Consider the following 72,089-nt stretch of genomic DNA (forward strand, 5'->3'; position numbering starts at 1 on the left):
TTGGTCAAACAAAAAAACTAATCAATTTTAAAAGAAAATAAAGAAAGATAACCTTTTGAAGAAGACAAAAAAAGAGATGATGCATCACTGACGTTGAATATCATAGCAAAAAAAAATATATGTTGATTTTTTTAAAATTATTTTGTTGTATGACTTAATTTTAAGCTTATGCACAAATAGAGATGAAGAAATAAAAGGTCAAATCAACACTAAAAACACAAATAAAAAAAAAAAAAAAGAGAAGAGAAAAGAGCACACCTAAAAGAAAAAGGAAAAAATGTGCAAGAAAAGAAATTGAGAATGAAAAGAAACAAAAATGAGGAAAGTAGCTTTGAGCAAAAAACAATCTCATCTTTGAATAATTTTTTTTTCAATTCACTCTTTAAATATTTTTTGAACATTGATGATCTATCCATGTAATATTGTGTGGGGATAGCTTTCATTGATAGTTAGGTTTCAAGCCTGCACTTTGCATCAAGAGTAAAATAAAATTGTGTATTAGTCTAACTATTGAAATCACCTATTAGTTTAAATAAAGTTGTGTATTAGTCTACATCATTCTATTGGCCATTTTCAACTTTTAACATAGATATTGAATAAACAATAAACAAGTAGATCCATTTTGTATTATTTTTGTAATTCTCAAATTTCACATTAAACCTTATACCAAAAAAATTCACTTTAAACCAATCCAAGCAGATATTTGTTGCAAACCTTTTTTTATACCACTTAAGAAGCAATTTCTCTTTGCAACTTTCAACACAGACTGGAAACCAAAAAGTCTTGCGACTATTGCAAATAACAAATCACAAATTGATCTAGAGAACAAATCAACCAAATGGCCAATAGAATGATGTCACAACTAAAAGCATAATTATAATTACATTTATGGGTTTTTAGAATTTATTTTAATTTTGCAAATAGGTAACATTATAACTTTGAGAATGTGACTATAAGTGCAACGAAATGAAATTCTAGCTGTGATAAATAAAAGTAATATGAATATTTTCTACATTTTTTTTTACTTTACCTAAATTTTTAATTGTACATATCACATTTAAAGGTGGTCAGCTCAACATAACCTATTAAACTTATTAATTTCAATGCTTTAATGACATTTTGAAAGTAATATTGAAACATATTAGTAAAAAAAGATATATGTGTTGGATTTTTTGTATCAACTTAGGTGAGACACAATTATGTTCATGTATGCAATTGAAGATGAATACTAATGCAATTATATTCATGTGCATAATTGAAGATAAATAAAAACATAATTATATTCATGAAATGCAACATTATGTAATGAAAAAATAATTGAATGGTTCATTATGCAACTAAAAAATCTATCTTAAGTTAAAAGTAATATAATGATTAGTTAATAAGGAATAAGGGGAGGATGGAAAAACATGATGTTTAAATGACAAAAAAATTATCTACATAAACTAAAAGAAAACTTAACTTAAGTAGAAAAAGTGTACTTTGTATTAAATAAGTCATGTAAAATAACCTAATAGCATTCTGAACTTGACACTTTTAATTATTTCACATACTTGTTCTTTTTGGATTACAGTAGAAAGTTGTATAGCTGATAATACAGTTTATTTAGAGCCAAATCTAAGTTGTAAAAAATAAAAAGCCTGTTAATATGTATAATAATCACAAAACAATTTATTAGTGTTTGAAAGATAACTTTTAATTGTAGGATATAAATATGACAATTTAAAGTCATCTTGCAAAAACAACAATTAGCCCTACTACCTTAAGTGCAGCAAAAATGTTTTAAAACAACTTTTTAAAAATAAAATATAGGAATAGTTTACATTCCTTTGTCACAAAAGATAACTAAGTGTATTTCTTTTTATTTTAGTTACCAAATAAAATAGTGAGGCTTAACTAACAATACCAATAAGGTTCTATAATGCCATAGTCAAATTTAGCTTAGAATAATTATAAGATCCACATCATAAACACCTAAAAAACTTAAACCGTCATAAATATAAATGTAACAAAACTATACGTGGCCACCACAAAAGTCAATATTTTCCTAGTTATTTGCATTCCTTTAAAGACGCTTATGGTTATTTGAAAATTTCAATAATGAAGTCTATAAATTCTTAGGGATATTGAAGTTGATCCATTATTACGCCAGGTGAAGACGTGAGATTTTTTGTTTTAGATTATCAATACCTAAATATGCATGTAAATTTCAAGAAAATAATAAATATACATATGCATGAATTGAAACCTTTTAGAGAAAAATAGATTATCGAATTGGGCTAGATAAATCTAACAATATTATAAATTTATCAAAAATAGAGTTAATTCAATCGAAAGTTAAAACTTCCACAGTGATAGTGAAAAATCATATCATTACATTTTGGGTGAAACTTCATATGTGGAGATATATTATAGACACGTTCTTTCAAAATAGTCTACATAGAATTTTTTGTTTGATTTGCTTAACTTCACTTATTGAAATAAGCCTTTTATTTGACTATTCATTCAATCCTAAAACATATAATTTATGGTGAAACATAGAAGAAAGAATAAGTTGGCATCACAATTTCAAAAGATTGTGTACGATAAATGCAAAAAAGTCTTAGAAAAGAATTGTTTCCCAACATACCTACAAGGTCAAGATGCATTTATGAAAGCTTAAGCTAGTCCATTTGACTATATCCCTTCTCAAAAGGAACCTCGATCCAAGGGGTAAGTTTTTAGTAAAATTTTTTTGTTTTTCAGCATTTTTGGCTATAGCACTCATTTTTACCAATGCTAATAGTTTTGATGATTCATTAGATGGTTTCAAACATAATGCATCAATAACATTAAAATTCAAAAAACCAACAGTTGCCTAATTTCCCAATGTGGCATTATTTGGCTATTTAGCTTTTTAAGAAATATTACTATTTTTATTACTATCACTACTATTTGAGAATTCATCTTTAAAGGTAATATCACAAATATTAACTACAAGATTTTTTGCCTGCACACCATTTTGATCAATAGGTAAGCCAACTTAAATAAAAAAAACATAATTTTGAGTTAATTATTCTAACAAAAAATAAAAAGTATCCAGCATTCAAGCTTATTTCAATAGTACAAAAGAATAACATAGCTCATTCTTAAATTATTAAGTCAAAACATCCAATTAGAAACCCAAAATGCACGAACCTAAGCCTTATAAGCAAAGTATTTTATCCTTATCAACTTAACCATACTCGTTGGGAAATATAAGGTTTCTAAATGTGTTTTTCTTTATCCCATGCTTTTTTTATTGCACATTAGAGTATAAATGAACCAAACCTTAATTATTTACACACTAAGAAGCCTTAAAGAAAGCAAATGTAAAATTTGTACTAGCCACCAAATTGAAATTATGTCAATGAAAGCAATCACTTCTAATGCAAACGTGTTAAGCATTGCCTAAATTATAGTGAGACAAACATATATGTATAAGAAAAGCCATTTTAGAGCAAAATATCCTCTACCTTTATTAGTTCCTATGCATAATAAAATGATGCTATGCAGTATTTAGAATCTTGCATATGCCTTAATTCCATACCAGACATAAATATATAATTAAATTTCATGTCCTTTAAATTTAAACAAATAATATTGTACTAATTGAATTGATTACAGCAACGAGTATACTTAGGTATTTAATGCCAACAATAAGCCTTATGGTTTTAAGCCAAGCTTAGCACCATGATGAAAAACACCCATTTGAGACCAACTAAATGGGCAACCCAAAAGCAAAAAGAACCTGTTGTCTATCAAATTATTGTATTTGCATATTTATCCATAAAAAAGAAAATGGTAAAGCCAGTTAACATCTCCAAAATCTTTAAAGCACATAAAACCATGTATGAAAGGTGCACTACCCTTAATTAAGCGTCTATGGGTGAAATCAACTTATCAGTTTCTTGCATTTTTTTTATAAAAGAGATTATAATTAGGAATATAAAAAAAATTACACGAGTTAAAATTAAAATTTATTTAATGTCAAAATTGACTACATAAATCAATTGGTTTGATATTAATAATATCAACTATATCACTATATATATATATATATTCAATTTGACTAATTAATAACTGTACTTATTTAGAAGATAAAAAACCAAACCATTTCAGGCAAGTCAAAATTGAACCTTTCATTTACGTAGGGATGTTTCTATAAAATCATTTACAAGTAAGTCAATGCCCATGTTATAGGAACTACGTAAATATGATAATAAATTTAAAAATCAAATATGTAACATACATTTGATTTGCTTACTTTATCCATATGGTGACCATTGTCCACATTTTACAAATTTGCAAAGTAAAAGGATAATAGAAAATATCAACATAATGAAAAATGAGGTAGGAAGATTAAAAATATATATGCTATATATCTTACTAAAATGATTAAATTAGTGAATATTGTGAAATCTTCTAAACAAATGAAGTTATCAAGGTTTGTGACCTTATAACTTGGTTTTTAGATTCCATGTTCGAAATTTTTTCTTTAAGCCTGTTAACAAAAAAAACAATGATGGCCAGGAGAAAGATAAAAAAATTAAAAAAAATGTGAAACCACAACTTCATCAATATGCAAGAAATTCATGTGTGAAAACATATGCAACTTACACACAAATTCAATACTAAAAAAATATCTCTATTTACATCAAACAAAAAGATAAAAAACAATCAGACAAACAAATCAAATACATTCAAACCCAAAACTTGTTTTCATACATATTTTTTTTGCATGTCTAAAATCAAATTTGACAAATGAAACAAAATTGTAAAAAACAAACTAAATCAAATATCTGATGTCTTAATTAGATTAAAAAAAAAACAAATACTTACCTCAGAAAGACATCAAAATATATAAAAAATTGAGAAAAAAAAATCTAAAAAAACTTAAAAGAGAAAGAATCGAGAAATCAAATCTTTGGCTCTTCAATTAGAAGATAAAAAATTAAATAACACATGAGACAAAGAGTCCATACCATATATAAAAAAAAATGAAAAAAAAGACTACTCACTATTGCCATTAGAATTGAAATTATCATACTTACCTGCCATATCCAATACTTATCATAAGGCTCACAACTAAAAAATACATGAAAAAGTAAAAATACATTCTTCATAAAATTGTGAAAAATCTAGCAAAAAATAGAGTAAAAAGAAAGGCGATTTCTACTGAACAATGAAAGAAATGAAAGACTTAGACTGTTTGAAGAAAGATTTGGTTGGCAAAAAAAAGATAGAATAGGAGAAAAAAAAGAAGAAAGAGGAAGAGAAGAGGGGTGGTGACTAACGACTGGGCAAAGCCTAAATTTGGTTGAGAGAGAAAAAAAAGAAAAACAAAAAGATAAAAGGAAAAAGAAAGGAGGAGAAAAAAATGAGAAGAAAGGATAGGAAAAAGAAAAGACAAAAGAAGCTTCTAGAGATTTTTTTTCCAAATTCACCCCTTTAATTTTTTTATTGACATTAAAGATTGGTTCTAGCATTTGCAGTTACAAAACTGCTTTAATATATGTTATAGATAATGCAATCAAGTGAAAAATAATAGAGAAACCTAAATTTAGGTTGGGTTAAAAATAATTGCTAGGTCAATGACTTAATTATAGATTAAATATTTAACAACTTAATGTTAATGAAAATTGATTAAATGATGTCATTGAATTTTTAAAAAAATTCCAGACAATTGATTTGGAGACTCACTAGGTATGCTTCAATTGTCACCAAATTATATAAAGTCTACAACTCCACTTTACATCTTTTTCGCACTATTAATGTAAGACTTCAAAAAACATTTAAATTTGTTTAAAGATTAAGATTGTTGATGCAAATGATCAAAGATTGTCTATGCAAGGATTTTTGCACTATGTTGTTATAAAGTATTATTCGTTTTGAGATTTAGAAGTTTGGCCTAACGGTTTTTTTTTTTAAATAAGTCTCCATAAAAAAAAAACTATTTTCTTATAAAGTCATAATTCAATCTATGACTATTAAAGATGACATTGTTTCTTTTATGAGGGAAAAAAATCACACTTGAAGCCTATGGGAGCATATTAATATATAGATGTTCAACACCACTTGAGCCCAAAAGCTTAAACTATTAGGTTTTTGGGTTTTTCATGTATGTGTCACCTTTTCATCCCATTTCTTAGTGATATGAGATTTTTTCTTGCATGTAAATCATATCAACAATCTCTCTCGTTCACTTGCGAATTTTAATTAGCTCCATGTGCAAATAAATCTTATCAATGTACCACCTTTAGACTAGACAACTTCGGATTTCTTATGCATTCGAATTGTCTCAATGTACCTTTAGCCCCAACACTCAACTTTGCATCTCTATAGGTCTATATTGTCTTAATGCCCTTCAGATCCAACACTTAATCTTTCTTTTCCATGGGTCTAAATTGTCGCATTACCTTTTAAACTTGCATTCAATCACAAATTGTATTAGTACATTGCGGATTAGGGTTATTTGAAAATACATATCATTATGCTCGTCATGTCCAAACCGAACCTTGACCCTAATAGCAGTTGATGGAAGAGAAAAGCCACAGTTGGAGTCCATAAGAGGCATATCAAAAGGTGCCTATATATATATATATATATATATATATATATATATATTAGACACCACTTAAACAAAAAAAATTTAAACTAATGTATTCTTAGATTCTCTTTATATTTATATCACATTTTATCTCATTTCTTAATAACATGAGATCCTTTCTCACACATGAATCACTTTAACATTTTTTTCAACACTAATTTGTGCATAATTTATATATATATATATATATTTCGTTCGCACTATTTATAAAGCAAATAAAATTTAAATTCATCTTTCTGAACATAAGAATTTGAATAACGTCAATTCAAAAACCACGAAATCATTTATATATTCATTATCATCGTCATTTTTGACATTACATATATTTCTATAATTGTAAGCAAGGCGTACAAATAGTCCAAAAATTTCAAGACATTTGAAAATGTGTAGACAAATGAGAATGAGATAGAAAGATATCATTGCATCGTCACTTATTGAGTTCTTTCTATTAAATTTTGTGTAGCAAAGCTGTCTGTATAAGAGTATTGAAAAGACTCCTTTCCCCTTGTTTTAAGGCCACTTGTTTCTGGAAAAGGACCGCACCTGGTTTCTTTTGAACATCAATTCCATTTCATGTCCGCTTTTTCTCAATTTGTTGCTCAGCTATTGTGTCCCTACACGTCCCCTTTGGATAAATATGATTGAAATTTTAAACATGTTCATAAATTGTTGTTCGTTCTTAGCCGCCAAGGAGATTCTACATTTAAAAAAAAAAATTATTTTATTACTATGTCTTGGATCAGACTGAATCTTCCTTGAAAGGCCCATCTCATGAGTCATGAAGATGTGGATGTCTATTTATCAACAGATAAACAAGCATATAAGATAAAAAGGTGATACAAAATTTTGGGTTGTTATGCTTATTTTTTAATAAGATCAAAAGAATTTTCAGATTTTACCTAGATTTATTCTCTTTTCAAGATAATGTTACATTCTTTTATATTGATTAGATGTATTCAAAATTTTATTTTAAAATGCTCCAACAATAATCAAAATCCCTTATTGATGTAAAAAAAAAAAATCATCTCTTTATGGACTAAATTAATTTTAGTATTGTCAATTATTCCTTAAATTAGTTGATATATCATTAAAATTGGTACTTAAAAATTTCAGATTTGAGAGAAGTTATGTGTGTAATATTCTATTCAACTAGATAAATAGTAGAGTAAAAGGAGTTTAAGGGTAAATTAAGAATTTAAAAAAAAAAAAACTAACTCTAAATTTTATGAGATTTTTTTTTCATTTAAAATTACTTTTATCGTTTACATACTATACCTGAATATTTAATTCAATATTAAATTTTTTTAATTAAATAAAAAACCTCATATACTACTCTTTTTCCCTCAGCATTTTCTTTTGAAAGACTGTTTTTATATACTTGTTCTTTCATTTTTTTTTAATTATTATTATTATTATTATTATATAGAAAACAATATTTGCCATCAAATATTAATGAGCATTCTCGTCGTTTCTTCTTATAATTTAAAAAGTGTAAGAGGTTACCAATGAAATTTTAATTTAGTGGCAATAAGGAGGTTTTAAAAACTTTAGGTTTTAAGTTCAAGTCCTATTATGTATGAGTTTAATTGCTTAGTTATCATATAGTTTCTTAGTTAATTATTCAGTAATCATAATTTGATTATAACGTAAAACTAATTATGAATATAACTTAAAAAAAAAAAAGTTTTCAATAAAAATGGAAATAAGAAATGGTTTTGGGATCAACTAATCAATTTCAGATCTAATATAGAAAGTCAGCGCTGGATATTTTGAGGGGATTTCAGACCCATTTCATGATGCAATGTTATATATAAATGTGTTATAAAGATCGTTACAACCAGGCATAAAAAAACCTTCCTTCCCTCATTAGTATAAACCAAAGTGCTTTTGTTGAATGAGGGAAAATAGTGGACAATATCCTTCTTGCTCAGGATCTAGTGAGGAATTGCCATAAAAGGGGACTCCCTCCCAGGCTACGAAAAAAGAAAAAAAGGAAATAGTGCAAGAAGAGTAACCACTTATAGTGATAAAATGCAACATTTCTTTGGTTGTGATTGCTTGGCAAATATTTACGCAACTAAGCCCGAATTCACCATCGCTGAACGTGACTTCGCCACTTCAACCCATATCTTGTAGTGCAAACAAATGTCTCCGAGCTATGATTTTTTTTTTTTTTTTTTTTTTTTTTTTTGCATTTGCTCATCTATGAAATTGTTTGTAAAAAGTATCAAAAAGAAAAAAAAAATCTTATTAAAGCTAATTTTACCATTAGGAAATCTTTAGTAAGTTCCACTCAGATACGAAATACATATACACTTGGCCTCTTGTCTTGTTTATTAACTTAAACATCACATATATATATATATATATATATGTTAGTAATTAATAACTATTCTTTTGACTTATTAATCAAGTTTTTTTATATATAATTAACTAATTAATTAACTATTACATCATAATTAAATTATAATCATTGAATAATCAACTAACAAATTATAATATAATTAGACAATTAAATACGCACACATTGAAACTTGAAGACTTATTAATAAAGTTAAATAGATCAATTACATATTACTAATTTAGAATATTATACTCTAAGGATGTGTATGATGCATAAGATTATAATAGGATAGGATAGGATAAGATAATATTATGATTAGTATTAGATTAAATAATGTCATACTATATTGTATTTGATATATTTAAGAATTAAAATAAAATAATTTATTTATTGTTCAAAATTATTTTTTCTCAGAATTTATATAATTTAAATTATTGATATAATTTTTAAGGATATTATAAGATAAGTAAGTTCAATTACATTTATTAAAAATAATCATCTCTATTTTAAGAGGATTAAATCATCCAATGCCAAGACGATAATTAATTCTCCTTATAATTATATTCTTTTCTTTAAATACAAATCAAATATAATATAAGATAATTATTATCCTATCATATCCATCAAATATGACCTAAAGATGTGTTTGGTATACATTATTATGATAGAATATAATAAAATGATATTATAAATAAGATTATATTAAATAATATCATATTATCTTATGTTTGATGTGTATAAGGATTATGATAGAATAATTTATTTATTGGTCAAAAATATCATTTATCAAAGTTTAAACAATTTAAATTACTGATAAATTTTTTAAGGATATAATAGGATATGTAAGTTCAATCTCGTAGAATTAAAAATAATTCTCTCCATTTTGGGATAATTGAATTATCTTATATTAAAATGTCATATTTGATGTATAGGGTGATAGATAAAATATGATGATAATCATCTTATATTTTGTTTAAATTGTAAAAAAGATAGGAATACAAAGAGATTAATCATCATCTTGGTATAGAATAATTCAATCTTTTCAAAGTAAAATGATTATTTTTAATCTATGAGGTTGAACTTACATATTTTATTATACTCTTAAAAATTACATTAATAATTTAAATTATATAAACTGTGAAAAAAGATAATTTTAACCAATAAATAAATTATCCTATTTTAATCCTTACACACATCAAACAGAGGATAGAATAACATTATATAATCTAATTTGATTTATAATATCATCTTATTCTATCCTATTATTATAATCTTATATATCAAACATATCCAAAGAATGATTAATTCTTTTTGTAGTCTTATCTTTTTTTTAGATATAAATCAAATATGATATAACATGATTATTATTTTATACACCAAATATGATTTAAAAGTTTATACTAAATATATTAATCGGTAATTTATTTTTTTTTTACAAAAAAGGCAGTAGTTTGAAAATAGAAAAAATGATAATATATGTTGGGATTTTAACTCAAAATATGTTGTATACGATCTTTTATTAGTTAAAAATAATTATATAAATTAATTAAATTAAAATTTGAATTAGATAATTAATTATTTACTTTGTTAAAATGAGAAAAGAAAAGCACTAGATGACAATGAAAAGAGTTGGTGATGTCAACCTCATTGCTGATCTTTAGTAGTACAAAAAAAAAAAAAAAGATCCAATTCTTACATAAAATAAGAGTACACTCGGGAATTAGATAACCAAAATTATTGGAGAATCTCTCTGCTAACAATTAGAAACCTGAAGCAATCTGCAATATATATCTCTTAGCAACAATTTATGCCCATGTCAGAAAACTGACTAGACAGGGCAGACCCACCCCCACCCAAATCCCTTCTCTTAGGCTTTACCATTGGAGGTACCCATTTGCTAAAACTATGTGCTCCACCTTTTGGTTTTACTTCACTATTTTCTCCGCCAAAACCAGCAATATTCATTGCAGCAACTTTACGACATGCAGAGAGCCATTTGGACTGCATGTAGGTGGTGGTCCTCCATGGTGGTACATGGAGTCCTGCCTCTCTAATGGATTGTTTGGCTGCTGAGCAAAGCACTGAGATAATCTTTTTGAGCTTTTCCTCGGTTCCTACAAAGATGGATGGGAGAGCATCTGTCAACTGTTTGTAGGTTGGTGTAGGTCTTGCAAGTTCAAATTGCGACTTGAAGTCTATGTCTACTAGGAGCCTCATTGTATCACCATTCTCATTCCCCATTACAACGTCAACATATTCATAATCACCTGTTCATGTAATTAATCCATAGACAGAAAAATCTAATTAAATAAATTCAATCTTGGAAAGTAGAAAAATTCTAAAGCATTATTCCTAGCAAGAAATGGGGGAATTTTACAGTTAGGATCAATTTTGTCTGAAGGGTAAGAGAGATAGGGAGAGAAAGACCCACCAGCAGGACAGCCTGAGGAAGTAACCCAAGAAGTTTGACATAAAGAAGCATCAAAGCCATTCATTTTGAGCATCATGGCAACCCACTTCTTCAAACCAATAGTTTTATGGACATCCCATTTGCTTCTAATATGCTTCAACACAATCTCAAGAACCTCCCTCTCAGCTTCCGTTCCAGTACACCTAAGAATCTCCTACAAAGATACAATAATAATCCAAAAAATACATCAGGAAGACACTTACAAACACAGTGACCGAAACACAAATTCAGCAAAACATTCCATGTTATATATTTATTTGTCAAGCAGGCTACATACACAATGATAATACCTGTAAAGCAGAAAGTTCAGTTAGATGGTTAAAAGAAGGACGCTGGCGGTTTGAGAGAGAAGGAAACATGGGTGAAGATGATTCTGATTCTATGAAGTCCTGAACCATTTGTACGAGCTCTTCCTCTTCCAAGCTACCCATCTCAGCCTCTGTATTTCTGTGTTGTTGATGCCTTTGATGGGGTTTTACAATGAAAATATGGTATATATTTTCAGTTTCAGACAGTGTTATAGCGGTGGAGATTACAACCTTATGTGGATAGATGAAGTTATTATAACTTGTTGCTATATATAAGAACTTAGCAGCTTAGTACAAAGATCTTGAAATCAAGTGTAAAATGAATGGGGTAAAAACCAATCGGGTTTAAAAATTTAAAGAGAGTGGTGGGAATGGGAAATAGGAATATAATAGGAGAATATTCTTATGTTTTGCTTGCTCAAAAAGAATGAGAAATTGAAAATGTTGTCGTTGCTTCCAGAAGTTACTCTAAACGTCTCAATTTTTTTATGAAGTGGAGACGTCTAAGAGCTGGCAAATCTTAGTTGGAGCAAAAACCCTTAAAACCACCTTAAGTGAGGACCTAAAGGCTAAATTGGCCAAAAACAAGAAGTCCTTAAGGCAAAGGCTGTAGCATTTTGAAGACTTTCGAAGGCGTGCCGAGCATTTGTCTTACATGTTTTTATGAAGAGGCTAAGGAGCGTGCCTTCATTTAGTAAAATTCTTTCCAATCTCAAAATTGTTCGATTCATCTAATTTAATTCAATTAATCAATATATTAAATCCAAATATCTGAATTCATAATGTTTTACATTCAAAATATTTGATAAATTAATTCAAAATATATTAATTTTAAAATTTAATAATTTAATAATTTAAATTAAAATAATTTGACACGATTTAAACTTAAATAACTCTAATATCAAAAAATGAAAAGTTATTGATGTCTTTAATTTTTGTGATCTAGTGATTAAGTAAATCTTAAAAAGACACACGATTGAAGTTCGATCCTAACCCTCATCCCCTCTTAATGTAGGACTTTACGACAAACCAAAAAATAAAAAAGTTATTGATAACAACGATGAAGTAATAAAACAGCTGACGCTAAGTATTATAGATTGTTATAGACTTATGGATTTGTTACAGATAGATGTTATTTATAGGTAGGATTTTCATTATGTGGAATTTACACAGAAATGGACGTTACAGATCGAATCATAAGGCCCAATCCAGCTTGGCCCCAAGACTATCAAAACAAAAGAGCCCAGCAATTCATATAGGGAAAAGCAAGGGTTTCATTTCTGCTGATAACGATAAAACATATTTTTTTCCCTGGTGAGCCGAGTGAAAAAGGAAAAGCGAAGAGGAGCAGCAATGGTGAAGTTCCTGAAACCAAACAAGGCTGTCATCATCCTCCAGGGCCGCTACGCTGGTCGCAAGGCGGTGATTGTCAAATCCTTTGACGAAGGAACCCGCGATCGCCCTTACGGCCACTGTTTGGTTGCAGGGATTAAGAAATACCCAAGGAAGGTTATCCGCAAGGACTCTTCCAAGAAGACAGCCAAGAAATCCCGCGTTAAATGCTTCCTCAAGCTCGTGAATTATCAGCACGTGATGCCTACGCGTTACGCTCTGGATGTGGACTTGAAGGATGTGGTAAATGTCGACTCTCTTCAGAGCAAGGACAAGAAAGTCTCTGCTTGTAAGGCTACCAAGGAGAAGCTTGAGGAGAGGTTTAAGACCGGGAAAAACAGGTGGTTTTTCACAAAGTTAAGATTTTGAGATCTGGGTTGTTATTATTTTTGAAGATTTTGAGGTTTATTTAGTGTTTAAAGCTTTGTTTTAGGGTAAAAATTGCATCCGTTTTGTCAATAAGATATTATTGGGTTTTTGTTGTTACCATTCTAGTTTTCTATTATAATTTTGTTTGATTTAATGTCCACTTGGAATTTAGCTCGTCTTTTTTTTTACTGCTATTTGATTGGTTTTTTTTAATGGTTTCTCTTCTGCTATTATTTATGTGCTTTTTTAAAAATGTGGAGCATTATCAAATTTGGTTTTACTTTTAGATATATTATTAGCATTGGTTGTGTTAAGCTAGTTTTAAAAGATGGGACTTCTTTTGACTAGTGTTTCTTGATTCTGTTCTCCCCATTTAGGTTGAAATGAAAGTAACCATTGGTTTCTTGTGCTAGTGGTCCATGATTATGGATGTTTCATGTTCTTCTCTTTCTGATTTCGGACAAACGGTTATCTTGACTGATGTTTATGATTGTAATTATAGGATTTGCCTATTACATCAGCGTCTGTGGTTTGTAACTACAGACCTGAGTTTAGAGAGCAAATGAGTTTCCTAAGGTGTCTGTAAGACCCGAAGGAGCACAGCTACCGTTGCTTGTTTTCCTATTAGTAGGACTGTCATATGGCCCAATTCTTGTTACAACCCGTTTGCTACAATTTTTGGATATTGGTCAAGGCCGCCAATGCACAAACAAAATGATTCTGTATCATTTGCTAGTGAATCTGCATGTTTGAGTGGAAGTCCATGTTGTTTGAACAAGGCTTCTGGTATGGGGTCTAATAAAAATGGAGAAAAGAATAATCATACCCTTGGAACCAGAGTCTAGTTACCTTCTGCTCTTTCTTTGAATAAGCTTAGTAGCTTTCTTTCATTCACTCTTCTATGCACAGTAGCTCTCATGTAAATATTTTCAACCCGTTTTTTTACCTGCCTAGCTTTTAGTCTACACTACTTCTATATAGACAAAATTCATATACCAAAAAAAAAAAACACTAATACCCATTGCTGAGATTTTGAAACAATTATTATAAGGCGAAGTAATTTCCATGTTATTTCTTGATCAAGCAATTAATGGCAAACCTGTTTTTTTTTTCGTATTCTTTTAAACTCACAAATTATGAACTTTATTTATTTTGATCACATTATAGTTAACATATATGAGTGCATAAAGACACCAACAACATGACAGACAAGCCTATTAAGTAATTGGGGTGTTACATCCAACTCTTTCTTCCCTAATGTATACTTGCTAGAAGATGAAGCTGTAGCTTCTATTTCACACTCTTACGTTCCTGCAATACAAAAATTAGAACAACTAAATTATGCACATAAAAGCCAGCCTTTAGCTATATATCATAAATCAGGGTCCGAATACGACTTACATACATGAATACCATACCAAGTAGAATGACAAATTTCTAGACGCCATTTGGAGGCAGATAATACATGCCTCCATGTGTTTCAGATTTCTTTGGTGGTGATGGTGGCAGCGTATTGTGTTGAGGAGCTGAAGGAGGAGGCCGTGTTGCCGGTGTTTCTGGTGTTACATGCCTTGCAGTGATCTCAGGTAGAATTACAAGCGATATGATGACAAGTATAACAACATTAGTTCTTGTAAACAACTTCATGGGAACCAATCTCTTTCCAATTCTGTTTCCCCTTACTAAAATTGGTGAAGAATGCAATGCAATCTCATCAGCTATCAGTTTCCTATTTATAAACTCCTTAACAAAGGTTTCAAGGTCAATCCTTACGTGTGAAATAAGGTATTAACAATCTAGAAACCCACGGTACTTACAGCTGAGCATATAGGGCACTCATTTTCTGCTTTTTTTTTTTTTCTTTTTTGCTTCAAATTTTCTTTGCCGTGGTTGCAGTTTGGTAACACAGCTGAAGTCAATGCAAAATGGTAAGTTTCTCGGTATCATCATTTTGGTGAAGTTTCATCCATTTTGGCTGGGAAATTGGCCGACTTGACTTTGATCATTGCATGAGCTAGCAGATTAATTGGACCAAGTTTTTCTTAATGCTTTATCTGGCTTGACCACTATTCCCCTTAGGAAAAATATGAAATGGGTTTATATAAATATAAATTTTATATATTAAATGAGTATAAAAAAATTTCATCTTTGTAACTTGTAATCATAATATATTGCGGAAATAAGTTATACCAAACTAAAAGCTCCAAGTCAATGCCTCAAATTTCCATAATGCATTTTTTTTATTCACAAGGCTGAAATTGAAATATCAATAGCTAGGTCGCTTTGGTGCTTGACTTTGACTAAAATTTGAAGTTTTATGCCTATCGTGGCGTGTTGATTTTGGATTACTGTGTGTTGCGTTCCAAGGTTTGGACAATTTTGGGGTGGTTAGTGGCTTAGAGCTGCACGCTGCTTTTGGTGGTTGTGTTAGAGCGGCCGCGCTTGGCTGCTTTATTGTGGGAATTCATAGAATGTGGGAAGATTTATCAAGTCCCAACCTATATTTCCTCCTCCTAAATTCCAAATTAGTAGACTAGAATTCATGAATTGACTCAAATTTAAGATCTCTCTGTTCACCATACAATTTCCATACAAAAATTTACTAGAACACAGGACGAAAATGAATAAACTGAAATTCAATTTGGATGAGATTCAGACGTAAATGTTACACAAATCACCCCACACACTGTCTTGATTGCACATCTGAATAAGCACCTTCACATTTGGCCTTTAAAATGGTAGTTCAATTACTGAATACAAGGAAAAAAAAAAAAAAACCTAGTTAACTAAAATCTTTGTCGTCATTTTGATTGGAGAACCTTAATTTGGGCAACAAAACTGGAAGGCTCATCTCCTCCTCATTCCTCGTCCACGGCCAAGGAAACCACCTCCACGCCCTCTGCCAGCCATGGCACCTGCAGCAGAATCTCCCTGTGCACTCTCCGACTGCAACATTAAACACAGGAAAACAGTGAAAGAGTTGTGCAGCAGTGCAAATGTATTGGCACACATGAATGCTGATAAGTAGTTAGATAAAATAGGCATAATGTGGGTCACATTGCAGCATTAATAAAATGAAGCGTTTGTTTTGCCCAAAGAAAGGGGATGAGCGGAAAAGAAGAAAGAAAATAGTTTATTCATGCAGTTTTCTATCCACAATCACAATAATCATTCATTTTCAATTTTAAAAGATCACGAGATGTGAGCCAATGTTATAAGGAATATTACTATTTTAGATTTTATCTTTTGATCTCCACTTAGAAAGAATATAATTTTCATTTTCCACCTTTCCAATGAGCACACCAATTGAAAGAGGGGAAAAAAAAAAAAAAAACATATTTTCCCTCTTTCTACTTTTATCTTCTAAATTTTCATCTTTCCATTTTTCTTTTAAGTGATCACATACAAAGTAAAGCCTAAGTACTCAAATTAAAATGATAAAGTGACATGAAAATGATAATATTTTCTCCCCATCCATGTGTTCATATATTTTTTTTGGTACAGTTGTTTGGCCGTGTTTGGCTGTGGGGAGTGTGGCTATGTGTATGGTAATGTACGTTACATGATGTAGAGAACAAAGGTACAGTTGTTCTTTTGCAAGTACTAGATAAGACATTGACCTTATTTTGATATATTTTGGCTTCAAAAATCTAACCCAAGCAAGTCAATATAACGTGAATAAATTCAAAGAACAATCAAGCAAGCGGACAATAAACACAATAATATGCAAAAATAAAATGCAACAACAAGAAATGGATTTTCGAGGCTCAACATAAAACCCAAATCCACAGGCTATAAGACAAGAAATTTCTACTATAATCAAGAAATGAAGATTGCACCAACTTTTGATCATCAAAACTCACTCAAAACTTGAAAACCACTGCACCCCAAAGCCTGAGAGATTTTCTTTCAATCCCTCAAAACTGAAGATCACAAATGAGATTTCTCTCACAATCTCATTATATCTTTTTTTTTTTTCTCTCCCCAAATTGCCATTAATGAACCTTAGCACATGATAAAGCTAATGTCAGCAAAAGTATCAAATGAGGACAAAAAAGGAAAGACAAGTGAGTGATAAACACCAAGATGAATTTTCAATCATCAACTTCAAAAGATCTCCAACTCTAGTATCAGTGACAGCTATAACAACCCATAATTAGAGTACAATTGGATGCCAAGGTTTGCACCAGCCATATGTTTCACACGTGGTGAATGTCCTAATTCCACATATGGATTATCTTAGTTTGACCAACTTTGACTTGAGTTTAACCGAGGGATATTTTGGTCCAAAACATTAGTTTTGATCAAATCTGAGGGTTTTGCAATTAAGCTCTTTCAAAATCCCATGGTTTGTCTAAGTTTGACCAATTTGACCTGGATTTAACCAAGTTTGACCAAAATCAACCTAGGTTTGACTTTTTTGGCATTAGTTTGACCAAAAAATTGATCAGAAATTTTCTTAGAGCCTTTTCATCTTCATTAATCATCTGTCCTGATTTCAGCAATTTCAAAACTTTTATCTCAGTTTTTTGTCTCAAATGTGTACTCTTAATCAAGTTTTTTATTGTCAAGCCTAAAAATCAACTTATTCAAAAGACTTGGAATACTTGTAAAGCATAAAACTTCTTGGAAAAGAATCAAAATTGATTGGAACATGCTAGAACATAATTAGGTATCTACATGGACAAGAGCAAATGACACCACAAAATAGAAAAAGCATACATATAACTTCTAAGAAAGGGAACAACATGGCATTACCTTGGGATTCTTTACAGTCTCATCCACGCTTAGAATAAGACAAGCGGCCTCAGTTGCAGCATTGATGGCATTAATCTATCAGCACACATTTAAGATACCAGAGGCACAAATTTGTGAAATTAATATTAGCAAAGAACTAAAAGGTACATCATTAGATAAGCAATTGCTAGTTGGAAAGTGGTCAAATCACCTTTACAACTGATGGCTCCCATACAAAGTTTGCAAATGAATCTGCTATTCCACCAGAGTTGATGTCTACTCCGTAAGGCGCACCCTCACCTGTCCAGAACTCAAACTGTTTAAAGAGAATGATTCACTGATATAAATGGGAAGAAAATTATAAAAAATTTAAAAAAAATAATTGGAAAGAATAGCAACCAGATGGAAGCGCATGCTTCTGCCTTAATTTGTTCAGCACATCAGTTGCATCAAATCCAGCATTGTCACACAGCTGTCGAGGGATAACCTGCAGATGAGAAGATACATTGTAAAGTTGTTAAATGGAAAAGTTTCATTTTGATACAGGATTTCAAGGTAAAGTTACATGCCACCTTCCCAAAAATATTGTCCTCATGATCAAAAATTATGTTCATGCATCATAAGGAACTTAGACTATGGCTGCATTATATAGTGAGCTAAAAATGAATACATGCATAAGCAAGGACAATAAATTTTATAAAATACCATGGGTAAAATATAAAATCTACTGACAGATACATCAAATAAATTGTTTCTCTGGTAATTATTCACACAACAGGCTTTCCCCTTGGTATGAAAATGAATTAAAATTTGTGTATCTAAGTTAAAGAAAAATCTACTTTTTATTCGCAAGGTTCAGCAAAATCAAGGAGTGTACTTTAGCATAAAGTTAGTGTTTTAGCATGTCTACATGTGTGTATGCATGTCCTGGTATATACATAGTTTTCTTTTCTCTGGGCAAGTCAATCCTGAACCCTTAGTAAATTACACTAAGACCACATTGATTTCTATATAATATCAAACTAATATCAATTTCCATTTCACCTAAAAAAACTGTGTATTGCTCACTCCCATAGTTTTAACCACTAGAGACATGAGCCAAATTCCTAGGCAGCCAAAAGGAAGAAGAAACTAAGGGCAACAACACCTACCTCAAGAGCTTTTGCATACGAATTAATAAAAAGTTGGGACTTCCCAGCAATTGTGCGTGCATGTTGCCTTAAGTATCGACTTATCTCCATCTGCCACCACAGGCAAGTTTTATACATCAATATAAAAAAATTCCCTTCCAATGTGCTTAAAAGTTTCACTAGTTATTATAAAAACATACATCTATCGCACCACCTCCTGCCACTACTGTAGAGTTCTTCAAAGCTCTTCTGACAATCATAATTGCATCATGTAAGCTCCTCTCAGCTTCTTCAATGAACTGAAAATAATAATACACAATCTCTAGCATCAGCATGAAAAGCAATACACATTAAGAAATATTACTAGTTAAAATATGAATGACCTGATCAGCTCCACCACGAAGAACTATAGTGGCTGTTCGTCCTGATGGGCAACCACTGAATATATTAAACCTCTCATTTCCAACCTGCCTTTCCTCAAAAACCTCACATGTCCCTAGAACCTTCAGATCAAACAAAGAAATATTTTCAATTTAGGAAGTTGAAAAGAAGGGAATTCAATAGTTTTTGACAGTGTAAACTTGAAAATAAAAAAAGAGGGTTGCATTTCCAAATGAATATAATGCGAGTCGCAACCTCATCAATTATGTTGTTGACAGATGTCTGTATGGTTCCACCAGATGCAGCAGCAACCCGCTGAAGATCTTCCTCAGCTACACGACCAGCACAGAAAATATCTCTATCTGCAAAATACTGTCAACAAAAAAACACAACATTCATGCAACAATATTTGAGAGAGAGGAAACAAAAAACTAGTCATAATTACTGACAAGCATCATTCTTCAAAATTCTATGAAAAACTATCAATTGAGATAACATAGGAGCTGGAAAGAAGTAGTTATGTATGATTATAGAGTGTCAAATATCAATATGGACATGACTACATTATCTTTATGACAATGCCCACTGTAAGCACTCATGCAAGCAGGTAACAAAGCAACAAGAGATAAAAACTACGTAGGTCATTCATAGCCAACAGAAAAAAAAAAAAAAAAAAAAACCCTTATTTTTACAACCAACACCATGTATTAAGTTTCATCACAAAATAATCAAAAAAGGAAAATAGATTTATGTGGATTTTGGTAGTTATCAACACTTATAGAGACAGGTACAAAGAAATACAAATGTAGTATCAACAATCAAGGCAAAATCTCACACCTGTGTTGCCAGATCACCAATAGCCAACCGTGAAAGAACAACCTCTGCACCACTCTTCACACATTTATCCAACTTGTCGTAAATGATATTCCATTCTGCATCAACAATTGATTGATATTGTGATGGATCTGAAAGTCTGTAGCAGATAAACAAAAAGTAGAGTCAATAGCCACTTATGAAAAAATAATTTAAATCAAAGACGGCAAGACCTCCTACCTTATCTCAGCATTTTCTTTCTCAGATTTCAGTTCCAATTCAATGTTCAACAAAAGTATCTTGGGATTCACAAACTTCTTTGGCTGCTGTTCAAAACCGGCGTATGAAAATGTCTTTTTAAAGGCAACACCATTAACCAAAAAGGAGTCACGCATATTACCACCAGGAACCTGCGAAAAAAAACCAAAAATATTAATCAATTTTTTATGTGACAACAATATATACTACAAGAAACATGACTGAAAATTTGATGGGAATTTTTTCTTAGCATTCATGAATCAAAGGAATCTTATTTAAAAGGCAATGCCACAATCTGACAATTATAAGTAGTATTACAATATTTCAAGCAAAAAAATAAGGGAACTCCACCACCCCAGCCCTATCCTACACCTTCAGACTCTTGGCTACCACATCAACCCTATGCTACACCTTCAGACTCTTGTCTGCCACATTGGATTCATCATTTTACATTAGTCGTTAGTTAAACATATTCATGATCAGACCATCTACAGTTGCCATCACTTATGAATTGACAACAAATTATATCACCATTGCACACACAAAATTCACTTCAAAAATGAAAAGAAATCAAAAGGGAATCAACTAGCTCAATAACTTTAGATATAATAACAATGGGTGAGATCCTAATTGCAATATAGTGTTTTACAGGCTAGCCTTTTTATCCTTTAATGTGAAAGCTGCCTTTCAGCCTATAGTACCAGAAGTGATTAGAAATTTTAACTTTTTAACTTTAGAAAACCTATATTATGCCAATTGGAGCTTATGTTGTGTTTTCAGAGCTTTCAAAAACTGATTGTATTATGGACCCAAAAAGGACATCTGTAAATTAAACTTTCCTAGATTTTGGACCTTACAAAATTTTCTCCAAAAAATAGAGTCAAACTGATGCCCGCCTCATTTACCATACATACCATTGCAACATTTACACTTACATGATACTGCCAACGGATGAGAGTCTACATATAAAGAATAGCCAAGTGCTACACTCAGCTGGAAAAGATAGTTCAATATAACACACATTGGGTCCAAACTGTATAATTTGCCAGATAACAAGAACTATGGGATCTTTTTTGAAAGATCCAAGTACAAATATCAGAAAAAAGAACAAGGATAGAAAAAAGTTGAAAATAAAGCATGAAAAACAGGAGTCTACCTTCTTAACTCCAATCATATTCAACCTATCATCATTTCCAATTGCAATAACAGCATCCACAACCATTGACGCAAAGAACTCCTTTTCTCCACCAATGAGTTTTGAAGAAAGTGTTGTTGCAGCACATTTAGCTAACAAGCCTTTCTTCTCTTCTAGACTTTTTCCCTCTATACTAACAGCTAGTTCTTTGATCTTCTCAATTGCCTGTCCATTGAGTATAGCATTCCACATAAATAGATGCACAAAGACCAATGCAGCATCTAAACCATGAGAATGGAAAAAAACAAAAAAAAAACAAAACTCACCAAATAGCAAGCAGTTCGATAACTCCTAATGAGATTTTGAGGGTGGACTCCATCCTCAATAAAAGGCTTGGCTTCTTTTAAAAACTCTCCTGTTAGTAGTACAACAGTCGTAGTTCCATCACCAACCTGCAACACACAAAAAAAAAAAAAAAAAAGAAAAAAGCTCTCTAAATAATCTAAATGGCATAAAAAAAAACATCGGATCTTGATAACATTGAGATTCGAGATGCCAAACAGACAAACGAATTCAAAATTCAAATATTAGTTTAGTAATGAAAACCCTTTGTTCATATGTAAACATCAAACTCTGCTTTAACTGAAAACTGAGAAATGATTTGGAATCTACAAAATTAAGTAAAAAAGAAGAATAGGGGAGAGGATGACCTCAGAGTCCTGAGACTTGGCGATATCAACGAGGATCTTGGCGGCAGGGTGAACAATATCGAGAAGCTTCATAATGGTGGCACCGTCGTTGGAAATGGTGACGTTCCCTTTGTCGTCGTGGATGAGCTTGTCCATACCCCTGGGACCCAGGGTTGTTCTAACCACGTCAGCCACGGCGGTGCAAGCGTTTATATTGCTTACTAGCTGCGCTTTCCCCTGGGACGTATCGGTGCCTTCTTTCAAAAGTATAATTTGGGGTTGCTGCAAACAAAAGAAATAGAAGCAGATTTAGCAGCACTTAAAATCAGAGATTCAAGATGTTAAGAAAATGAGCATGAAATGAATGAAAAGGAAGGTGAAGTTACCAGCATGGCTGCCATTGTAGCTAGGGTTTTGCTTGTTTCTTTAGGTGGAAAGAGAGGAAGAAATGTTCTGGTAATTTCTAAGTTATGTGCGGTTTTTTAACTTTTTTTATGGGGGTTTCTTTTCCTTGAGAAGATGGGTTTCATTTTCAAGTTCATAAAGGCGGAATTAGGGTCTCGAAATTGAAATGCAAATTTTTCAGGATTCGATGCTCCCCCTTTGGGTTTGGGCCTTAGACATTGCGGAATATTATGGGCCTTAATTGGGCTCTTTGTTGCATTTGTTTTCTCCTATCATTATGGGCTAAACGATATTAATTTTGGATCGTGCTTTTTAGTCTGTGCAGTTTTTAAAATCCATCTTAATGAATTGAAGTGTAATTTTTTTTAAGTCAAAGGGTTAAAAACTTTTTCGAATAATAATTTAAGTCATAATGTTTTATTGTAATTAATTAAGTTGTCAAAATTTTATTTTTATCAATTGCGTTTTTATTAAATAAAAATTAGTTAATCGGTAACACTCATTTCTATCTAATTGAGGGTTTAATTGAAGTGAATATAAATATTTAACGGTTTAATTCATTCAAAATAAAAAATTTAAGATTTAATTTATTAAAATAAATTTTAGAGGCTTAAATGATTTTTGAATTTTTGTTTAAAGGTTTTTTGAACCTTTTATTTATTTTTTTTAAAGGCACCTTAAATGGATCTGCAACATTTTTTTCTTAATTTCATCAGTCGATCAATAGTATATGAGATTTTTTTTTTAATTATAATTTTATTGATGAAAGTGTTATATAAAGTTTTAAAAAAGGGGGGGGGGGTTTTGATTTGAAATGACTTTTTGTTGTTGAACTGTGAATGCAAAATGATTTCATAAATCTTCTCTTATTTTTGAAATTCTTATAAAATAAGTTAAAAATAAATTGTAGTTTAGATACTTTGATCCCTTAAAAAAATTGATTTTAAATTTGTGAAATAGGTTTAGAATTCAACTCCAATTTTGTTCAACAAGAAGAGTTTTTGTTATTATTATAATCTTTTTCAAGTGAAGTTGCTTATATCTAAGACCGACAAAATGTGGTGTTCTCTTGATTGTTTTTTTTTTTTTCTTGTTGTTGCATTCATCAATTTAATTGATATTCAAAGATAAGATCTTAAAATTTTTAAAGTAGAAAATACTTGATAAATTTAGTAGTAGTTGTTTAAAAAGTTTTTGAGTTTGAATAAAAGTAATATATATATATATATAAAGAAAAAGGCTTTAATTCTCAATATAAGTAGAGTGATTATCATGCGAATTCAAGCAAACAACCACATTAATCTAAATCAAATTATAAAAATGGAGGATTAATACAATTTCAGTGTTACCATTATTGATAGAGTGTGTTGATAATTAATGTGATAATTTCTTTTATTCATAAACTATTTAATTAATTTTGATCTTGTTGAAGATGCTACAACAATATATGTATATATATGAATTTAGTATTTAAGATTTGAAATTATACTCAATGACTTTGAAATTGACAATAAATTGAGGACTTAACACTAGAATCAGTCTTCCAAGCTTCTGTTTACTATAGTATTTCATATGTTAATGAGATTTTGATCTAATTGTAAGAAATAAATCCTTAAATCATGATGTTGTAGGTTCAAATTTCATTATGTATAGATTTGATTGAATTTTATATTGGATTTATTTAGTTATATTATAATTTATTTTTTTATTATTCAATGATTATATATATATATAAATGTAATATTTGATTATGATTATAATTTTTTTATTTATATTAAAAAAAATCAATCATGATCATATAAAATATATTAGTACTCCATATACCATGCATGAATTTTGATGAATGCATTATCAGCAAATCCTAACCCAAAACATATTTATTCTCGACCAAAATATATAAAGCAAAATTTAAAAAATAATTTATGAAGAAAACAGCATATGATAAACCAATGCATCCAAATCCTGTTGCTTAGTAGTATCACTGACGCAGCAGCTCTCAGCTAACGAACGCAACGTGTTGAAGACCTGGTGGAACCTGATCGTCACCAGGGCTTCTTTGGCTTGTCAAAGATTCCAGGTCCATATTTAGAAATGAAAATCTCGACAAGGAGAGGGAATTGCAACAGGGCGAAAAGGGTAACTGGAAGACTAGCAAGCAAAATAATTGGAAAAGAAACCCATGGTATTCGGTCACGCAGATCCAGGAACAAGGCGATTCCGAAGGTTGTCATCATGCTTGCTATGGAGAAGAAAAGCATGGAAAGCCCAACCATCAATTTTGTAGGCACAGTCTGGAGGAAATCTTCTTCCCTGTACCGGGATGTCAGGATTCCTAAGAACATAAGCAATGAAGTTGTGGAAGTAAAAAGTGATAATGCATGGAAGTAAAAAGTGATAATGCATCAGATATTATGAAAATCATGAATGAATTGCTATTCAAGTAGAGTGGAACGCCTGAATTGTCATATCCACCAGGCACTGTAAACAATGCTGAAAACATTATGGTGACGATTAGAGCAGTAACGACTGTGCAAGATTTAGCAGTTTCTTTGGTCCATTTTTCCCCTTGTTCTACTAACTTCTTATGATGATCCGAGAAGAAAGCTCGGGGTGTTTTATAATGGATGTTGATCATCTCCTTGTACTTGGGTTGTACAACACTCTCCACCTCCTACAATAAAAATAAGAAAGAATTCATGTACGAATAATTCTTCTTTCACCTAACTTTTAAACCTATAAAAGAGCTTATATATATGTATTTTTAACCACCTTAAACCATTGAAGCTCCCTTTGCATCTGTAGAACTGCACCCGAAACACGATCAAGCTGAGAGGAAGGAGCTAACAACGCAGCCTGGTGTAACATGTTGTTAAAATCCTTATCCCAATAAGTTGCCAGGGAGTTTTTCTTTGCACCCATTTTATATATAAGGCTGAAAATCTTTTCTTGGCGTTCAGCGGTTGCAACGAAAAATATATTCCGGTCTTTTTCATCCCAGAACCATACTACTTCAGGATAATGTTTCATGATCTCTGTGACAAACTCAACTATCCCTTGCTTAACAGCTTCAAATAGTGCTCTTTTTACCAGAGATTCGAATTTGAACTTATCTTCTAAATTTGATACCTCTGTGCAAATACAAGTTAGAAGTTCTTTGGCTTGAAGGTGTGTCAGTTTTAACTCATATATGCTTGTAAAGCCTGGGACTGATGGCAAGAAAAGCACAGTTAGGCTCAATCAAATACGACCGAAAGTTATTGGTGGAGTTGCTTGTTTCTTACCAGAAAGTTTTAAGACTTTCCAGAATATTTCTGATAGTTGGTGAAGTGCTGCATAAACGAAAATAGATTTTCAAATTTCTGAAGTAAAAATTGGGTGATGCACTATTTAGAATTGTAGTTATTTGTGGTCAAATGCATCTAAAATCAGATATGTCAATTTGTGAATCCCTATCTGTTTATTTCGTGTTTATCACATGAAAAACACAAAAATTATTATCACAATTCATACCAAATATAAAAGACATTTTTTTATTTTTATCAAATTCATATTCGGTTTTTGCTACATGTCATTTTCATGTCTTTTTTCATATAATATCATCATGTTATGTTTAAAATTTTGAAAACTATCTAAAACAATAATGTCAGAACAAATCCAAATAAAAAAAATAAAAAAAAACAAGATTTCTACTAAGAAATCTCAATCTTGTTTTACATATTTACCTCGGTTAGTCAAGCTCCTTTGATGAGTTGTACCTTCATGAGGCCTTTCAATATCTCCAGAAGCATTGAGAAAGGCCTTTTGTGGATGTAATTGAATACCTGATCAGGTCAAGAATGGATAAAGCAGTCTCATATAATTCTGAATTTAATGATATATTATAGCTCAAATTTCCAATTTTGTTTCAGTGACAGAAGTTACCAACATTTATATATCCACCGTTGCCAAAGTGCAAGTTGAGTTCCACTTGGGAATGCAGATGGTCTTTCAGCCAAAATATTGAATGCTGTGTCTTTATCCGTGTCTTCAGCAATTGCCAGTAGCGGGTAGCGTTGGACTATATCCAAAGCAATATCTAAAGAGAGGAACACATAAAGGTCAAACAAAAAGCCAACGATCTGTGTTGATAGAGTGCTGGATTTTTAGTTTCAATAACAGGGTTCAAATCCTGGAAACAATGAACAAAGGGAAAGCATATATTTATTCAAGAATCAAAAGAGATGAAGTAAAACAATCCTCTTTTGTACCGTAAAATTCATCAATAATACAAGCAGTGAGAAGAAGAGCTCCATGACTTGGACTAGTTGGATCAAGCTCTTCAATCGGAGTTTCCATGTAAAGATAGTGCACCAAATCTCTATGTCCATAGAGAGCAGCCACAACAACGGGAATCTGATCACGAGCATTCGTAATTTTAAGCAAATCTCTATTCTTTTTCACCAGTAACTCAGCAATCTCTGTTACTCCCCCTATGGCAGCGAAATTAAGGGCTGTTGAGCCTAATTTCTGTTTAACTGCTATTTCTTGAGCAGACATGCGCCCCACCAACTCCTCAACAATGTCTATATGACCAGCTATGACAGCAATGTGAAGAGGTGTGTCTCCTTCCATGGAAAGGCTACCGGACACTGCATCCGGATGTTGGTCAAGGAATTTCTTGGTAGCTTCCAAATCACCACTATCCAGAGCTTTGTATAAGGGAAGATATCGAATTGATGCATCCTTCGAATCTGCCAGGAGAAGAACTTTTTTTTTTTTTAATATTGGTTTAAAAAAGAAATTATAAAGCTTAGAGATTGAATTACCTTTATCCTCATTTGTATTGCTTGCTGATCTCTTACAAGGAGGGGAAGCCAGAGCACCATGGGTTGCTTCCGTGGGCCGCATATGGAAAACTGCTGGAGAAACAAAAAAAAAAAAAAAAGACCTTCACTATTTGCATTGAAATTCAATTCAATTTAAATATGTTTAGGACAATATAATGATAAATCAAACGGACCAAACGCAATGTTTCACATGATCTTACATAAAATGTATGCAGCATGACTTTATTAATCACTTACAGGTTATATTTCCAGGTTTTTGCACTGCAAATATGATTTGCTTGGACTCAGATACTGAACAACCCAGAAGGATAACTCATGACACTAATTTATAAGGGATGATACAAAATATATAAAATTGCTACCCCCAAAGCAGTAGTTTCTTCTTTAGGTCTCTACAAATTGCTAGAACTTTTCTTGTGAAATTGCTTTTCTGTACTCCTACATGCTTGTCCACTACTACAAGCACAAACAAAGAATAAGTAAAAGTATGCTGAAGTGAATTTGGACTACAAGTTTAAAGAAGAAGATAGAAACAGAGAAAGAAGATTGTTTGATGCAAAATTAATTTTGGCAGAAATCATCCAAAAGATTTTGCTTAGTGGTGTTGTTTTCTTCTCTTTGTCGTTTTGTCTATCCATCTTTTTCTATGCCATGGCTGGCATCTCACTTTGAACTGAAGATTCTTAAAGGAAATTACTTGAATCAAGTTACAATTCCATTTGAATATGAATTTTTTTTTTTATAAGTGGTAAAAGGTTTTTGGATTTTATCCGGTACATCTTTTTTTTTTTTCAGATAAATTCGAATAAATTTTATCTACATCAAACTTAATAAATTTATAAAAAATTACTCTTTTACAATCTCCTAATAGATCCAAACCCAAATAATAAAGAAAGGAACATTTTTTTTTTTCACTTCAACCAACTATCTGTTGATAATTCCCCTATTAAATATTTTAGTTGATGCAAGCAATGCCGATGTTTTCAAAGACTAATAAACTTTTCCCTCTTTTGATTATATACACACACTTTTTTTTTTCATTTTTTCCCATTTCCCTACTTGCCAAAACGTATTTGTTTCAAGTTAAGATAAGTAAGCAATCTAAATTGAGCCACTGTGAAGCTCAGGTAAAAGAAACTCTTGCTGCAAAGCCTTGGGTTAATAAAGGGTAATAGTACTAGGAAAATTATCCTAGATACTTTACCATTAGAGTCAGAAGGTTGACATGTATTCTATTAAAACATACAAAATAGTGTCCACCAAGTTAATTTATTAGAAAATAATTGTCTTGAAATTTGAGCAAAGTCTTCTTGATCCTGGACCAATGTTCTGCCATCATGAAATGAAGAATGACTGGAAGTTCAAAATGGTGCCAATTAACGATAGGAAGGATCTGACCAATTAATGATAATAGAATAAACTTAAGTGGGGCGCGTCATATACCTTTCTCAGCCTTTAGGTTAGATCAAGATATTCCTTCAATGATCTCATCATATTTCTTGTAAACAATTTATCCTTTTTTTTTTTTAAGATTACATATTTACCAAGAGAAAAGCTAAGCAGCCTATTTTGACATTAACGTTTGTAAAATTTATCTTTCAAGATTAAACATTTTATTTTTATCAATTTAGTATTTAAGCTTTTTCCTTTTAATTTAGGAAAATTTAGTATGCAGGAATGATATTGTTAAATACAAGATAAAGCTTGCTTTCATCCCTAAAATTTTAAGGGAACAAGACTCCATTCTCCAATGCAGATGGTTTAGCAAAATCTGGTGTCCAAAGAACACAGGCTCTGTTTTTACCTATTGCTAATTTTTATACTACATTTAGCTTTATTTCCTTATTCTATTCTTTTCTTTAGCTTCATTTCTTTTCTTTTTCAACTATAAATCTTTTTGCCCATAAAAAGTATAATAGCTATAACACGAATGTAGGAAGTGAAAGTATCACGTCAAGTTTTACAAAAAGAGTACTTAAGATGCATAAATCTCACACAGAATAAGAAATGAAAGATTGTTAGGTATATAAGTTTAAGCATTACGTTTTTCACTAAATTGATTCTGCAAGAAGAGGATGACATCTGCAAGATAAACGGTATCAAAATCAATTCTTAATTGTTTGACTTCATAACAAACCTCTCAACGAGGGTAGACAGAATGGGTCAACTATGAATGAAGGCGTGATAAGATTAAAAGAAAAAAAACATATCACATCAAATGCTTCAAAAAAAGTAGTCATGGTACATCATTGAGTATAAGTTAAACTCCAATTGACTTAATCAATCGAAACTCACTAAATTTGATTAAATCTATTCTATTAGTTTAGTTTAAATAATTATTGATAAAATTAAATACATTTATTTAGAAAATTAATTCAAATGATGTTTAATTTAAAATTATTTGATAATATTTTTAATAAAAATAAAATAATCTAATTTATTAGTAAATTAAATTATAAAATTTTAAGTGAAAAAATAAATAAAATAAATAGATTTTTTGTTAATTATAATAAAAATAAATGAATTCAATAGAAAAATTAACGAAATAAAAAGAAATAATGTGAAATAATATACTCTTAATTATAATTTTGTGAATTATTGAAAAATAAAGTGAGAATGTAAAAAAATTTCATTAGTATCTCTTTTGATGAAGCTTTGATTTAAAATTTCATCTAACAATTTAAATCTATTTCATGCATAAATTAAATTTCTTAAAATTTTGAGAACCCAACACTTAATTTCTTCTTTTGCAATAAATAAATTCTTTTATAAACTGGACCAAGCTCTCACCAATTAATGAATAAAACTTCTAAAGGCTCTCTTAGCATATAAATTTATTCTTGGTAAATTTAGTAAATAGCAATAAATGAAAGGAGCTTGTAGTTTTGGTACTTCAAAGACTTTTTTCTATTAAGCTAAAATTTTTGAGCTACATAATGAAAGGTATCACATCTCATGATTCTTAAATTGCTTAGTCAAACTCAAAATTTTCAAAATTGATGTTCAAATTCTAACCATTGGGATTTTTTTTATTTAAGATTATCAAAAATTACACTTTGATTATTAGAATTACAAATTTAATACTTTATCAACAAATCATACAAACTTTAATAAAAATATCTTTTTTTGAGTTACATAACAAGAGACAAATCTTTTTAATCCATAAATATCATCTTGTTTATCTCAAAATTCAAAATGAAGATACCTTCGAGACGGTGACTTATGTTCTAAGTTCTATATGTTAGGATACATCATTAATTATTAAGGTAGCATTCGATATTATTTTTAAGATTATTGTGATAATTTAGTCATTAAAGTGAATTTATTACTAAGATAATATTATCACTCTTTGGAATAATTTTGTTTGGTTTATAGTCATTAATTCTTAGGAATTAAAGATTACTGTATTTAGTATTATTAAAAGCTAAACATTTTTTTGTTTAAAAATTAAAAAAAAACCATGTATATTGTAATTGTTACACAAGTTAATGATTTTAATATTGTTTAAAAATAATAATTTACAAAATATTAATAATATTTTACTTACTTCATAATAAAATATAATTAAATTATTAAATTAATAAATATATTTATTGATATTAAACTAATTTTTATAATACAAATTATGTAAAAAATTTTGAATTAAAAAATAATAGTGATATATTAGAATCATAACAAAAAAAAAAAAAAACCAAAAGGATCATATTATGTATAAAACGTTAAAGCATAAATTATTTTTTTAATTTGTTACAATAAATATTAGTTTAAAATATAAAAATTTAAACAACAAAAACAACAACAAACTTAGCATTATATCTTATAACTCTGGAGTCGACTATATGAAAGGATAATAATAACAATGCTTTCATCCATTTCCTTAATTTTCATATCATTTATTATTATTTGTATCTATATCTTTCATGATTTACCTTTAAGAAGGCATTTAGTTTAGGGGAATATGAAATTTTCTCCTAAAATCTTACTTGCGGTAATATGATTCTTACATTTCGTTGACGAGTATCTATTTCTTAGGGATAATTTTGAATTCCTAAAAGTACCCAAATGTCTTGAAATTAGAAACTCACTTTTGCTTATGGTTTTTTAAGATCCTAAAAGGAAAGTTAATTTCATCTCACATTTGACCTCAACAATAAATTTTTTTGATCTATTTTACCTTGAAATCCAATGTAATTTATAAACTTTTAACTATGCTTTTTTTTTTTATTTAGAAACATAGTCTTTAAAACAAAGACCATTTTTTTTATGTAAAAAACATAATATTTGAAAAAAAACAAAGACCAAATTTTAAAGTAAAAAACACAATTTTTGTTAAATAACAAAAGCAATTTTTTAAATAACAAAAACCACATTTTTTATGTTAAAAATTTAGTCTTTAATAACAAAAACCATATTTTTTTAACTAGAAACATAGTTTTTGAATGAAACAAAGACCACGTTTCTAACGCAAGAAACGTGATCTTTGTTAAATAACAAAGTGAATGAAAAAGAGTTGTAGAAACCAATAATGTATTTTATTTTCACAACCTCCAAGCCAACCCAATCCCCCATATTCTTTACTTTCTTTCATTTGGTTTTTCACCCAAAACCCTAAAAAAATAAGGGAAAAAAAATCACCTTGTTGTAAATGGAATCATCACCCAACAATTCTTAGTAGACCAACAACTCTAACCCATTTTAGTAATGGCTACATTCTCTATTTCCAACTACTTCACAGCCCTAACTTTTCTTATTTTCCTTTTTAAAATCTTAGTTGCAAACAAAAGCTCATCTTTTTCCTCTAAAAGTTTTGGTAAAGGTCTAAAGTTTAAGTCCAATGTTGCTCATCTTTTTCCACTTCTCCTTCTCAATGTCCCATGAAAATGGTGATGGTTTGGCTTTTGTTATGCAATAGTTTGTTTGGGATTCCTCTGAGATTAGAGAAAACTAAAAATGATATTATTGCTGTAAAATTTGACACCTTCAAAGATGCCAAGTATGGTGATTTGAATTAAAATCATGTAGGCATTGATGTGAGTAACCTTGCATCAGTTAAAGTGAGAAATTTATCATTTATCAAATTGGTATTAAATAGTGGAGAAAAATTATGTTCTTAGATTGAATATGAGACAAGTTCAAAGAGATTAGAGACTAGGTTGAGTGAATCTAGTAGTTCCAGGCTTAATGATCCACGACTTTCATACTTAATCAACTTGCCAAACTAATGGAATGATAAGGAAATGTTTGTGGGCTTAAGCTTTTCAAACGAGAACTCTTTATAGACTTACTTAAGTACAAGAAAGTCAATGTAATAGTTGTCAAAAAACAACGTTAAAATGTCGTCTTTGATTAAAGTCAACGATTGCATTTCTTCCTCCAGATATGTCATCTTTAATGAAATATAATCATTTAGTTAAATGAAACTAGGTGATTTAGATGTTTTAAACACTACATTTATTTTCATAAAAATGTAATCTTTGATATAAATGTTGCATTTACAACAAAAAAAGTAGTCTTTGACAATATTTAATTTTTTATTTTTTTAATAACAAAAATGTAGTTTTTGATTGTATTTGACTTCATATTTTTTGGTCAAAGACTGTTTATATTTAACAAAAACGTTGTCTTTGACATGTAATAAAAGGCATTATGGTAAAAAATATTTATTACGCAATCTAAGATTCCCCCAAATCAAACACAGAAATCTAATATTCCTATGGTAGGAAAAATCACCCCTTACACAAAACCTACACTTTATCAGAGATCACATTATTTCTTGAAATCTAAAATTTTGCGAATCAAATGCCTCATAAAGTTTTGATTTCTCATAAATCTAGAAGTTCATTTTCTCCTAATTGATGCACAGATAGACTTACATTTCCCATATCCAAATAATCTCAAACAATTCTCTTTTATCTTTTCCTCAATTCAAATTACTCTTAACTTTTCTCGAATCTCTTCATTTCTAATTTTATCTCCTAGTCTTACCCCATATATACATATATACATATATAAATATATATATATATATATATTTATATATAAGAATCCTCTGTTAGTTATGCTCATTTTCTTCTTATGTTATTTTTTAATAACCTCACACTTAGTTTAATATAAAATATAAAAATTTATAATATAACATAATTATATTTTTAAGAGTAAGTAAGTTTTAATTCATATATTAAATAAGTAATATTGATTATTATTAATTTTACATATAAATTCATTTCAATAATAAAATTTTTCACCATTATAAATAAAAATTAAATTATCATTTAAAATAATAATCTAATCACTATCGATTATTCAATATCATTATCATGTAACATTAATAAATGCTTACTAGGCACAATAATCTAATCATTACATATAAATCATTATAATTTTTTAAATAATCACTTTATATCAAATATTACTTAAAAGAGTTTGAATATCATTCGTTAGATGCTCGATCATTGGAAAATAAATCGCGCATCCATGTGTTTAAGAAAGGCCGATATTTTTCTTTCCAAAAAACCTAAAAAGAAGTTCCATTTTTTGGGTCGGGTTAGTGCGTCTTCAGTACAAATTTTAAAATTTTACCATCTTTTATAGCCTTACTCTCCCTCTTTTTACATAAATTACAACTTGGATATTTATAAAAGTAATTATAATTGCCAACTTGGCTAATAAAAATTTTAAAAGTAATTGCATTAAAAATCACAAAACACTAATTTTTACTTAAATAAAGGATGAATGATAGTAGAAGTAGTTTTTATTATAAAGAGATTGTAATTTAGAAATTAAAAAAAAGTTACATATAAATTTAATAATTTAAAATATAACATGATGATACAATTCAAAAATAATATAAAAAAAGATATAAAAATACTATAAATTAAAATTTTAGTAAAAATTATATATGTGTATAACATAAACAAAATATATATTTATATTTTTTATATAGATGTAAATTATGATATATAATTTTATGTAAAATGTGATATAAATAAAAAATTATTATTGTTTACACTACATGAATTCATAATTGTTAAATTTAATTATAAATACGAAAATCTGAATCTAATACTTATATAATATCATATTTTAAAAATAATTATATAAAATAATTAAATTAAACTCCGCGTTAATAATAATACTTTATGGAAGAAAGACTATTTAAATTTTGGTTTATTATTTATCTCAAAAAACTCTGACTTTATTATTTTTTTATCCAGAATTAAATCTTGCTTCATTTAATGAACTAGCAGTTTACTTATGTATGCTATACAGCAAATATTGAAAAAGAAAAATTAAAATCTGTAGGAGAAAAGAAGCAATATAAAATAGGAATTCACTAAAAAAATCCCTGTTTGTAACTTTTTATTAGAGAAATAAAATTGCAAAAATAAGCCACAATATTTGCATTGACTTTTCTTGTCTTCCTTTTCTTCGTGTTTTTCAAGCTCAAATAATTTGGCTGAAAGTGTTCAAACTTCAGAGTAATTCACTCCATCATCTACCGAAAGCAATAAAAAAAAAAATTGCTCTCTCTTTCTCTTCTCCATTCCCAATAGACCCTTCTCCACCACTCATCATCAGCATCGTCAATCATGGACCCTCAATTTCCCGCCGGGGAGTCAACGTCAAAGCGTCAGCTACAAATCCAAGGTCCACGCCCAAACCCATTAAAAGTCAGCAAAGACTCCCTTAGAATAAAAAAACCGCCTCGTCCGCAACCCCATGCCGCCGCCCCCGCAGTAGCAGCAGACCAACGCCGTCGTGAGCCGGTTGTCATATACGCTGTCTCACCTAAAGTCATCCACGCCGAAGAATCTGACTTCATGTCAATCGTCCAACGATACACGGGACTTTCATCCGGTAACTTCTCTGGCGACGGCGACGTATCGCCTGCGGCAAGGTTGGCAGCGACGGAAAAGGCGATTCCAAGCCCAAGAGAGAAAATAGGGGACGTGGGGGAAGGTGGGATGGAAGAGGGTTTGATTCGGATGCCGCCAGGGATTCTTTCGCCGATGCCGGGGGAGTTGCCGTCGGCGGCTACGGGAACTTTCTTTTCCCCGGCTTCAGAGGCCAGAATGATGTGGGCTTTGAATGACTGGAGCCCGATGTTCAATGTAAGTGGGTTCATGGCAAGCCCCTCTTCTGCATTGCTTTCTGGGCCTTTAATTTCTTCTCCAACTCTTTCTCCTGATTTTTTTTGTCACATTTGGAACCTGTAGGCATTTTTTTTAATTTTCTAAATCAAAATTTGGCTTTGGAAATTAGGTGATTGTATTATTAGATTTAGGGGCTTCTTCTTCAATTGCAATGTTACTAATGTGCCAACTTTTTAGTTTTTTCTTCAAGAGAAAAGTAGTTAGAAAGAAAAAATTAGGATTAGGTTGAAATTTGAGATTTTGTGTTAAAAAAGGTTGGGAGTTTGCAATTTTATTTTAGTGTGTATTTGGCTTTTAATTGTAAAATTTTGTAATTTATTGGAGAATGGAGCGAGTTGAATTTTTATGGGTACTTCATCATAAATGATGCTTTTATTGAAGTGAGAGAAATGGTAATTGAAATGATTGAGGCTTTTATAAATTGTGGTAGGATAAAAAAAAAAAGAATATGCCAAACCGAACATCTTTAAATATGAACTGATAAAATAGTACGTAAATTATATTAAAAATTATATAAAAAATCATTTAAAATTTTGCAAAAATTTAGGCTTTCATCTTCCTCGTAGGAGGATTTATTTATTTATTTTTAAATGAAACATCTTTTGTAAAAAGTATTGAATGATTAAAGGATTATCCCAAAAAAGACGAAGAGAAAAAAACAAGTTTTTTTTTTTCTTAAATTTTTTTGTTAAGAAAAAAGAGAAGAAAAAACCGAAAACTAGAAAGCTCTATCTATAGCCGTGAGCCCATGAGTTCTTTTGGGTTTCCCGACCCACCAGCCTTAAACCTGTTTGCGGGGAAAACCAAACTTGTTTTGGTTAGTAGCTTCCACAAACAACTATTTGTTCTTTATCTTGTTGTTGTTGTATTCCTCCTGCCTGCCATTCGATATGGCTGTTTCGAATTGTCACAGTTTAAAAAAGGTTGGATTGTAATTGAAAATGGAAGAGATTTCTATCCTCCCCTCTTCACTAAAATTAGTGGTGAGGCATATACTTGCCAAGAAAATAATGACGCAGTTGATGATATTTCAAAATAACATGAAAAAAAAAAAACGATATCCAAATTCCCAGCATAGGCGAACTTAGGAGGAATAATCATGGCAAAGGAAAAATATACACATAAATTCCAATGCCATCACAACAGAAACTATCATCGAATAAATATGCACCAATTAAAAAAAAAGTCACAATGGAGGGCTCATGTTATTGACCAGAAAAGCAGATCATGCCTGTGCTTGAGCTGGATTGGGAATAGTTAAAACAAGATCGTTTTCGGCCGAAATGGTTCCAAAGAAGAAATGCCTGAAAATTTTGCTATTTACCAATTGGAATGGACAGCCCGGATCTAACGGTTAGCCACCAAAATGGGGAAAAATCATTTTCAACTTTGATCACCATCTCAGAACTTCTGAATTCATAATTTTGAAAAAAATATTATAAAGAGGTATCCTATTTATATATAAAAAAATTATCAATAATTAAATAAAAAATTTCTTATGATATCATAATTATATCACAATTTTACATATTATTTTAATTATAATATCATAATTTTTAATATTATGTTTGATTATATAATTACATAATATTATAGAATATTATATTAATATCCCCACTCAAGGTAGTATTATAGATGCCTCTTTGAGTTTATTAATTAATTCCTGAAATGAACCAGGCAAATGTGTGTTTGTAAAGACATTTGCAATATGATTTGAAGAAGACCCAGAAAGTTAGAAGATCAATCCCTTGTGCCACATGATGACGTATAAAATGAAGATCAATCTCAATATGTTTGGTGCATTCATTAAACACATTATCATGAGCAATTTGAATGGTATTGTGATTATCACAATAAAATCTTATGACAGATATAAACACTTAATTTTATCTCAAGTATTTGAAATATTTTGCAATTGCTTAAACCGAATTAATTTGGGGCGATTTAATTTAAGTCCTTGCATTTGAAAGCTTAAAGCCCAATTGAAACTTTGCATGGGTCTAATTCAATTAAACTCGAGCTTGAAGGGCGAAAGTTTAAATGTGATCCAGACGCTATTGTAACCCATAATTGTGGCCTAAAATCCAAATTCATAAGAGTGCCCATTTTTATTTTTCTAAATTTCATTTATTTAATTTTACTAAAAGAATAAAGAATCATAAAAAAGAAAAAGGATAGAATTGCAGAAGATTTGAATGACGGAATTCCTTGAATTTTCAAGCCACCTCTGGGTCCTAGGCCACCTACCTATAGCCACCCTACCAGCTATCCGAAAACTAAGGCCACAACTCTCAGCGGAATTTTCGCTGGCGATGGGATTTCAATCCCTAGAAGGGATTCGGTCTTAAGTAGAAACACAACAAAATCCTAGAACACCCATTGCCTAGACCACCACGACTCCCTTTGCCACCGTTATTGCGGTAAACAATGAAACACACGATCCATCAGAAAGCCACTCAAGCAAGAAGCCTAAGCTTCACTGCCCTTCCCCCCGCTTCCACCATAACATCCAAAACCCACTATGCAGCCGAACCAAATCGACCCCTACCTTGCAACCCAGCCGATCACCCACTGTCGACCCAACCAACTTCCAGTTTCACAACCGCGATACACCACCACCTCTATTCCCAAAAAACTACACTGCAAGCCAAAAAATAAAAAATAAAAGAAAAAAATCCCACCCGAAAACACACCCACAAGCTCACACGCATTCCTCTTAGAAGAAGCAGCAGCAACACAACAACAGCAAGAAAAACCTAAAATTGCAAAAAGGTTGAAGAGAGAGAAAAGAGGGTTTTGTGGGAAATTCAGTTTAAGCTAGTCTCAGCGGGTTTCGAGGTTAGTTCTTTGGACAGCAGGAGGACCATGGATAGTGGAAGAACATAGTGGAAGCTTGGGCCATTTGGGCAGTGGAAGGACATTTTTTAAGTTGAACCCGTGAGCTATTGAAGCAGAGCTAGGCCTTTTGGGTGGTTTTTAAGGAAAAACTACTAGGATATTTAGAAGGAAGGGGTCAAAAGAAAGGAGTAGGTGAAATTTGGAGTCAAACCGACGGCGGCGACCAGCGGCCTCCACCGCCAGATGAGAAAAATGACTTAAAAATTTGCGAGTTTTAAAAAATTGGTGATCATTACTAGAAATGAACTCACCTCATAAATCATCTTTAGTCAATCATTTTCACATTTTAAATCTTACATGGACCTAATTCTTCGATGGGGCATAATATGAGCTCTATGAACTTTATTTCCATTGCAGTTCAACATGATATCGAAAATAGAAACTTTTATTAGGCAATGAATGAAATTGATTAATTTTGAAATTTTATTTTAAAGTTTTTGAAAATCAAACAAGACACTAAAGAATTTAAATGTTGGTGATTTGATACGTGTTAAAATTGTTTTCACAGCTCAAATGCCCCAAAACCGTTTGAATTTCCTTCAAATGCTCTAAACTCGTTTGAATTTCTTTTTATAATTGAAAACTCACAAATGCTTTTAACTTGTTTCCTAAAAGCAATCCTTACTATCATCCAAATCTCTTTTATGATCGAAAACTCACAAATGCCTTAATTTGTTTCTTTAAAGCAATTATTGCTCCACGTCATAGGGCGCATGGCCATAAAGAAACCAATTTTTCATTACCTATGATAAGTTTTTATGTCAAAATCTTCCTTTTCATTTTATGAAAATTTGAACAATTTGAAATCATAATGACACTTGAAATGCATATCAAGTTGGAACTCGAGATATTCCATGTAGCATGATTTTCTTTGTGAATCATCTTCGAGTGATAAACAAAGTGGGGGCATCATTTGTCAAAAAAAAAAATAAACAAAATAAAAAAAGAGAGAAAAAAAATGTTGATGGATACATTATGCACTCAAAATATTCAAATAAGTAAAACAAGGAGTTTAAAATGAAATATTCACAAAAAAAAAAAACCAAAGAAAAATGAAAAAATCATGTTTCTCACTCTTCACAAATATTTGCTCTTCAGTTCAAGTAATTGTATTTGAAATGATGAATGATCATTTTTTGCTACCTTTCACGAATAGAAAATTTATTCTCTTTTGCTACCCTCTTGACCCTATCGAAGTATTCTTTCAAAATAAACATTGACCAAGGATCATCCTTTATATTAAAGGCAAAAGAACTACATGCTCGAGATCAAGTATAATAAAGTTTTATCAAAGAAAAATAATGCTTTATTTTAAGGGGCAACCCTTTATGCATTAAGTTTTAAATTGGAAAGAAAAAAAAATGAGAAAAAAAAATAAAATTTGAAAAAAGTTAAAAAAAAAAGAGACGCAAGCTTCAACAAATATAAGACAAATATTTTAAAGGAAGTCCTTAACAAGCTGTGAATAATCCTTGATCTCATTAAGCTTAAATATGTATTTCATGCTTGTTTTATCTTTTTTTTCATAATCTTATACCTTGACTTATATCACATACTTTGAAAAGTCCATTTTGATTAAAAATAGATGTTTGAATTGAAGAGCTTAGTTTTTGAAAATTGTACATATCAGTTACCAATCTATGAGATTTCATTTTGCCTTTCAATGTTAGAAGTTTTTGTGTGAATCAATTCTCATTGTGAAAATTTAAAATGTTAGAATGCATGATGTGACCATTGACAACAAAAGTAAAAAGGAAAAAGAAAAGAGTGAATAATGAAGTTTTAAAGTGAAAACCAAAAAATGGCATCTAGAGCAAAAATACCTTTTTCGTGCTACATGAGTTCTTAAACGAAGAGTTTCCAAGGTTTTGACTAGAAAAAAGATTATGAAGGAAATATCAATAAATATGAAAGATCTTTGAGAGATCAATACCGATTGAAGACCTTACTTCTTTCAAAAGATTGAAAACTTGAAATCTTTTGAGAAATCAATACTGGTTGAAAACTTTACTTCTCTTAAAAGATTGAAAACTTGGAATCCAAACCTTTGTTTCTTCCCTCAAAGTCATCAAAACTTTGCACATTTCCTAAAAATGAGTGATAGTTTTGACACATATTGAAGTATCCTATTAAGAAATTGAGAGTGTCAAATTGTGTTTGGTTTTCAAAGAATAAAAATGTTTTGAAAAATTATTTCATTTGTGAGCCTAAATAAAAGAATTACCTTTATTTCGTTGAATTGTGATCCTAATGAATTCTTTAACCAAAAAAATTAAATTGTTAATTGATGTAATTCTTGGATATTTTTGATAATTATCACCAATTTTTAAAATATCCGAAAGTTATATGTTTTTAATTTTTTTTCAATGATTACGGAAATACTTTATATGGGCAATTTTATGGTTATTTTGGAAAAGTTTAGAGATTAGTATAAGATACTGAGATCATTTTTTTTGTGAACAGAAATTTTGAATGGCAATGATTTTATTATAGATCTTCTTTTGAATAAAAAAAAAATCTTTGCATATGCATTATTGTAGTCAATAGTTTGCATTTGCATCACTACATGCTACATGAAAAAAACATTCACATTTGCATCTTTGCACATTGCATTTGCATCCTGAAAAACATTCATATTTGCGTAAAGACATTAGCATCATTGGGACAAAAGTTACATTTGCATGGTTTGTTTACATTAGCATGGGGTATCTACATGAAAAAAACTTGTCATCTATATTGTTAAGATAAGTTTTGTTTTCGTATCTTTGTTAAGCGTATTTGATAAGTACATTTACATCATGGAAAAGATATAGGCATTTTAATTACCAGAAAATAATTTAGCTCTTGTGATAATTTGCATTGGTGTACGGATACTCACTTTTTAATCCTTTATCTTGATATTAGACATTTGCATCATAATTGCATTTATTAATTTTGCAAAAATTAAGAAAAATAAAAAATATGGATATTTTTTTGAGTTTTAGAAAAACATAAAAGAAAAAAATCAAGAAAAATTTTGTCAATAAAAAAAGATTTGTTGAAAAAGAAAAAAAAGAAAAAAAAGGGAAAAAGTTTGTCCAAGGAAAGGATAAGTTGTTGTATAAGAAACAAGAAGAATGAAAATAGTTCTTTTGAAAACAAAATAAAAAAAAAAAAGAAAAAATGTTTAAGAATTTTTTGGAAAGAATGAGTTTTTTAAGATTTATTCAATATAAGTTCTTTTGAAAACAAAAAAAAAAAAGAAAAAATGTTTAAGAATTTTTAGAAAGAATGACTTTTTTAAGATTTATTCAATATAAGATTTTAACTCAGTTTAGCTGGCATTTCAAGTCTAGATTAGTTGATATCTAAGCTCAGATTAATTGACACTCAAACTTTACAATTGGAGCCATCTATGGGATTTAAGAGCTTTGGATTGCTTAGGTAACCCCCATCCTCATTGGTTGGAATCCTAAGTGGGGATAGATTACCAGCACCATATTCTAGCAATAATGTATAATGATAGTTGCAAATGAAAGTTTCAGTTTACAAGATCTCATTATCTCAATTATCATGTTGATATATGTAAAACATACAATGTATTGTGATTTTTGAGAACGAGTTCTTTTCTTTGACAAAAAAAAAAAAGGTTGTAAAATTATGAGTAATGGAATGTCCACATGGCAACCCTATTCGGTTTATTTTATTTTATTTATCTTTTTCTTTTTTTAAGCTTTTTTGGTAATTTTAATTAGATAAATTTTGTGAACGAAGAATATAAGGTTCATATGATACTTCCATTAGCTCTTTTTTGTTCTTTTAATTTTTTTTTTACTCTTTACTTTTTTATTTTTTAATTAAATAAATTTTGTTAGAAAATAATATCAATGGAAGTATCCATGTAGCACTTTCATTTATTTTCTTTCTTTTGTAATTTTTTTTTGTTTTTAAGTTGATAAATTTGACCACAAAATAGATTACTTAATAATGATGATAAAGCAATCAGTATTCAATGAGTTTCAATTTATCTCAATTTGATATGATATTTTTTTTAATCACGATCAAGTTTGGACCAGTCAAATTTTATTAGAAAGAATGAGGTCAAGTCTGGTCAGAATCAAGTTTAAGGTGCTTTGTCTCGATTTATCCGATAGTATATATAAAAGTATTTTTTTATTATCTATTTGTTTTTATATTTATATATATGTATTATATTAATAAAGTTATTAGTTGATACTATAATAAAGTTATAACATGTATCATATTAGTAAAGTTATTATTTGATACACTTCGATCATTTTTTCCTCCTTTTATATTCTTTCTTTTTCCTTCTTTTAATATTTAATAAATATTTTTTTAAGATTTAGAGTGGGATTCATTTGATATTATTAATTAAAATTTTTTTGTTTGTTTTTTTTTTTCTTTTTTTGTCACTAGATATTTTTGTAAAAATGCATGCTAAATAAAAGTGTCCATATGACACTTGGATTTTGCTTTTTTTTTTTTTTGCTTTTTGTTAGTTTTTATAATTTTTTAAAATTAAAAAAATTATTAGATAAATTTTAAAACGAAATGTGTTGGTTAATAAAGATGGTAAAATAATCGGTATCTAATGGGTTTTGATTCATTCTGATTAGATATAAGCGCTTTTATTAAAATCAATATGGGATTGAGTTAAGTAGATTTTTTTAAAAAGAGAAATGATGTTCGGTTAAAAATGAATTTAGGGTATTTTACCTCAAGCCACCATGTTTAAAAGTATGTATTATAGTATTTATTGAATTTTATATTTTATATATGTATTATTTTAATAAAATTATTATTTAATATATTAATTTAAGAGCTTAGTATTTTAAGCTTAATCAAAATGTTCACATGGCACCCTAACGATATATTTTTTTTTATTGTTTTTCAAACTTTTATTAATAAAGTTATTATTTTATATTTTAATTTAAGATATTAATATTTTAAGTTCAATTAGAATGCCTAAGTGATACACCGATGAACTCTATTTTCTCTTTTTTATTTATGTGCCATTCCCACTTAGTTTTTTTTTTCTTTCATTTTTTTTTATTAGATAAATTTTGTAATAAAAAGTGTCGGTTGATTGAAATGATAAAATAATTTATATCTAATGATCTCAATTTACCACGATTCAATAAGTGACGATTTTCTTTACCATCTAGATCGAGTTAGAATGAGACCAGTTTTTTTTAAATAAATGAGATCTAGTCAAAAGCATGTTTAGAGTGTCATGCTCAACTGCATTTTAGGTAATATAAAAATATATTTTTTATTATTCATTTAATTTTATAATAATTTAATATCTTAATTTTAAAAAAATAATATTTTAAACTTAACAAAAATATCTACATAACCAACAATTATATAATCTATTGATAGAGTATTAAACTCATAATTCTAATAATTAAAGGTCAAACCCTTGTCACTTTAAGTATAAAAAAGAAAAAAATTATCCACGTATCACTTTCTATAAACTCCTTTTTTTTCTTTTTTACATCTAGTTTGTATAAAAGTACCTTTTCAAAAAAGGAGGTATATTAAATGTGTGCATGTGGATCTATGCCTAAATATGCATGCAACTAACAAATTAAACAAAACGAAATTCGAATTAGAGAAATTGTCATGCAAACTTGAAATAAAGCAGCATAAAGCATTGGAAATTCCTTTTCTTTCTTTTTTTTTTTTTTACTTTTTGTTGTTTTGTATTGCTATGTACTCTATTATTTACAATTGTGTGAGCTGCCTTCATGAGAAGGGTTCTTAAATAAGCCTGATAACATGGATAAAACGTCAAAAAAATATAATGACTTACAAAGCATGTCAAATGAAAGGAGCTCTCCTGAAATTCAGGGAGGGCTAATGGGTTGAATATCAACAAATTGACTTGGGAACATTTACATCTTGAAAAAAATTGGCTCTTTGAACTTTGAAGTTTGCTACTTACTGATCTTGCACAGGGGACAATCCCAGATCGCCAAAAAGTTAAAATGACTTCGAGAACTCGCATAAACAGACCATGAAAACTACTGGAGCAAACTCCTAGAGCCTAACAGGCAATCCATAGTTGTGGAATGTCCTGATTTTTCCATTCCAACCACCTGCAACAATCACGAGCCCCCATGTTTCTGGTAGGGCCATGTGATTGTTGGCACTATTGTGACAGAGCCGCTGTTCGTCATATGTATAATACTCATCTTCCACAATTGCTGCATCCCACAAAGGAAGCTTTTCTTCAGGCCATGTGCCAGAAACCTTGCAGGATCCATCACTGGAGAACCAGTCACCAAGAGAGAATCGTTGTGAATCTCTGATCCAGGAAGCACCCTCTATTTGAACCTCTCTTGGTGACCTAGCCCCGCAATCACTAATATCTGAGTGCCTCTGATCTCCACCCTGGCCTAACCAAGGTATTGCAACAGACACATCTTCGCAAAAGAAGTGCTCACAAGAACGAACACATTTTGTATGTTTCGATGTTTGGAGGCACAAGTCATTGTAGTTCCAGACATAAACATGACAGTCTTCTCCAACTGAGATTATATGCCTCCCGGTCGAAGTAAAAGATGCCGACATCTGACTTCCTGACTTTGGCAGTCCTGCAGTATTCAAGAAAAATATTAATTTATGAAAATTGCAACATATAAGGATCAAAGAAGGGACAATTATCTAAGTAATGGCAAATGGCAACACATGCACAGACAGTAAAGGTATAATTTAACCCTCAAGTGCAGTGCATAGGTCATGATAATATTAAATATTCAGAGCTTGACTAATTCTATTTTATATCTTCAATGAATGTGCGATAAGGTATACCACCAATAGATAACAAGCAAAGAAACGACAACTAAGAATTAAAGCTCATCCAGTAAAGTTATATATTCAGAAAGATCCAAGCTACGAGTACAGCTGTAAAGGTTGATTGGAAGGGAGATTAATGTAGCTCAAATTTAATCTTGCAGTATTCTGGTTAAATGCAATGTACCTATGAGACGTTTACTTGAAAATGTAGTGAAAAATCGGTAAATATTCATATGGATCTGAGCACAAATATCGGCTAATTGTAACTTCTTTCACAATAAATATATTAAAGGCAGTCCAAGTAAGATCCAACTTTTCTTTGTTCATATATTAGACAGTGAGGAGTAAAATCTATTTCACTGAATCTTACCTTTAAATTTACAAAGAATATCTTCCCCATCAAATATTCGGAGTTTGGAATCTTCAGAGGTTATCATAATTTTGTGAGATTTATCCAGGGAGAACTGTAAGTTGGAATGAAGCTAATTAGTGATGAATGAAATACTAGTGCAAGCAACATACATATAGCTCTAAGAGCTCAGCGCAAAACCTGAATACTTGTGATTTTGTTGCCTGAGGTTTTCTTTCCGCCATGAATACGTATTTCTGCCTCTAAATTAACATCATTGTCTATAGCATCAAAAAAATAAAAAATAAAAACACAATTAGAATGAAAGGGAATGAAGGTGCTGTGCCAGAAAAGAAAAGGAATGACTGAACAATTAAAATTAAACAGTAGTATAGAACTCTAACATGGAAGAAATTATTACCTGATGCTTCAAAAAAGTGGCAAGTGCCTGTAATGGAACCAACCACAAATTCCTGCTCGAATAAAGGCACATGAAATTATTACCATTGCTAAAAATTATGAAATCCAAAACAATGTTTTTAGCAGAAGAATATTGATTCAAGTATTCAGAACTACACCTTCCCATCTGGTCGGTAACATATAGCAGTTATAATGTCCCGCACATCCACCCAATGAACAACTCGCTTCACAGACACTCCCCAGATCCTAGCTTTTCCATCTATAGAACCACTGATGAAGTAATTGTCATCAATGGGATTGAACTGAGTGCATGTGACTGTTTCCATCGAAAGAATAAGTATGGTCAGAATTTAGACTATGGCATTATGTATTTCAGAGAACAAAAGAAATCAATACACTATAAATATAGGTCAATCTAAATGAAAAAGGGACTATAATATTAATAAATTCACAAAATAGGGGATTATAGGATTGAGTCATTTTATAGTTACCAACTTACCATAGTTGTTATGATGAAAAATATTTAGACATTGATCGCAGCCGACTTGCCACAGACGAACAGTTTTATCCATGGAAGAAGAAACAAGAAACTGCAACCAAAATTTTGATTCAGCAAAACAAAAAACTAAACCAAAGATAAAGAGGATTGAATTTAAGTATAATAGACTGCTAGGTTTCCGCATGAATGACTCACATTTGTACTGGACCATGCAAGATCTAAAATATCACTGGCATGTCCATGAAACTCTTGAATTGGTGACTCCTCAATCTGAAAAATCTTATTAGGAATAACAACTGGTGAGTGGATTGACTTTTTTCTGCCAAAACCTGACTTTCCTTTGTCCATCTTTCCACCGAAACTGCCCTCAGCCATGAAAGGTTTACTAGAGGCATCTGTTGATGTGACACGCCATATTCGTACTACACCATCTTCACCGCCACTTGCCAAATACTGACCATCTGGGCTAAACTTCATTGTCCAGATGAAGCCCTTGTGAGCCCGAATTTCTTGTCCCAAATAAAGTGCTGTAAACTCTATGCATCCTTTCTTGTTGGAATGAACCATCATTCTGTTTGTTTTACGTACTTTGCTACTTGGTTCAGATACCTTAGAGGCAAGGCTACTTGCTCCTCCTTTCCTCATGCTCAAAAAGTGTTTCCACCATTTCTTGAATTTCTTCCTATTAACTTTGGCATTTTCACATTCATCCAAGTGTGCTTGAGTTTCCTTTTGTTCAAATCCTTTAGTAGGAGGAGATATCTTATTCTCACTCTCAAGAGCTACATTCTGTTTTTGTTCTGATTCATCAACCAACAAATTGGCTTCACAAGTCATTTCCCTATCACAACAAGCCATACTTCCTTCTCCATTGTTAACATATGAAAATAAAGAACTAGGGACAGCACCACTGCACTCTGTGACCCTCTCCAAATCATTTATCCTTGATGATTTTGCCAACTCAACCAGATCCATTCCACGCAAAAAACTTTCACGTCTTTCCTTCACACTTCGTGGCTCATTCATCCAAATTTCATACTCTAATTTCCCACCCTCCAATTTTGCTTTGGCTAAAACTGGCTCTTCAACGGACAAGCAATCCAACGAATCAAAGAAAACATCATTTTCTCCCTCATCAGAGCTCAGCATCTCTTGTACTTGAGACCAGTATTCCACATCAAAGCCAACTCTTTCAATACTTCCTCTATGCAACCCAAGAACTTTCCTAGAACCCCTTTAATAACTTTAAAAGCCCCAATTCACGGACCGAGTTTTACTCTCTTGATTATATAAAATAATGGGATTGGAGCTGAGTAATGAACAGGAAATACAATTTCAAAACATGGATAAATACGAGGAACCAACTCCTAATCCAGCAGGACTCCAATACCAATCCTTCTTAGCATGTTCTAAAACTTCAACATATATAGATCCCAATATAAAATTAACATTAAAATAATATGATACCCGGAACAGGAAATGCTGCCAATAATCAAATAGTTAAAACCAAAGACCAATACTTGAATGGTTATAAGATTTGTACCTTGGGTTTTATGCAAAGCAAACAACACAATTCAAAAACTATCACCGACTCCCCTGTGATCATGCGTTGCTCAACACCTCAAAAGTCAATTTCACACCTTAAAGCACATTAAAAATTAAACCTGGCAAAACCCTGAAAGTCTGCAAGGGCTGTATCAAATTTTACAGCAACCAAAACTGGCGGGGAAGGAAAGGTACCAAGCCAAAGGACCGGAAAAAAAATCACAAAATCAATGTAAACCAGAAACCAAAAGCAAATGGCTTATTATAGAGAAAGTGCTGCTTGCCTCGAGATTTCGGATTGAAAACGCACGAGCGACAAGAAGAAGCGGCGCAGCCCAGGAAACAGGAAGCTTGAGTTGTGCTTTCTGCAACTAACTCTTTCTCTTTCTCTTGGCTTTTTTTTGGTAATGATGGTGATGATTTATCTCTACCAATATCTGTAACATCAACAAGTTAGCCAAATTAATGGTAGAACCCAAATAGGCAACTTTGATTAAAAAAAAAATAGAGTACCCACATGCGGAAAATTGAAAACTCTAAAACTAATGAAGAAAATTTGAACCTGAAATATAGAAACTCTGGTAGAATTGGCAAAATAATAGTAGAATTATTATTGGCACCCAATACAGCAAAATTCAAAAGGAAAAAACGGATAATTCGGCTTTTAAGTACTGAGAAGAAAAAAGTTGAGAAAAGCAAGTAGCATATCATAGATTATTGGTGTAAATACTTCTAAAAATTAGAAAAAAAAAAGACTAACCATTAAAGCTAGCACAGTTGGTGCCGTTATATGATTAATTTAGGCTTAATTTTGAGAGTTTCTAAAAGGCCAAGAGGGGGCATTAATGGCGGAATTACACAGCCTGTGAGACACCAACACCACTAGTCATAGGCTCAACCACAGCAGCTTATTTAAGATAAAAGGGTCCCCAAAATAAAAAGAATAGTTAAAAAATAACTATATACAGAGTCTAGAGTCTCTACTGAGCTAGCAAAGAAACCTCAACTGATTAAACGTATAGGTGGTTTTCTTTTCAGCAAAAAAAAAACAACAAACTCAGACTCTCTCACTCAGTGTGACTCTTTCACTCTCTTTCTCTTTCTCTGTGTCTCTCTTGGGTTTGGTGTTTCTGCAGCTTATGTTGTGTTTTTGTGAAGTTTGATAAAACTGGCAATGGGATGAAGAGTGTAGCTTTGTTGGCTCTGTTTATCTGTTCTGGTTTGGGCCTTTTTGTTGTTTCTGTCTGAAGATCATTTTTGTGTCTTTTTTCAGAGCAAAGCTCCGGGTTTTCGGGGTTGTTGCTGGAAAATAATCCAAAAGAGATAATCATCAAATGAAAAGGGTCCTCACTTTGGATTCTCTGTTTTGGACTTCAAAGGAAAAAACATGGTAAAAAGGATTTCATCTTGAGATTTTTTTTATGTCATCATTGAACTTGAAAAGAAAAAATTTTAAAAATGACCCTTTCTTCTGTTTCATTTCTTTTCACACAGCTTTCAGACTACTCGGAGAATCACCCAAACCTAATCAGGTTTTGCCATTTTCGTTAACACGCGTTTCAGACCCTATTTCCAATGAGGCTTGTCTTATTTTTTTTCAGGTGCAATTTTTTCTGATAGAGAAAAAGTGAGATTGATTCTATCAAAGGAACCAAAACAAAAACAAAGAAAGAAACTTTACTCCCTCGTGATCCCTGATCTTCAAAACATTCAAACCAAGTAGAAATGTAAAAGTGATTTCTCAATTCATAGCTGTGATTTTTCATCTACTCACAAAGTCTAAGATTCAGATACCATCAGGCCCTCAACTCATTGCCTTCTTCTGGCGGAAATGAAGCTGGTTTTGGTCGTGCCTGAGAAGTAACTTTAGTAGAACTAAGGAGACAGAGGTGAGCACCAGGATTGTACAGTAAAAAAAATAAGAGAGAGAAGATAAAATGGGTGATGTGGGCCATGATCAGTCGGCAAAATCAAAGTCTTTGAGAGAGTTTTTGGAAGCTTCCAAAACCAAGTATCATTTTCTCTGGTCATGGCAATGGGTTTGGCTGAGACCACACCATTTGTCCTTTTCCACCCCATGATTTTGATTTAGACCTTTGGTTTTGGAATCTTTGGATTATGGTAAAGAGTCCACCCCCTTTCAGGCTTTTACGTAACAACAAATCCCATGGTACACTGACAAAAAGGATTTGGAAAATAACCTAACAATACGCTGCAATATGGAAATTTTTTTATATATATTTGATATATTCTTTGGCTTGAAAGAGTTGAAAATGCCGTAAACAATAGAAAAAGATTTAGTTATTTCTATTTTTTTGTTTTTTTAATATATGGATTTTTTATAATTTAATTTTTATTATTAAATTTTAAATTTTAAAATTATTTTATTAATAAATCATATGAGGCTAAAGAGGTACAATTGGAAATTGAGACATATTCTTTCGAGAGGGAATTTGGTTTTTAAAATTGTAGAATTTTGAGAAAATATAATTTTTGAGAAAATATAATATCCAAAATTTTTTTTATTTTTAGGCATTCGTATTTAGATTCACTCGTTTACTTAAGAAAAATCTACATAAATTAAATCTCAAATAATTATTATAATCTCATTAATATATATGATAATAACTTAAATAATTTAATTTTTAATTTTAAAAAATTAGTTAAGGCTTTTTTTGTTAGAAAATACTTTGAATAATTTATTATAAAAAATTAAATGAGATTTTTCAATATGTTTTTGGTCAAAAATGTTTTGAATAATCTCCTTTAATTTTTTTATTAGGAGATTATTCAATGTATTTTCTAAGCAAAAACACATTGAATAATCTTTAAAACCTTAAAAATTAGAGATTATTCAAGGTATTTTTGACAAAAAAGACTTCAATAATCACCTCATAAAAATTAAAGTAGATTATTGAAGGCGTTTTTGATTATAAACATCTTGAATAACTCTATTAAATTTTTTGTAAGGGATTGTTTAAGGCGTTTCTAGGCAAAGACGCCTTGAATAATCATTTTTAATTTTTTTAGTAGGAGAATATTCAAGGCATTTGATAAAAAATGCCTTAAATAATCTCCTCCAAAATTTTTTTAAACCTTAAACCCTAAACTTTAAAAATTGAGGATTATTCAAAGTATCTTTAGTAAAAACATCTTGAATAATCACATCATAAATTTTGAAATAAATTATTGAAGGCGTTTTTTTATCATAAATGCCTTGAAGAACCCCGTTAAATTTTTTATAAAAAATTATTTAAGATGTTTTTGGCCCATTTAATTTTTTTAACTAGGGGATTATTTAAGATATTTTTAGCTAAAAATACCTTGGATAATTCTTTCCAATTTTTTTTTAGATTATTCAAGGCGGTTTTGCTTAGAAAATGCCTTGAATAATTTCTTAAACCTAAATCCTAAACTTTAAACTCTAAAAATTAGAGATTATTGAAGGCCTTTTTTTTTTTTTTTTATCATAAATGCCTTTAATAACCCTATTAAGTTTTTTTAAGGAATTATGTGAAGCGTTTTTGGCCAAAAACGTTTTAAATAATCCTAAACTAAAAATGCCTTCAATAATCCCCTCATAAAAATTTTTAAAAATTATTCAAGATGTTTTTGGCCAGAAGCATTTTGAATAACCTCATTCGATTTTTTGTAAGAGATTATTGAAGGCATTTTTCATGCTAAACGTCATATATAAACTAACTTTTTTACTAGCAGAAACTTACGATTGACTTGTATTCATTTTCAGACATACTTTTTAAAATGATAACGACTATTTAATAATTTTTTAGTCAGGTTAAATTTAAAAATAGCGCTATTTTTCTCCATAAAATTCTAAAATATCACATGGAGATATAGGTTTTTGATTTTAGAACTTTGAGTATTATTAAAAATCTATTAATTTTTTTTGAAATCAGATTACCTTGAACCAAACGTTAGAATCAAGTACCCAATAATAAAATTTCGGAGAAAAATGTGACATTGAAAGGCAGTGTTTGGAGGAAAAACATGATTATGCAATTAGAATATTGATCCAAGGGAACAAAAAAGATTACATTAACATTCTAGGCTTCATGCAGCAAATGAACTTAATATTGGCAAATCCATGAAACAGTGACACAAGTTTTTCTTTCTAGGCATCAAATAAGTCTCTTCTTCTTGCCCAGAAAAAAGAAACTTAACTAGCAATATTATCGATGAATGTTCTGAAAATGTTTGAGGATTTTAGTATAAGTAGTCACTCAAGTTAATCCCAACTTTTTTCTTACAATTGCAAAGAAGAAATGTTGAAACTTTCCATGCGTTACTACTCTTTGAGCATTATTTTGACTATTAACAACTTGGGAAAATGTGAATCAGAAAACAGGAAAATCGCAAGTACCGGAATAAATTTCAATCTTATTAAAATTTAATTTTTAAATAAATGAATCATTCCAATTAAATTTTATATTTTATATTTAATTATTTAGGGTACGTCTTTTTTTGAAGCCCTTTTAAGACAATCCATATAAGTAATTGATTTCATTATTTGAAGTTCTTAATTTCAATAAAAATTGTGGTTTTTTAAATTTAAAAATTCGATTCAATGATAAACATATAAACTTTTTATTGAAACAATTGAATTTAAATTCCTCTTTCAATCAAATATATATATAAAAAAAAAAGTGATTTTTTCTTGCATAGGCTTATATGCTTGCAAGTAAAATCTCACAAATTAAGCCAGCACATTCCAATCATAAACAAAAATGAAAATGAAATGAAAACTGAAACTATGAATTAATGCAATCCTACCTGACAACCATTTGACAAACCAATTATCATCCGCACAAGTACTTACGGGGATTGGCAGATTGGGGCATGGGAATGGTGAGATCTATTCTTAAACACTCGCGTAAATATTTTTTTATGGCCAACATACTACATGATCTGGCTAACATTTGTTTTCCATCAAATAGGATGATAGTGGATTAACACCAAAATACAACAAACAGGAACTAATTATTGACAAAAAGTAGGACAATCGAAGAAGAAAAGAAGGCCATTCACATCTGATTGTTTAGGAGCTTAATTATGTTTTCCTTTTAATAAAGAGGAAATTAAGACCTGGCTGATCAATTATTCTGCTTTGTAAAAGCCTAATTTATGATCTCAGGACACATGCCAACACTCATTCCACACAATTCATGACTGGCCTTTTCCTGATACAACAAGATTAAGATAATCCACAACCACAGTTCAAAATAATAATAATAAATTTTAATTATGAGAGTATCTATTTAAAAAAAAAAAAATCTTCCCCTGATTGCGTATTCCTCTTCACAAGACCTATTTGATTGCAAGAGCACATTAGGCCTCGAACTCTTGGAGCCAAGATTTTTTGGCGAGTATCTATCTTCTTAAACCTCCAATTGTCTAAAAACATACGTGAAAATCTTGTATTGTATAACTGTATTTAAGACGTTAATGTTTTCCATAAAAAAAATTCAAGATTGTATTTGTCAGTAACTGTACATGTATGTGGGTATATATAGTTTATTTATTTATGTAATCTGTAACTATATGTATAAAATTCAAGATTTTATTGTCACCTCAAGCTCGGTGACGGAAACTTGGAGAAAATGAGAAATCTAAAGCTGCAAAGCTAATTGCTAATACCAAGGCAAAGAGAAGGAAGGATGTTACCTAAACCTTTATCTTATATATTAAGCATAGCTATTGAAGCAATAATTCACTTCTCACTCAAAATAATACTACTCCATTGAGGCTTCTCTTCTTTCACATTTCTCAAAACCTAAAAAGTAAAAAAAAAAAAAAAGGAATATGTATATTCCTCTAAAATCATAGCATGTGCCAAATGCCAACCAAATATGAAGACAACCCAAAGTTTCCAGTTTTCTCACCAATGGGCAACAAACAAGTAAAACGAAAAAGAACGCTATAATTTTGGGAGGACATTAATTCTTTTTCAACCAACCAAGGATTTTTATCCTCCATGAATACATTTTGGCAATCTTTCAATTATTTTTGGTGTTGGCATTTCCTATTAATAGTGCCTTGATTGATTAATTTCCTTCTTTCACATATCGCATCTTCCCAATTGCTTCTTGATAGTACTTCATTTAACTCTTAGCTAAATAGTGGAGCTTTGTCAAATAGTTTTTCCTAATAATTTCTCAAAATTCATGACATTGTTAATTTGTCCTCTTTTCTTTGGTCAGTTCTCATTTCTTTCCTTCGTTTCTCTTTCTCCCAAGGAAAAAAAAAATCCATGAGACAGAAATGATAGCTTTCACGTTCCTAAATGAAATACAACGTGTTTACTTAAAGACTTCATTTATGAAAATTTTAACTCAAAATTTAAGATAAGGAAGATGAGATTTATGATAGTAAAGAAAGTTACTTCTCGTAAAAGGAAAAAAAAAAACAATGTTCTCCGTGTAGTCAAGAAAAATCTAACATTATAACCAGAAAAAGTTGAATAAAACTGAAAGAGAAAAGTAGAGAACTAACCTCAAACAACAATATTCGCTGCGTTCGCAAGTGCAAGGGTTACCACCTTACAATGAAGAGGGAATCCCCACTACGAAAGTGCTTAATGTACACATGGGGAGGGAAGGAGATTCAAATATGGGGTTTGCCAATCAAATATTTATATAAAAGTACCTATGCTTTGATTAGTCCCTAGCTGTTAGGGGCATATCTCCACTCAATCTTCTTTGCTCCATTGGCATTTGGTCTCTGGGTGGGAGATGTCACTGCTCCATTTCATTAAGAAGATTAATGCAGACTAATTAGTACATTTGATTAGATTGGAAGGAAAGATCACTGCCCTTAGCGATACGAATATCCTGCATTAATATCTTAAATAATAATTATAGAAATAGGCAATTAAAGCCAATATCAATAGGATCATGTGATCATATATTTAGTCTACCTACTTTCTGATTTTCCTTTAGCATTACAGAATTGCACTATCATTTCTTCTTTGTTTTTAATTTTAACTTATTAGAATATCCTCATATTTGTCATATATATTCAGATTAAATTATTTAAAAATTAATATTTAATTTAATTAATTTATATAATCACTTTTAAAAGTCGATATTTAATAAATTTAAAATTCAAAATTTAAAAACTACAATCTCTATTTTTTTATTGCAATTTTCTTTGAAAAAAAAATATTATGAAAAGCCTTTAACAGTACTCCAATATCGAGTCCATCAACCTTTTTTTTTTTTTTTTTGACCATCAATGGAGTCTCTAAGTAAGGTTAGCTCAAGCTTGAGAGACAAAGAAAATTGAGGAACTTGTTCAAGTAACATAACCAAGAAAGATTAATTAAGTAATGCTATTTCATCCAACTTTTTGGGTAGAACATGTACATAAATAATGCTATTTCATCCAATTACGTAATGCATGTACATAAGTAGTACATGCATTTGTATACTTTCAATCAGTAGTTGAACAATCGGATTGTCAGGTCCTTTAACATTATATTTTCCTTCTCAAAATTTGATGTCCTGGAGTAAATTGGGTTCCTTCATTTTATTCTTCAAGGAATATGTGTATTCAGGTTCAGCAATTGCGGTCAGGAGATCGTAAGTTCTCAGTGCTCCAACTATTCACTCGGATGCTGACTTTTTAGTGGAAACTTGATTCCCATCTCACTCGCGCTTAATTGGTTTTCTTTCCAAACTTATGCTAAAATAATTTTAAAAAATATGTACAAATATCATAAATTTTAAAAAAAATTATAAAAAATTAAATTTGATAATTTAAAATATGATACAATAATATAATATGTAAATGAAATAAAAAATATATTAACAGTGGTATGAATTAAAATTTTAACAAACAAAATATAAATTTAATAAAAATAAAAAATATTTTAAAATTTTTGTGTCATATGAATTATAATTTATAATATTTATGTCAAACATAATATATATAAATTATTAATATTTTATGTTATATAAAAATATAAATTATAAACTTGAAAAAAATAAAAAGTATAGTGCATAGAACATTTCGCTGTTTTATCCAACAATATTTGGTGTTTTCCTTGTAGGAAGGATTTTTCAAAAACACATATTATGAGTGCAAATTACGTGGCCTAAACATTTTGGAGATTATAAAAAAAATGTAATCGATCGGTTTTGAGTTGATATAATATTAAATTTGAGTTCGAATTTAATTTAAAATTTAAAATTAAAAATTTGATTCAAATTCGATTGAATTTTTTTAACTCAAACTTAACTTAAAATTAAAATGAGTTACTCAAAATCACTCATTTAAATTCGATTAATATTTAAAAATAAACTTAATTTTTATATTAGATATTTGATTATTTATCTCAAGCTTAAATTCGAATTTTAAATATTTTATTAATTAAAATAATAAAAATATATAAAAATATAAAAAATCGATTAGATTCGTGAATTATTTAAATGAGATATAAAAATATTTAAATTTAATTTGATCGATAAGTCGAATTATTCGAAGTCAAACTCTACTCAAATATAATTAAGTCGAATTCGTATAATTTATAAATATTAATATATTATTTATATCTATAAATAAAATTTTTATGAAAAAGTAACATATAGATAATTTCGATGTGGACATGTCGTGCCACCGATGGTTGCAGGCCTGTCCCTACAGAAAATGATACAATGCCAACTTCCAAAATTTGCACCTATATAATTTCACTGACCGTCCAATTACTTGTGTTAAAAATGTTCATGGAGTTGTTGTGTATCACGTTGCTGCACATATTTCTCACATGGCATGATTGCAAAATGGATGTGTGGCTCAAATTTTAAATGTGTTGAATCATTCTTCTATATAAAGTAGTAAGCAGAGGCTTTGACTAGTTAGATTTCGTTAGGATTGTATTGCACTTTCGATGGAGGTACAGTTACAATCAAAAGTCGTGTTTATTTGCCAGTGGAGACTCAAATGAGTTTTTGATATAATGACATTGTTGATGATTGGTCATCGGATTTTTTTATTCGGTGATCAATCTCATCATAACTTTTTTATTTTAGTTTTATCCTCAAAATTTTATGTTAATATAAAAATACTTTGATTTTATTTTTTAATTTTAAAATTTTATTATGTAATAAATAAATAAATTTTATTTTAAATTTTAAATTATTTATTAACAAAATTATTGTTTAAAATAAATTTATAAATTTATAAATTTTAAAATATTTATCAATATAATTTTTATTTTAATTTTTTTATTATAATTCATTTCAATTATGTCATTTTTATGTTTTTAAATATTAATTTTAATCTCATAATTATGTAATTCATTTTATTTCTATCGTTATTTTTAATTTCAATGAATTCAATCTGACCGTTCATGCAAATGAATATTTAAAGTGAAGGACTCGATAGTGCTTTTAGGATGTAGATACCAAAATCAACCAATTCCTCGCCATTTTCATGCAACATTGCAAGTCATATATAGGAGGAATATGCACATCACTGAAAGTGAAGTAAGGTCATTTCTCAAGTGATCAGAAGGCAAGTTTAAGCGTAGTACGAGAGAGAAATTCTGCAGAAGCAGGACACTGGGGCAATATAGATTGCATGGATACTGAAAATCTTGTGATAAGACCCCAAATAAACCAAAGTCTAAGTTGTACTGAATTTACTTGAATTTATCTTTTTTGAAAAATAAAAATAAGTTGAATTTAGTTAGCAAAAATATAATAATAATATATATTTATAATACTGTAGATAGCTTATTTCATTTAGATTATTTAAGTATGGACCTAATCCATTTAATTTATTATTTGATTTATTTATTTTTGCTTTTATGATGGATGAAATGAAACGAGAACAAAATAAGATGTCACATGAGGTAAAAGGTACAAAGCAAATGGAAAGGATTATGAAAAAACATTTTCAAGAATAAACTTTTGAAATGACTCCTTTACAATCATGTTTGACTTAAGGGATAAATCATTCTGATCCCACCGACATTCCTAGCTTAAAACCTTTAGAGAAGAACTCATTAAAAACAACATATGATCCAGATACACAAAAAAGGTATAGTCACCTAGAAGAAAAGATTCAAGGTGTTAAAGGTGGGGGTAAATCTTACAATGTAAAGGAACTTTATCTGGTTCCAGATATGGTTATCTCACTTAAGTTTAAGGTTTCAATGTTTAAAAAGTATGATGGAACTGAATGCTCTAAAACTCATCTAACTCGATACAATCACAAAATGGTTGGGTATGCCCATAATGAAAAATTGTTCATTCAAGTTTTTCAAGAAAGTTTAACTAAAACAACAATTGATTAGTATAATAGGTTAGAAAGTGGTCAAATTCACATTTGGGGAGATTTATCTTGGGCATTATTAAAGTGATACCAGTATATGTTAAAGATGATCCCAAATCAATTAACTCTTCAAAACATGAAAACAAGCCCCAGTCAAAGCTATAAAAAGTATGTTGCTAGATGGAAAGAGATGGTATTATAAGTACGATCGCTTATCACTAATAGGGAATGAATTCCTTGTTTATGGATACCATTCTTTTTCCCTATTATGAAAAGTTTATCAATAATACTTTATCAGAGTTTGCAGATTTATTATTTGCTATGAGCAGAATTGATGATGGGATAAAAATGAGAAGAATTATTAATGTTAACAATGAAATGATGGGAGATATTTTTGGTGAACAAACCCAAGAAATAATTATTGAATGGCAAAATGAAAGAAGCCTTTACATGATACAAGAAGACCCTGCAAACATTCATTTTCATTGGTCACCATATGTCAAGAGTTTGTCTTAACCTTTTTATGACTTGACACTTTATGCCAGTAACTTTTCTCAACAATGTTATCCTTATGCCTTAAGGTTCTTTTCTTAGACTCCTCCATCACAGAGATTTATAGAACAAAAAATCAACCCAAGTTGCCTGTAGAGTCCTAAAAGAAATAGAGTTAAAACACACAAATTACTTCTAATATCGTGGAGCCTTTCCCTCTGCTTGTCAATAGTAATATGATTTTCACTGCAAAGCGTAGCAAGCCTTTTTATCTAAAGGGATATGATCTCAATGCTAAATGTGAGTACCATGATGTGGTCAAAAGACATTCAATAGAAAATTACACTAATTTCAATTATATAGTTCAATCTTTGATTGATATAGATCATGTAAAATTTAAAAAACTGGTTGAGAGGCTATGATGATTTAAAGCGATGAAATTAAAGGTCAAGATCTTAAGGCCAGATGCCAAGTAAGGGCATCTTTTTACTTGTATATCATTTTAAAAACACTATTGATGATGTGAATTTTGAATTGGCTTGAATGTTTGCTTTGAATGAATGGATATAGTGCCACATATTGTTTCATGACTTTACAAATATTGTCATTTGAATTTTTTTTTTAAGTTTTGGAATTTTTTAGGATTTTTTTTTCTAAAAAAGAAATTGTAGAAGGAAAATTGTTGGATTTGAACAAAGCTTCGCATAGTTGAATTTCAAAGCAATAAAAGAAAAGAAAGTGTTTGAAAAAGAAAAAGTGAAAAATTTTTTTTCCAGTGACAATAGTTCTGAAAAGATTGATGATTACTCTTAAGAAATGAATTCACCCGATCCCTACACCTTTTTCGAATACTCTCATGTTCCAAGCCACTCAAATGGTTTCACTCATCAGTTATAACTTTTTAAAGGGGCATGAATTTGAATTCATGAACTTTGTCTTCACTCGACTATACTATAATATAAAATAGTGATATTTTTTTCCTAGGCAATGAACAATGAGATAGTTAATTTAAAAAACTACGAAAAAGTTTTTTTTTATTTTTTTCGAAAATCAAGCATATATGAAATTTCCTTTAAAAATCGGATGTTGGCAATTTGATGTGTCAAGATTCTTTTACAACCCCAAGTATGCCAAAAGCAAAATCAGCCAAAATTTATTAGACCTTGTTGTGAATACACAGAGGCCTAATTCTTACCCTATCATATCTCATGCTATGGGGGCAAATCGACCAAAGAGAAAAATCACTCATTGCCCTTAAGACAACTTGATTTGTGCCACAATCCTCTCATTTGTTGAATGACATGAACCATTTGAGACCTATTATAAGCTAATTGACATGATAGGGCATTTTTCATGAATTGCATTTGGCAAAGTCAATAGATGTGTGAGTTATGAGCGCATGTAATGTAAAAAAAAAAAAAGAGAGAAAAGAATAAAATAAATAAATAATAATTGTGACATTATGTACTTGAGAAATTCAAATAAATCCAAGCAAAGACTTGACGAGCCTAAAAAAAAAGATAAAAAAACAATGAAATTCTTTTTAAAAAAAACCAGGAACAAAAAATAGGGAACTAAAAATAAAAAAATTCTTTGAAAAGCCTTTCTTTCAAATTTATTTTTCTAAAAAAAATTACTCTTTAACTTAAGTGATCGTGCTTGAGATGATAAATGGACATTTTATTATTCTTTCACAAACAAGAAAATTATTTCCTTGCTACCCCTTTGAGTTTGATGAATTCATTTTAAATGAACCCTAACCAAGGACACCCTTCACATTGAGGGGCAAAGAAAGGACATATTTAAGTATCATGTATAGTGAGGTTCTATTCCAAACATAAGGAAACCACCCTATATGCCAAGGGACAAATGCCTAATAAAATGAGTTCCCAAAAATTTTTGAACTCACAAAATCATAAGTGGATATGTATAAAGAAAAGCAAAGAAAAATGTAAAACAAAAGTAAATATAAACAAAAGAATAAAGAAAAGTGATTAAATAGCAAGTGTGAAAAAAGGAAAGGAAAAAAGTCCCAAAATGAATCCTATATATATGTGAAATGATCCTTGATTTGATTATCCTTAAATACATTTTTGGCTTATTTATCTTTTTTTATAACCTTGAACTTTGGCCTGCATATATCCTCAAAAAGTCCATATTGGATCAAGCATGAATGCTTAAATTGAGAAGCTTTTTTTAAAAAATCATCATAAAACTTATGAATCCTTTGCTCTTTTCATTGCTAAGATACACATTTGATCTATCAACTCATTTTGGGATGAAATTGAAATTCTAAAGTGCATGGTAAAATGATAAAAAAAAAGAAAAAAAAAGAGGAAAAAAGTAAGGCTCCAAGGTGAAAACTTTAAAAAGGGCAATCTAGAGCAAGGTTGAAAGCCATGAAGACAATCCTATACATAGAAAGTAAGAGAAGCCAGCATGAAGCAACCCAGATTTTGAAAGATCCAAAAATGTCATTGCTTTGGAAGTTTGAAATCCATTGAGGGATTAATTTTGAAAATTTGAGCCATCTTTTCTCGTTTTTAAATAACTTTGCAAAATTTTGAGCCTACCACCATTAACCTTAACGGCAATCAAAATATCTTTGAAAACAAAAAAAAAAAAGGTGTAAAAATGTTTGGTTTTCAAAGGTTTTCTACTTTTAGAAAAGTTTATATCTCATTTGTGAGTTTAAATGAAAAGTATACATCTTTTTTGTTCCCCTTAAATAGTGAATCTTTTTTGAATAAACTGAAACCTTGACATGCTAAACTGTTCAATCCATCATCATTTTTTTCATTTCTAATAAGGAACACCAATTTTTAAGAGACTCTAAAGTTACATTTGTTTAGATATTTCATTTTTACTGACCATAAGAATTTAATTATATAAGACAATTTTGTTAATCATTTTGAAAATTTTGAATGATTAATCACGCATTTTTGTGAAAAGTAAGAAAAATGGTGTTTGGTGTAAAAAACAAAATTCTCGAATTGTGAGAAAGATTGGTTTAGTTTAAGAAAGAAAAAAGTTTTCATTGAAGAACTAAGAAAAAGAAAAAAAAAATTTTTTTTATAAGGAATGTGGTGGTTTGTCTTTTTGATTTTGCGATCAAGTCTAAAACACACGTTGCATGTTGTGTGAAATGGGAATAACTAGAAAAATGTATTGAAAAATAAAAGAAAAATTGATAGAGCATGTTTGAAAAGCAAAGAAAGTAAAAATTGATGAAGAAATGAGATGAAAATGATGAAAGGATTGGAAAAACGTAAAGCGAAATCCTTTTGGAAAGAAGTTGGAAAACTTGATTTGAGTGATAACAAGGAATAAACAAGAATTGAGAAGGAAAAACTTTGAAGAAAGGTTTTTTTAGTATTTGCATCTTTTGACGCATATCTACATCACCATCATTATACATAGGTGTCTGCATCTATATTATAGCATATGCATCCTAAAAGTCTTTATATTTGCATTAGCACTTTTGAAATGAAATTTTGTAATTGCAGGCAGTATTTATATTATTGAAAAAATTGAATTTACAAAATTGCATTCACACCTTTGGGCCATTTGTTTCATACATGAACATTCACATTTGTATTGTAAGAGGCATTTGCATCTAAAAAATTTGTTATTCCATCTTTGTCAAATATATATGTGTCATGAAAAAATTTACATTTACATCATTGGGTATTTATATGAAAAAATACTGACATTTGCATTACAAGGATAAGTTGGGCGTCCACATCTTTGTTGGGTATGTTTACATCGTGAAAAGTTATTTTGCATTGCAATTACAAGGAAAATTTTGCCTCTATGATCAATTGCATTGGTGTAGAGATATTTACATTTTTACCATCTATCTTGGGATCAAACATTTGCATCATAATTCCATTTGTCAGTTTTGTAAATAGTGAAAAAACACTGTGAACATTCTTTTGAGTTCAAAAAAAAAAAAGAAGAGAAAAGAAAAGAAATTATCAAGGAGAAAGTCTGTCAAGAAAAAGAAAAAAAAAAGAAAGTTTGTCAAAAAAGAGAAAAAAAAAAGAAGGGAAAATAGCAAAAAATAAAACAAAAAAAAAAGTCTATCATCTATCATGAAAAAATGATAGAGAAATAAGAAAAAAAGAAAATAGTCTAACAAGAAACTAAAATGTCAAAAGGGTTTGAAGAGTTGAAAGAAAATGATTTGCAAAAAATAGATGGGTTGTTGAAACAATGATTGAAAAAAATAAGATACGATGCAAGATAAGATTTAAGCCTAGTTTAGTTGGTACTTAAATTTTAAGCAATTTAGTTGGCATATAGATTTTAAGCCTAGTTTAGCTGGCACTCAAATTTAAGCCAATTTAGTTGGTATACAAATTTTAAGTCTAGTTTAGTTGACACTTTAAGCAAGTTTAGTTGGCACCCAAATTTTAAGCCCATAAAATTGGCACTAGTTAAGAAAAATTTTATGATTAAGTTTTCTTTAAGATTTCTTGGTGGTGGTGATATCTGAATTAATTTTCATCTTTACTCGATGATGATATCTGAGTATTTATGTTTGCATATCATTAATGTTTTTTCAGTGGTGATATCCGAGTAATTATGTTTAATTATCATTTGTAAATTTACTTGATGGTGATGACCGAGTTTCTTTAGATGATGATGCCTGAAATTCAAAAAGTCTTAAAAATTTTAATGTTTTATGTCAAAAAAGATTTGTAAGTCCTTCAGGTAGAATATTTTAAATTTAAAATTTCAAGACTTCAGAGGAGCATTTGTAGATGTTGAAATTTGTAAGTTTTTTGAACAAAATATTTTAAATCTTAAAGTTTCGAGACCTCTTTTTGGAGAAGCATTTATAGATGTCGAGATTTATAAGACTCCGAACGTTACCTCTAAATCCTTTAGGTAGGATTTGTAAGACCTCCAAGCATGATCTCTTGTTTTTTTTCAAACGTAGTTAAGCTTTTTTTTTTTGTTTAAAATGTTTTTTTTAATTTTGTTTTCAAATGCATAAATTAATTAAAAAATGTTAAAAAAAACTTTTGAAAAATCTTTGAGTTGGCTCCGAATAAAATTGTTATCATGTTTTTACCCTATTTTTTATTCTTGGATCGAATAAACAGATATAATTGTAGACATAAAAGTTATTTGAGTTCCTCGTATTAGGTCCAATTTCATTTGTTGGGTTTGAGCCCATTGCTTTTATTTTTATTTTTACTTTTATTTTATTATTTGGTTTTATAATTAGATATTAAAATACAATAAAATTTAATAAAATATTTAATTAATTAAACAAAATAATGATAAAAAAAGCAAAAATCAACCAATAGGTGCCGTGCATGCACCACTACCACTTGTTCCTTGCACCAATTTCCCTTACTTACCTTACGCACTACTACCCACTCCCCGTGTACCATACCCTGAACCAACCTACCCTTACACCAATCTTCCTTTATTAAATAGCCTTTCCCAAAGCCCTGTATTCCACTAGCCCCAGCATCCATTCCACCTTGCCAACACCCATACAATAACCACCTGACCCCAATGCGGACACGATTGAAGCCTTTACCTTCACACTTTTAATTGCCATCATCCTAAACAAGTCTTTTGCATGCATCCAACACCTAGTCCTTGGTCGAACAACCGCCAAGCACTAAACATCCTTGCCGTTTCCTTCAACTAGCCTTATACAGCCCATTAACCAGCCCCATCAAGGCCAAAACCCTTACCACCATACACCCATGCTACCAGAACTTAAAAACCCAAATCACAAAGCCACCATTAAACAACCTAACACCATTACACAGCAAAAAAAAAAAGCCACAAATAGCAAAACAAAAACCCAAAAAAATTCTTTTTATTCTTTTGTTCCAAATAAAAAAAAAAGAAAAAAAATCTTGTTGTTGGTTCTTAGGACACCACTCAACTACAACAAAAAGAAAAGATAATGGAAGCAATGAGTGGTGACCTAGGCTTTAGCTGGCAGCTGCATAGGAGGAGTGACATTGCATAAAAAAATGAAAAGTTAGTATTGGCAAAAAAAAAGGAAAAAAAGATGGACAGCGGTGACCTTTTAAATGATCAGTGATGGTAAAAAGTAAGGGTAGAATGAGGAGATTAATATACAAAAAAGGTAGAAGGATTCAATGGTGGGAATAAGAGATTTTGGGGTGTTTGTACTAAAACTCTAACGCTCAATCTAGGTTATTATGATGAGATTTGGAAGAAATAAATCCTAGATTTGAGAAGAGAAGAATAAGATGGGTGTTTGGGAGTTTTTTTGGATGCTAAAGGGAAATAGAAGCAACGATTGGCTGTCATTTTCTAGATTAATGGCTGGTTGTTTGTTTTTTTGAATAGAGGGGAAATTTTTTTTAGGGAATAGGAAGATGGAATGAATTAAAATAATTTTCTTGATATTTATAGTAAATATATAAAAAAAGGTTAAACTGATCCGTACCCACTCAATCAACCTACCAACCAGGCTCAACCAGTCGAGTCTCTGTAGACCCTATTCGTCCCCATTCCACACTTGACCTAGCCTGGTATTCACATGGCCCAATTCAAAGCCCAACTAATTGAGAGGCCTTTCAGGTAGTGAGCTCTATTTTTGGGTTCAAGTCGAAAAACTTTATTTCGAAGTGTGTTTCATTTCTGTTTTGGCTTACTAATTTTATCATATCTTTAAAATTTTTATGCTTGTTAATGTTATTTTAGGATTTTTAAAAAATAATAATCATAGTAAAATAAAAGGCATATAGATATATTATAGAAAATTATTTATTTGTGGGTAATTGATAAAATAAAAATGAATATTGAGTAAATAATCAAAGATAGTAATTTTATGATTTAAAAATGATTTTTTAAATATATATTTTTATGCGAATGAAGATAAAATGATATTTTAAATGAGAAAACAATTTTGAAAACCTTGCTTAGATATTGAAGGGAATTCAAAATCAGGTTTTAAAAATTTAATTCTACCTCAATGTTGGGGAATTAAAGAAAACTAATTAAGTTAAATTAATTAGAATATAAAATATAGAATATAAAATTTTCATAAGTAAATTAAATAACAAATAAAGTTTATTTCTCTTTTAATTTTTAAAAAGGAAATAATAATAAGTAAATAGAAATATATACAAAATTGATTAAACTGATTGTTCTAATTTTTAGCTTTCATTTGCATAATTTATTTGTCTCATGTTGCATCAATATAAGATTGTCACGGAAAAAGAGAAATTACAAAAATCGAACTTACTTCAAAAGTTTGCTTAGATGTAGTTAAGAACGTTCGGGTTATTGATAATTTTTATTTTTCTCATAAGAAAAAATTCCAAAATGTTAAAATCTTAAAACCCAAAAACTCTTGAAACCTAAAATTCAAAACCTTAAAACTCCATACTCTAAAATCCTAAAACCTCAAAACCTTAAATACTTAAAACCAAAAACCTTCAAAACACTTAAAACCCTAAAACTCAAAATCCTAAAATTTAAAACCTTAAAACTTTAAACCGTAAAATTGGAAACCCTAAAGCCATAAACCTCGACACCTCAAAATACCAAAACCAAAATTCTAGAACTTAAAACCCTAAAACCTTGAAACCCTAAAATGAGACTTTAAACCCGAAAAATCCAAAATCCAAAACCCCAAACCCTAAATACTCAAAGCCTTAAAATCTTGACCTAAACCCATATCCAAAACTATCCCAAAATTTAAAGGATATGTATGAAAATCTCGCATAAAGTATTTTGTTCTCAAATGCTGCATTAAAGATGAGGTATTTAAAAAAAATTATTTCATCAAGTTTTTTGAATGAGTCCTTAACTAGCATTAATAATGAGGTTAAATAAAAAATGAAATTTTAAATATAAATAGTTGCACTTAAACTCTGCTTAAAGGTTGGAGAGTCTAAATGGTCTCATTATATTTAAAAACCTGATTTTAAAATGGCATTTCATCATTAAACATATCATCTATCAGCATATATACATCTATTTATTATAAATTGCATTCATTCTGTACACTTATGTCTCTTATTATTGTTTCTTAGTTAATTGTAGCCTCATCAGATTTTTTTTTTTTGCATAAAAAATGTTTTTTTTTATGAAAAGTATTATGTTAAATTATATTTTTAAATAAAACTAAATTCATATTCTAAGGAAAATAATTTTTGGTGTTATGCCTAGATGTTGGAGAGTCACTAATAATTATTATCTATGAATAACGTTATTTTTATTTTGAGGAATGTTGTGACAAATATTAGGCAAAAAGAATTATTTTTAAATTTTACCTAGATATTGGAGAATTTTAAGTTAATTAAAAGATTTTCATGATTTTCCTAAATAAAAATTTTTTAATTAAAAGATTTCTATGATTTTCCTAAATAATGAATTTTAATAAAATTATTTTTTTCATAAAAATAAGGGAATTATTATTAAATTTCAAATAAAAACAATTTTATCCAACACTAAAAATAATGTATGATTAATAGGTAGCAATTTTTATAGGTGCCATGGGGGTGCTAATCCTTTTCGATGCGTAATCGACTCTCAAATCTAATTCTGTTTTCATAGATCGAAAATTATCTTTTTGATAAGACTTAAATTCATTTTTTTCATTTTATTAAAAAGATAAACGTTTTAGGTGATTAATCGCACATAATAAAAAGGATTTGTGGCAACTCTCCTATTTTTCTTTATTTTAAAACTTTAAATGTCTAGCGATCGCAAAACAGTTATGACAATTAGCAGTGAAATTTTTTAATTTTATAAACAAAATTAAACTAATGATTCATGTTTTTAATATATATTTAAAAAATAAAAAAAAATTTTAAAAAAATGAAATATGGGTTACCATCTTAATTCTTATGGAATTAAAAAATTTTATTTTTAATGTATCAAATAGTTTTTTAAAATTTTGATACATATACTAGTGGGGGTTCAAGGGCTTAATGGACACTTAAATCTCTGCTGAAATAAAAAAAAATCTAAAATTATATGTTTTAAATAAAACCTAAGAGGGTGTTTGGTTCGAGAGAATCTGAGATTTTCTCGTAAAATCTTATTTTTCAAAATATTTGGTTTATAGGTATATGCTTCCTGAGATAATTTAAAATTTCCAACAGTGTCCAAATGTCATGAAATAAGAAATTCATCTCTCTCTGTAATTTTTTAACATTTCAAAAAAAGTTGTTATAATATATAGATTCATAAATCTATAGTTAGATTTAACAAATGGAGTCGTCACTAATCTTTTTTATCTAACTGTGATTGGTCACCTAAGGAATCCATCTTTTTAAGGAGCTTATAAGCTTGATTAAGGGTTCCTAAAAGAATAGGTTCGGGTCTACTAACTAGAATAGGGTTCCGGAGTTCAGTTATTTGTGGGAAAGGTTATAACACCCTTATATGCCCAGCCAAAGGATGGTACCATTTTGTTTTAAATTTATCCTATAGTCTTAAGGCTAATGGTTTCAAACTTTTATGTTAAATATTGAAAATAATTTATAAGATTCTTCCATCAATCTGATAGAATTCTTAAAAATATTTTCTCACTTCAAGAATATTTAAGAATCTCATTTGATTTCTTGAAGAGGCTCCGTCGTTGGAAGAAGTTTTATTTGTTATTCTTTTTTTTGTGGTAAAAAAATATATCTAATTATTCCATCATTTGGGTCAAATTAGAAATATTTTCTCTTTTGAAATTTTTAAAATTTTTACCATTTGGGCCTATCTAGAAATATTTTATTTTTTTGAATTTCTAAAATTTTCACCATTTGTGCTTATTTAGAAATTCTCTTTATTTTTTTTTTGAAAGGAAAATAATATGACAATTATTTTTCTTGAAATTTAATTTAAATTTTTTCACTATTTGGGATAAATTTAAAGAAATTTCTCACCTATAGATTTTTTAAAAAATTTACCTTTTGAAATTTCTAAGAATCTCATCATTGGATAATTATCAAATATTTCCAACCAAATTTTTTTTTTGGATTAAAAATAAATATTAATTATTGTTATTAAAACTTTATCTAAATTATTTCACAATTTGAGATAAATTTAGACAAAATTTCTCACTTAGGAATTTTATAGAAATTTACCATTTGAAATTTTTATAAATTTCATTATTGGATAATTAATATTTTTTCTCAAAATTTATTTTATTTTATTTTTTTAAAATTTAATCTTGTAAAAATACTCAAAAAAAATAAATAATGTGAAAAAAATACCCAAAATAGGAGGCGGCTCGGCTCTAATTGCTATAGCGTGGCTCGACTATAAGAAGAAAAGCTGGAATGGCTTAAAAAATGGCTTGGCTTGGCTTGGCTTGGCTTAAGACAAAAACTAGAAAAAGTTATTAGAATCCGAAAATTTTCTAGATTCTTTCTCAAAATTTTTTTTAAAACCCCAAAAAATCTTTTAAAATTTTTTTTGATTGTTTTTTCTAATTTCTGTCTCTTTCCCTAATTTTTTTTATGTGTGTTTGTGTGATTTGTGTGGACATGTATTTATATGGTTCTAAATCTGAAAACTTCAATCCAGAAAAGAATCTCAATTTTCTTTGAATTCTAACCTTAAACCCAGTTCTAACTTTACAAACTAGTTCCAACAATTTCACACAAACTCAACTACCTATTTTTTTTTATTAACAAAATTAACTCAAGTAGAACCCCAAATAGATTAAGATGTCTACAGCTGCCCCTCTTTGCATATTTTTTGTAAAACAAAAATTGTGCAAAGACATAGATAACCCAGTCAGGAATCAACATATATTTTTATTTTTTTTTTGAAAGAGTAAATAAAGCTCATTTAAATAGGCTCAATGACTTTTGAAAATAAAAAGCTCATCTAATCAGAGGCTCAACAATTTTGAAAAATAAAAAGCTCATCGAAAATCACTTCTAGAGGAATCATAAATCAGGTCTAATAAAATGAAAACTCAAAGATTCACAATTTAAGTTCAAAATTCAAAGGTTTAGATTCACAAGAACCTTTCAGCTTCGCAAGAGTTCGCTGAAACTTGATTCTCAAAATTTCAATATCATAAGAATTTGATTCACAAAATTACAGATGTGCAAGAATTCAGATTTGTAAGATTTCAAGATCGCATTTACAAATTACAAAACTCGCATCTAACATTTAAAGATTCTCATTCGAATTTTAGAAATTCTCATCTAAAAGTTTGAAGCTTCTCATTCGAGTTCAAAGGTTCACCTAAATTTGGGATTCACATCTAAAAAGTTTAAAGCTTTTCATTTGAATTTTAAAGATTCACATCCAAAAATTTTAAACTTTTCATTCTAGTTTAAAGATTCACATCCGACTAACTTTAGGGTTTCACATATCAAAGATTCTCATTTGAAACTAAAAAATTCTCATTTGAAGATTCAAAGATTCTCATTTGAAAACTCAAATATTTTCATTTGAAGATTTTTTAAAGATTCTCATTTAAGACTTAAAGATTCTTATTTGAAGATTTCTTAAATATTCTTATTTAAGACTCAAAGATTCTCATTTGAAGATTTTTTAAAGATTCTCATTTAAGACTCAAAGATTTTCATTTGAGGGTTCACAATTTTATCTTAAAAGACTTCATCTAAAGATTCAAAATTTCTTTTTCAAATGACTTTCAAATTTTTATCAAAGTCAAAATTTTGTATGTAGTGAATGTCATGATCAATGATGCAAATGCTTTCTTAATGATGCAAATAAATAATCTAAATTCTCATAATGCCATATTCTCAACCATGATTCAAATGTTTATTGCATAATGCAAATGCCTAGCTAAAACAAAGTTTCAAATATTCTCCAAACAATAATGCAAATATAATGCATGTAATACGGATGTCCATCTCATGAAATTTTAAATAATTATGGTAATGTGGATCTCAAGACTCCACTGTTTTGAGCTTTTTAGCACTGGTCATCTCAGAATAAATTGTCTTCTATCACTTGATCATCACTCATAGGCTTATCCACACTAGCCATTTCAGAACAAATTTCATCCTTCATCATTTGGTCACCATTCATAGGCTTCTCAGCACTAGCCATTTCATAATAAATTTTATCCACTAAGCCATATTATTTTCATTATTTGATCACAACTCACAGGTTATGTTGATCAATTCATCCCTATATTCATCACTTGGTCATATCATTTTTTCAAAATTTTTTCTCTCTTCATTTTGTTGGCTAATCCATCACCATGCGTTTTTTCAAATCATCTTTTTAGGTTTTTGCACTCTTTTTATTTTTTTTTTATCATCTTAGATTTTTTTTTAAAGGAATGCAAGACTCTTTTATGCACATTGTCATTCATTTATTATCATTTTAAATCATGAAAAATATAATGCAATCATACATTTTCTTGATTTATTCTTGGGATGTAACAATAAGGGAGCACAAGGTGAATTGGAAGAAAGGTAATCAATGAGGAACAAGTTTGGTACAAATAAATGGGGAAAGAAACAAGTATGATGCATGTCATTGGGATGAATGATATACCCAAACAATGAATATTCAGATAATTTTGAACATTAATCCAAGATTCTTTTTCAAAAACTCATTCCATTGACTTTCGAAGTTATTTTGAGCTTAGTGAACTTTGCCCTAGCTTTGAAAAATCTTTAGATGCCTTAGCCCTTCCTCCATGTGAACTATTTTTCTAACTCTTAACTCAGAGATTTTTTTACCCAAATCGTCATTTCGAATTTTCAATTTAAGTTTTTTTTTATTTTTTTTCACTTTTTCTCTTATTTTTTCT

At 29.8% G+C, this 72,089-nt stretch overlaps 4 protein-coding genes and 4 pseudogenes across 11 annotated transcripts; 3 read left to right on the plus strand and 5 right to left on the minus strand.

The window, feature by feature from the left end:
* Positions 1-2,266: 2,266 nt before the first annotated feature.
* On the minus strand, positions 2,267-5,079 carry LOC111300982 (cytochrome b5 domain-containing protein RLF-like; annotated as a pseudogene).
* Positions 5,080-10,567: 5,488 nt separating this feature from the next.
* Positions 10,568-12,196, minus strand: LOC111300630 (uncharacterized). The gene is made up of 3 exons (XM_022896258.2): positions 11,733-12,196; positions 11,404-11,596; positions 10,568-11,239 (listed from the first exon to the last, which is right to left on the minus strand). The coding sequence occupies exons 1-3, from the start codon at positions 11,871-11,873 to the stop codon at positions 10,767-10,769; spliced, it is 807 nt and encodes a 268-aa protein (XP_022751993.2). The 5' UTR covers positions 11,874-12,196; the 3' UTR covers positions 10,568-10,766.
* Positions 12,197-13,007: 811 nt separating this feature from the next.
* On the plus strand, positions 13,008-13,671 carry LOC111299774 (large ribosomal subunit protein eL27x-like). The gene has a single exon (XM_022895219.2). The coding sequence runs from the start codon at positions 13,104-13,106 to the stop codon at positions 13,509-13,511; it is 408 nt and encodes a 135-aa protein (XP_022750954.1). The 5' UTR covers positions 13,008-13,103; the 3' UTR covers positions 13,512-13,671.
* A 2,461-nt stretch (positions 13,672-16,132) lies between these two features.
* Positions 16,133-23,167, minus strand: LOC111299775 (T-complex protein 1 subunit eta). 2 transcript variants are annotated; one of them, XR_016329925.1, is made up of 14 exons: positions 23,041-23,167; positions 22,676-22,936; positions 22,292-22,417; positions 21,987-22,190; positions 20,813-20,982; positions 20,597-20,732; positions 20,015-20,131; positions 19,762-19,881; positions 19,579-19,677; positions 19,400-19,489; positions 18,648-18,735; positions 18,460-18,564; positions 18,270-18,344; positions 16,133-16,457 (listed from the first exon to the last, which is right to left on the minus strand). XR_016329925.1 is itself a non-coding variant. In XM_022895220.2 (14 exons), exons 1-14 carry the CDS (start codon positions 23,053-23,055, stop codon positions 16,359-16,361), a joined length of 1,689 nt encoding a protein of 562 aa, XP_022750955.2. In that variant the 5' UTR covers positions 23,056-23,167; the 3' UTR covers positions 16,133-16,358. The 2 variants fall into 2 exon arrangements, 1 of the variants encoding a protein (XP_022750955.2); XM_022895220.2 differs by having other exon boundaries at positions 18,460-18,548.
* A 1,712-nt stretch (positions 23,168-24,879) lies between these two features.
* LOC111299776 (uncharacterized) lies at positions 24,880-29,356 on the minus strand (annotated as a pseudogene). Its single transcript, XR_016329926.1, has 8 exons — positions 28,123-29,356; positions 27,865-27,954; positions 27,307-27,789; positions 26,985-27,134; positions 26,782-26,880; positions 26,341-26,388; positions 25,829-26,265; positions 24,880-25,730 (listed from the first exon to the last, which is right to left on the minus strand). The product of XR_016329926.1 is annotated as an uncharacterized LOC111299776 (transcript).
* Positions 29,357-32,586: 3,230 nt separating this feature from the next.
* On the plus strand, positions 32,587-33,164 carry LOC149513768 (L-type lectin-domain containing receptor kinase VIII.2-like; annotated as a pseudogene).
* A 2,048-nt stretch (positions 33,165-35,212) lies between these two features.
* Positions 35,213-36,402, plus strand: LOC111299777 (protein MKS1 pseudogene; annotated as a pseudogene). Its single transcript, XR_016329927.1, has one exon. The product of XR_016329927.1 is annotated as a protein MKS1 pseudogene (transcript).
* Positions 36,403-44,594: 8,192 nt separating this feature from the next.
* LOC111300631 (uncharacterized) lies at positions 44,595-50,498 on the minus strand. Of its 5 annotated transcripts, none has more exons than XM_089747747.1 (10): positions 50,325-50,498; positions 48,835-48,987; positions 48,549-48,724; positions 47,201-48,314; positions 47,006-47,096; positions 46,665-46,822; positions 46,508-46,559; positions 46,288-46,367; positions 46,108-46,201; positions 44,595-45,535 (listed from the first exon to the last, which is right to left on the minus strand). In XM_089747747.1, the coding sequence occupies exons 4-10, from the start codon at positions 48,152-48,154 to the stop codon at positions 44,979-44,981; spliced, it is 1,986 nt and encodes a 661-aa protein (XP_089603873.1). In that variant the 5' UTR covers positions 48,155-48,314; positions 48,549-48,724; positions 48,835-48,987; positions 50,325-50,498; the 3' UTR covers positions 44,595-44,978. The 5 variants fall into 5 exon arrangements, with proteins under 5 accessions (XP_089603873.1, XP_089603872.1, XP_089603869.1 ...); XM_089747746.1 differs by lacking the exon at positions 50,325-50,498 and adding an exon at positions 49,311-49,673; XM_089747743.1 differs by having other exon boundaries at positions 47,201-48,724; positions 49,311-50,401.
* Positions 50,499-72,089: the final 21,591 nt, after the last annotated feature.

Source organism: Durio zibethinus, chromosome 18, assembly GCF_047325235.1.
Source record: "Durio zibethinus cultivar Kanyao isolate XHJ-2024 chromosome 18, ASM4732523v1, whole genome shotgun sequence".
Taxonomy (NCBI): Eukaryota; Viridiplantae; Streptophyta; class Magnoliopsida; order Malvales; family Malvaceae; genus Durio; species Durio zibethinus.

Bases quoted from the DNA above. Each gene is read 5' to 3' on its own strand.
- LOC111300630 (XM_022896258.2), bottom strand. From the start codon at position 11,873: ATGGGTAGCTTGGAAGAGGAAGAGCTCGTACAAATGGTTCAGGACTTC. The intron at 11,597-11,732 runs GTATTATCATTG...GTATCTTTGTAG, and splicing joins CTGAACTTTCTGCTTTACAG to GAGATTCTTAGGTGTACTGG. The intron at 11,240-11,403 runs GTGGGTCTTTCT...TTACATGAACAG, and splicing joins TTCCTCAGGCTGTCCTGCTG to GTGATTATGAATATGTTGAC.
- LOC111299774 (XM_022895219.2), top strand. From the start codon at position 13,104: ATGGTGAAGTTCCTGAAACCAAACAAGGCTGTCATCATCCTCCAGGGC.
- LOC111299775 (XM_022895220.2), bottom strand. The intron at 19,678-19,761 runs GTCATTCATATT...TATTATTTTCAG, and splicing joins TTCGTGGTGGAGCTGATCAG to TTCATTGAAGAAGCTGAGAG. The intron at 18,345-18,459 runs GTGATTTGACCA...GTGTGCTGATAG, and splicing joins GGGAGCCATCAGTTGTAAAG to ATTAATGCCATCAATGCTGC.
- LOC111300631 (XM_089747747.1), bottom strand. From the start codon at position 48,154: ATGCTGAGCTCTGATGAGGGAGAAAATGATGTTTTCTTTGATTCGTTG. The intron at 46,560-46,664 runs GTGTAGTTCTGA...TTATTCGAGCAG, and splicing joins GTTACCGACCAGATGGGAAG to GAATTTGTGGTTGGTTCCAT. The intron at 46,368-46,507 runs GTAATAATTTCT...TTGATGCTATAG, and splicing joins CCACTTTTTTGAAGCATCAG to ACAATGATGTTAATTTAGAG.